Raw genomic sequence first — 72089 nt, 5'->3', positions numbered from 1 at the left:
CTTCAGTGGGCTCACTCTGCCAAGTTAGCCGGCCACCCTGGCGTTCGGGGTACGCTTGCTTCCATTCGCCAGCGTTTTTGGTGGCCCACCCGGGAGCATGACACGCGTCGTTTCGTGGCTGCTTGTTCGGTCTGCGCGCAGACTAAGTCCGGTAACTCCCCTCCTGCCGGCCGTCTCAGGCCGCTTCCCATTCCCTCTCGACCGTGGTCTCACATCGCCTTAGATTTTGTCACCGGACTGCCTTCGTCAGCGGGGAAGACTGTTATTCTTACGGTTGTCGATAGGTTCTCTAAGGCGGCTCATTTCATTCCCCTTGCTAAGCTTCCTTCTGCTAAAGAGACGGCACAAATCATCATCGAGAATGTTTTCAGAATTCATGGCCTTCCGTCAGACGTCGTTTTGGACAGAGGTCCGCAATTCACGTCTCAATTTTGGAGGGAGTTTTGCCGTTTGATTGGGGCTTCCGTCAGTCTCTCTTCCGGCTTTCACCCCCAGTCTAACGGTCAAGCAGAACGGGCCAATCAGACTATTGGTCGCATCTTACGCAGTCTTTCTTTTCGCAACCCTGCGTCTTGGTCAGAACAGCTCCCCTGGGCAGAATACGCCCACAACTCGCTTCCTTCGTCTGCGACCGGGCTATCTCCTTTTCAGAGTAGCCTCGGGTACCAGCCTCCGCTGTTCTCATCTCAGTTCGCCGAGTCCAGCGTCCCCTCCGCTCAGGCTTTTGTCCAACGTTGCGAGCGCACCTGGAAGAGGGTCAGGTCTGCACTTTGCCGTTATAGGACGCAGACTGTGAGGGCTGCTAATAAGCGTAGAACTAAGAGTCCTAGATATTGTCGCGGTCAGAGAGTTTGGCTCTCCACTCAGAACCTTCCCCTTAAGACGGCTTCTCGCAAGTTGACCCCGCGGTTCATTGGTCCATTCCGTATTTCTCGGGTCATTAATCCTGTCGCAGTTCGACTTCTTCTTCCGCGATACCTTCGTCGCGTCCACCCGGTCTTCCATGTCTCCTGTATCAAGCCCGTTCTTCGCGCCCCTGCTCGTCTTTCCCCCCCCCCCCCATCCTTGTCGAGGGCGCACCCATCTACAGGGTCCGCAGGATTTTGGACATGCGTCCTCGGGGCCGTGGTCACCAGTACCTCGTAGATTGGGAGGGGTACGGTCCTGAGGAGAGGAGTTGGGTTCCCTCTCGGGACGTGCTGGACCGTGCGCTGATCGAGGATTTCCTCCGTTGCCGCCAGGTTTCCTCCTCGAGTGCGCCAGGAGGCGCTCGGTGAGTGGGGGGGTACTGTCATGTATTGTCATGTTGTGTCTTTCTGTCCTTTCCTTTCACCCTGTCTCCCTCTGCTGGTCGTATTAGGTTACCTTTTCTCCCCCGCTTTCCCCCAGCTGTTCCTTGTCTCCTCCTGACTACCTCGTCACCCCTTTTCCCACCTGTTCCCTTTTTCCCTCTGATTAGTCCCCTATATCTCTCTCTGTTTTTGTTCCTGTCCTTGTCGGATTCTTGTTTGTTGTGTTTCATGCCTGAACCAGACTATCGTCATGTTTGCTGTAACCTTGTCCTGTCCTGTCGGAATCTGCCGGTCTATCTGAGCCTACCTATGTTTGGTTATTAAAGAAGCTCTGTTTAAGTTAGTTCGCTTTTGGGTCCTCATTCACTCACCGTAACACTGATAGACTAATTGACATCGTTTAAGTCAATTGGAGGTGTACCTATGGAGGGAATTCAAGGCCTACCTTCAAACTCACAGCCTCTTTGATTGACATCATGGGAAAATCAAAAGAAATCAGCCAAAACCTCAGAAAAAAAGTAGACCTCGTCAAGTCAGGTTCATCCTTTGAAGCAATTTCCAAATGCCTGAAGGTACCACGTTCATCTGTACAAACAATAGTATGCAAGTATAAACACAATGGGACCACACAGCCGTCATACCGCTCAGGAAGGTACCACTCCACAAACTGTTCCTTCTCCCATAAGGTGACCTGACCTAACCTCAAACACCTTCCTCACTAATCCAGATCTCTCCATCCTTATCAGTGTCTGCTACATGTGATTATCTTTCCTTCACTCAGTACATTCCAAGCTTAATTGCATCTACCATATACATTCCTCCTACAGATAACAATTAACTTCTGGTGTAGACAATAGTACGCAAGTATAAACACCATGGGACCACACAGCTGTCATACCGCTCAGGAAGGAAACGCGGTCTGTCTCCTAGAGATGAACATACTTTGGTGCGAAAAGTGCAAATCAATCTCAGAAAAACAGAAAAGGACATTGTGAAGATGCTGGAGGAAACAGGTACAAAGGTATCTACAGTGGGGAGAACAAGTATTTGATACACTGCCAATTTTGCAGGTTTTCCTACTTACAAAGCATGTAAAGGTCTGTCATTTTTATCATAGGTACACTTCAACTGTGAGAGACGGAATCTAAAACAACAATCCAGAAAATCACATTGTATGATTTTTAAGTAATCAATTAGCATTTTATTGCATGACATAAGTATTTGATCACCTACTAACCAGTAAGAATTCCGGCTCTCACAGGCCTGTTAGTTTTTCTTTAAGAAGCCCTCCTGTTTTCCACTATACCTGTATTAACTGCACCTGTTTGAACTCATTATCTGTATAAAAGACACCTGTCCACACACTCAATCAAACAGACTCCAACCTCTCCACAATGGCCAAGACCAGAGAGCTGTGTATGGACATTTGGGGTAAAATTGTAGACCTGCACAAGGCTGGGATGGGCTACAGGACAATAGGCAAGCAGCTTGGTGAGAAGGCAACAACTGTTGGCGCAATTTGTAGAAAATGGAAGAAGTTCAAGATGACGGTCAATCACCCTCGGTCTGGGGCCCCATGAAAGGTTAGGGATCAGCCCAGAACTACACGGCAGGACCTGGTCAATGACCTGAAGGGAGCTGGGACCACAGTCTCAAAGAAAACCATTAGTCAAATCCTTCAGCGCATGCAAGGTCCCCCTGCTCAAGCCACCGCATGTCCAGGCCCGTCTGAAGTTTGCCAATGACCATCTGGATGATCCAGAGGAGGAATGGGAGAAGGTCATGTGGTCTGATGAAACAAAAATAGAGCTTTTTGGTCTAAACTCCACTCGTTGTGTTTGGAGGAAGAAGAATAATGAGTACAACCCCAACAACACCATCCCAACCGTGAAGCATGGAGGTGGAAACATTATTCTTTGGGGATGCTTTTCTGCAAAGGGGACAGGACGACTGCACCGTATTGAGGGGAGGATGGATGTTGCCATGTATCGCGAGATCTTGGCCAACAACCTCCTTCCCTCAGTAAGAGCATTGAAGAGGGCTCATGGCTGGGTCTTCCAGCATGACAACGACCCGAAACACACAGCCAGGGCAACTAAGGTGTGGCTCCGTAAGAAGCATCTCAAGGTCCTGGAGTGGCCTAGCCAGTCTTCAGACCTGAACCCAATAGAAAATCTTTGGAGGGAGCTGAAAGTCCGTATTGCCCAATGACAGCCCCGAAACCTGAAGGATCTGGAGAAGGTCTGTATGGAGGAGTGGGCAAAAAATCCCTGCTGCAGTGTGTGCAAACATGGTCAAGAACTACAGGAAACGTATGATCTCTGTAACTGCAAACAAAGGTTTCTGTACCAAATATTAAGTTCTGCTTTTCTGAAGTATCAAATACTTATGTCATGCAATAAAATAGAAATGAATTACTTTAAAATTATACTATGTGATTTTCTGGATTTTTGTTTTAGATTCCATCTCTCACAGTCAAAGTGTACCTATGATAAAAAAAAATTACAGACCTCTACATGCTTTCTAAGTAGGAAAACCTGCAAAATCAGCAGTGTATCAAATACTTGTTCTCCCCACTGTATATCCACAGTAAAATGAGTCATATATTGACATAACCTGAAAGGCCGCTCAGCAAGGAAGCAGACACTGCTCCAAAACCGCCAATGAAAAGCTTGTTTGCAACTGCACGTGGGGACAAAGATCATTATTTTTTGGAGAAATGTCCTCTGGTCTGATGAAACAAAATAGAACTGTTTGGCCATGATGACCATCGTTATGTTTGGAGGAAAAAGGGGAAGGCTTGCAAGCTGTAGAATTCCATCCCAACCGTGAAGCATGGGGGTGGCAGCATCATGTTTTGGAGGTGCTTTGCTAAAGGAGGGACTGGTGCACTTCACAAAATAGATGGCAACATGAGGACGGAAATTTATGTGGATACAGTGCCTTGCGAAAGTATTCGGCCCCCTTGAACTTTGCGACCTTTTGCCACATTTCAGGCTTCAAACATAAAGATATAAAACTGTATTTTTTTGTGAAGAATCAACAACAAGTGGGACACAATCATGAAGTGGAACGACATTTATTGGATATTTCAAACTTTTTTAACAAATCAAAAACTGAAAAATTGGGCGTGCAAAATTATTCAGCCCCCTTAATTTAATACTTTGTAGCGCCACCTTTTGCTGCGATTACAGCTGTAAGTCGCTTGGGGTATGTCTCTATCAGTTTTGCACATCGAGAGACTGAAATTTTTTCCCATTCCTCCTTGCAAAACAGCTCGAGCTCAGTGAGGTTGGATGGAGAGCATTTGTGAACAGCAGTTTTCAGTTCTTTCCACAGATTCTCGATTGGATTCAGGTCTGGACTTTGACTTGGATATGTTTATTTTTGAACCATTCCATTGTAGATTTTGCTTTATGTTTTGGATCATTGTCTTGTTGGAAGACAAATCTCCGTCCCAGTCTCAGGTCTTTTGCAGACTCCATCAGGTTTTCTTCCAGAATGATCCTGTATTTGGCTCCATCCATCTTCCCATCAATTTTAACCATCTTCCCTGTCCCTGCTGAAGAAAAGCAGGCCCAAACCATGATGCTGCCACCACCATGTTTGACAGTGGGGATGGTGTGTTCAGGGTGATGAGCTGTGTTGCTTTTACGCCAAACATAACGTTTTGCATTGTTGCCAAAAAGTTCAATTTTGGTTTCATCTGACCAGAGCACCTTCTTCCACATGTTTGGTGTGTCTCCCAGGTGGCTTGTGGCAAACTTTAAATGACACTTTTTATGGATATCTTTAAGAAATGGCTTTCTTCTTGCCACTCTTCCATAAAGGCCAGATTTGTGCAATATACGACTGATTGTTGTCCTATGGACAGAGTCTCCCACCTCAGCTGTAGATCTCTGCAGTTCATCCAGAGTGATCATGGGCCTCTTGGCTGCATCTCTGATCAGTCTTCTCCTTGTATGAGCTGAAAGTTTAGATGGACGGCCAGGTCTTGGTAGATTTGCAGTGGTCTGATACTCCTTCCATTTCAATATTATCGCTTGCACAGTGCTCCTTGGGATGTTTAAAGCTTGGGAAATCTTTTTGTATCCAAATCCGGCTTTAAACTTCTTCACAACAGTATCTCGGACCTGCCTGGTGTGTTCCTTGTTCTTCATGATGCTCTCTGCGCTAATAAACGGACCTCTGAGACTATCACAGTGCAGGTGCATTTATACGGAGACTTGATTACACACAGGTGGATTGTATTTATCATCATTAGTAATTTAGGTCAACATTGGATCATTCAGAGATCCTCACTGAACTTCTGGAGAGAGTTTGCTGCACTGAAAGTAAAGGGGCTGAATAATTTTGCACGCCCAATTTTTCAGTTTTTGATTTGTTAAAAAAGTTTGAAATATCCAATAAATGTCGTTCCACTTCATGATTGTGTCCCACTTTTTGTTGATTCTTCAAAAATACAGTTTTATATCTTTATGTTTGAAGCCTGAAATGTGGAAAAAGGTCGCAAAGTTCAAGGTGGCCGATTACTTTCGCAAGGCACTGTATATTAAATCAAAATCTCAAGACATCAGTCAGGGAGTTAAAGCTTGGTCGCAAATGGGTCTTCCAAGTGGACAATGACCCCAAGCATACTTCCAAAGTTGTGGCAAAATGGCTTATAGACAACATAGTCAAGGTATTGGAGTTGCCATCACAAAGCCCTGACCTCAATCCTATAGAAAATGTGTGGGCAGAACTCAAAAAACGTGTGCGAACATAGAGGCCTACAAACCTGACTCCGTTACACCAGCTCTGTCAGGAGGAATGGGCCAAAATTCCCCCAACTTATCGTGGGAAGCTTGTGGAAAGCTACCCAAAACGTTTGACCCAAATTAAACAATTTAAAGGCAATGCTACAAAATACTATTTTAGTGTATGCAAACTTCTGACCAGCTGGGAATGTGATGAAAGAAATAAAAGCTGAAATAAATAATTCTTTCTACTATTAATCTGACATTTCACATTCTTAAAATAAGGTGGTGATCCTAACTAACTTTTTACTAGGTTTAAATTTCAGGATTTGTTAACCTGAGTTTAAATGTATTTGGCTAAGGTGTATGTAAACTTATGACTTCAACTGTATAGTAAGTATCTTTGCCATAGATGAATAGTGTACACTTTTAATTATATTTGCTGACATCCTACAGTCAAATTTTGGCACCAGTAGAGTAACTATCTAGGTATTTTAACTACACCCCTCAGCAAACAAGCCTTCACTGATTTTGTTTACAAGGTGGTACTTATTTAAATTAGGTAAGAGAATATCATGTTACCATTGGTGTATTCAAATTAGAGCTAGGGTGATGTCACCCTATCCCCCTAATAATCCCACCTCCTGAATCCAAGCGTTTGATATGGGGAGGGGACTAGTAACTTTATAATTAAACTTCATCCATGAAGAAGCAACAGTCATTTTTCATACTTTGTTCATCATTCTTTGATCTGGTTTTATCCAAATATCGTCCATTTTCCTGACTTTGACTGTTCATGACCTTTAACAGTGCAGCTCTTGATTGTCACAAGCTCTTACAAATGTACTTTTATTTGGTTATGCTTAAATCATAATTCAAATTGCAATCAAGTTAAAAGGTTTAAAGTAGGGTATTCAATCAATTTAATAATAGGTAACCAATGCCCATGAGCTTGACACCTGGAACAACGTAATGTATCCGTCACAAAAGCTTGTATGGAATAACTTACATATCCTAACATAATCAAAACTTAAAAGAACAAACAACAACTCTTCTGTTTCACTACTCACGCCACCCTGTCTGCATCGACCAAATGACAAGCATCACAAACATCAGGATCCCTTTAGATGGTCAACTCTCACATTTACCGCTACCCCGGGAATCACTCCTTTCAATGGCACTCTTTTCTTGAGAGCAAACAATTCACATCTGTTGTCCCCATTCATTTTATGCGGAGCGCCTGCTCCCTCTGACCAGCAGAAACACAAACAATTATCACAAGACCACATCTGGTTACTCTCACCGATTCCACAGCACCCAACACCTCATTAATATCCATTTCTCCTCCTGTCTTCAGCTCGCTCTGCTTGCACTTTCTACCATTCTTCTTTAACAATCCATCTCCCTTTTTCCTGACATTTTTAACCAACTCAAGCTCACCCTCTTCCTCCCTCTCTCTCCTTTGCCTCTCTTTTCCCCTCCATTCCTCCTCCGTATTCTAAGTATACGTCTCCTTATGATAATGCTGCACTTCTGGCATACATCTTGTTCTTGCCTTCTCAAGGGATCCATTTAACCAGCTGTCACGATCTCCATTCAATCAGCACAAACCCCTTGGGATGAAGCACTCAACAATGCCTCCCACTTATAAAGCATCTGCTTCGTCTTGATGTTCTTTTTTATCAAAAGCTACCACAACGCTTTTTTCCATTTCTAACAAGCACACTCTCTCAAAACCAGCTCAACCTTACCTGAACTATATTACATTACAGCCTCATTTGGGATAGGGACAACACAAGCAGCAGTCTCCCAATTGAGCAACCCCCTTGCCTGTTTGGGTTTTGGGGTTTTTGTTTGAGTGGTTTGTCTGGTGGAGTGGTTGATGATCTGTCTGTTTCCTTTTGTTGGTGGAGGGGTTCCGTCTGGGCTGGCAGCAGTTTGATGGGGTGGCAGTTGTGGTGGTTGCTGCTTTGCCCAGGGTTGACAGGGGGATTGGTGCTGGCACTGGAAACTGGGAAATGTGTTGGTGCTCGGCCTGGATTGGAAACCATGGGTTGGTGCTGGGTCTGGTATTGGGACTGGGGACTGGGAACCAGGAAACTGGGGCTGCTGCAGGTACTGGGTAGGGATCTGGGTCTGTAGAGGGGAGGAAGTAAAACCTGAGGAGCAAGCAGACACACAAAGAAGCCCTTGACCCAGAGATCAATGGTGGACCACCCCTGTGGTCCGCCTGCACCGAGTACATTTTTGGTCCTTCCTCCACACCTCGTCTGGTGTTCTGGGGCTGGTGCTGGAACTGGGACTTGTGTTTGATCTACAGGGGAGAGAAAGGACAACCTGAGGAGCCAGCAGACACACTTGGAAAGCTCATGACCCAGAGGTCAGTGATGGTGCTCCCCTGTGGCCTTCTCACACCAGGTGCAGATCTTTGGCCCTTCCTCCACACCTTCTCTGGTGAGGTGATGAATGGTTCCTGATTTTGTTCTGGTTCTGGTTCTGTGAGAGGGATATGTGTAGAGCTAGGAAGGGGTAGAGGGATGGAGAGGGAGAATGGGGTGGTGGAGAGAACAAACAGGGCCCAGACCCACCTGGCCACGTAGCAGTCACACGGAACACATCTACCAACTGTTTGTGAGTGCTACGTTGCCAGGTGGGTCTGGGCCCTGTTTGTTCCCTCTGTCCTCCAAAGTCCAGCCTTGCTGCCACATCGCTGGGGGCAGTTCTCTGTACCTTGTGCCATCTATGAATAGATTCCATAGTGAGGAGGCAACCATGAACAGCCATCTGCAGTGTGTATTTATTTTCTGAGTGTATTGTTAGGGTTATGGTGATGAGTTATTGGGGGGTCCGGGTTTGATCATTTTGTTTCAGAGGTGAGGAGGTGAGGGCCTCTAGCATGTAATTTGTGTTGTTGGGTGGTTCCTGGCTGTTCACAGGTCTTGGCTGACTGCCTGGTGGCCCCCTGAACTTTCTGGGTGGTGGGATGGGGTACGCTAGAAGGGGTGAATGCGGTTTCAAGGGTCCGGCGGGTCTGGACTGAGACTGGCGGTGCAGGATCAGGGGCTGTGGGGGGTCAGAGGTAGAGATCAGAGTATGGAGGTGAGCGTGTAGGTGGCCAGGAAGGGGGTGCTGGTGGAGGTGCCGACGTGGGTGGTTGTTATTTCTGGGGTGTCTTGGGGCGTGGGTTTGGCGGTGACTGTGGAAAGGTCTGGGTCTGGTTCTGGGACTGGTTCTGGGTTTTCGTTGTTGTTTGGTGGAGGGGTGGGGTGTTGGTGTTGGGCATTCGGTGGCATTGGCGTTGGCCCTTGCCCTGCCAGCATAGGAACTGGGGCATGTTCTGAACTGGGGTATGTTCTGAAGAGTGTACCCCTTTCACAGGTTACAGGGTCGTATGGAGATGCAGTCCGAGGTGGGATGGCTGTCTTTACAGATCTTACAAATGATGGCTGTGCAGGCTGCGGCCGCAGTTCCTGCACAGTTTGGGCATGCAGTAGTAATGGACTGGGAAGTTGTTGGACTCCTCCCACTCAGGTCGGGTCCGGTCTTAATTAACTGGACCAGCCATTTTCGTACCCCAATCCAGACATTGTCTTTGTCCAGGACCCTCCTAGCAGCTGACTTGAGCGTGGCAAACCTGCTTAACCAAACTTATATGTCATAGTCCTGGATGCATTCATTGTAAAGCTGTACTGTAACTACCTTGGATTCTGTTTCAGAAAAGGGGTATGCCCTGAATCTGTTAAAGGGCTGAATCGTTGCAATTTCTGAAATTTAACCAAAACTGTTCTAGTAACTTAGAAACGGGCTTCAAATTATTCCTGTTCAGGTCAGATGGCACAAAGCCCATACTTCTCTGTAGAACTGCCCTGCTGAACTGCCCTCATGGTTTCTGGTCTGGCGGTTGATGTTGTTGCTGCTGCTCCTGCTGATCCCCGGCAATTGGGGGCTCCGTCCTTGGCAGCCTCCTCATTGGGCATTAGCGTCAGCTTCACCGCATTGTAGCAGGTCATCGCTCCTGGGTTCATCCCGGTCATCTTGTTCATGTGGGGGTGGGAGGTTGGTGGTTTTGGTTCTTGATGATGTCTAGTCTGGTCATTGGTCTACTCTGATCCTGCTGGGGGAGGAAGGACAACCTCAGAGCGAGCACCTGGTCTCAGAGTATTATTCTGTACGTAAATCCGAGACACTCCATTTAGTATGATATGTTACGTTTGGTATGGTTACAAAAGACAGATGGCTACTTAAAACTTCTTAGAGCTAGGCATCCTGCTAGCGGGACAACTTCCGGTGAAACTGGAGGGCGTGCAATTCAAATAAATAATCATAAAAATTAAAGATATTAAACATGTAGGTACATACAAGTGTCTTATATCGGTTGAAAGGTTACATTCTTGTTCATCTAACTGCACTGTCCGATTTACAGTAGGCTTTACAGCAAAATCATGCTTTTTTGAGGATGGCGCCCCACATCAACATATTTTCCACCGGCACAGGTTTCATAAAATCACAAATAGTGATAAAATATTAAATTACTTTTTGAAAATCTTCCTCTGATTTGTCATCCAAAGTGTCCCAGCTATAACATGTAGTGTCGTTTGGTTAGATAAAATTATTCTTTATATCCCAAACAGTCCATTTAGTTGGCGCCATCGATTTGAGTAATCCACTCGTTCAACATGGAGAGAAAGGAATATCAAAATCTACACCTAAAATTTGTTTCATCAAGTCAAAATACATTTCGATTTACTCCTCAGGTACCCTAAAATGTAAATAAACTATAATATTTCATACAGAAAGAAGTATGTTCAATAGGAAAGCAATATTAACAGGTGCCTCGTCCTCTTCATTGCAAGCGTAAACACGTATTTCCTAAGTGGTGTCGTTGAACTAAAACTAAGTAACAAGCCTGAAACCTTGAACAAAGACTGTTGACGTCTAGTGGAAGTCATAGGAATTGCAATCTGGGAGCTCGATTTGGATATGCCCCTATACTTTCCATTGTAAAAAATATTCTGGTTGGCTTTTCTTTTGATTTTCTCCTACCATATCTATTGTGTTATAGTCTCATACATTATTTTAACATTTCTACAAACCTCAACGTGTTTTCTATCCCATGGTACCAATTATATGCATATCCTGGCTTCCTGGCCTGAGTAACAGGCAGTTTACTTTGGGCACGTCAGTCAGGCGGAAATTCAGAAAAAAGGACCCTAGCCCTCACAAGTTTAATCCACTGTTCCCCGGGGGCCGTGGATGCTGATTAATGCAGCCCCCCGCACCTCTCTGATTCAGAGGAGTTGAGTTAAGACACATTTCAGTTGCATGCATTCAGTTGGACACTGACTAAGTACCCCCCTTTCCCCTTTCCTCTTAATTCGTAACATACCATACGAAATGGGTGATGGACATCCACAAATTAATACATACCATATGAAACGTAACATATCATACTAAATGGAGTGTTCAGATTTACATACAGAATAATACGAAATTCTGTGAGATCAGGTTACATGAACCGGAGGTCAATGGAGGCACTCCCCTGTGGTCTGCTCGTTCCAGGCGTAGATTGGTATCTTTAAAAGAGTTCCTTCCTCTGCGCCCTGGTTGTGGTGGTGTTCTCTGTGTCTGGTCTGGTCTTTCCTTCTATTGAACTGCTCTTTATGGTTGGCGGTCGGCTGGTCCTGGTCTTGGTGCTGGTGGCCTGAGGAGGGCAGATGGAGAAAAAAAAGAAGCAGGGGAGGAGGACAGCAGGCCAGGGTGTAGTGGCTAGCCATAGCAGTGCTTCTACTCGCCGCAAGACCTGCAGTCTGTCGTCTCCTCCTCAGGCAGCTGGTCCGGTGCTGGCTCTGGATGCTAGGGGGGTGGGTCTGGGGTTGTCCGCGGTCAAGCCACTGTTACCTTTCCTTCTTCCCCAATCCTTCAGGAGTCGGACTGGTCCATGGACTACACGAACAGCGCCAGCCGCGGTCAAGACAGTGTTATTAGCGCTGTCCCCTAGCCTGTCGAAAGAAAATAAAAAACAGAGAGAAGAAGGTAGAGAGAGGGACACAACCCCTCTCTCAAATGTGTTGCTACTGCTCTCAATAACATTGCTGTCCTGAATTTATCGGGCGCTATCAGCAAAGATCAGTGGGGAATAGTTGTGATGGACTACTTTCTGGAGGACGACCGTACCATGCTGACTCTCTCTGACTCTTATGGCATTGCACACGGTGAGTGTGAACCAGAGTGACTTGACACAGTGGGCCAAACAAGCTGTACAAACAAAACGGAAACGACAAAGGACGTCTTATTTAATGAAAGGGGTTGCAGTCTGCCGCGAAGCGTTCATCCATGTATACAGGTAAGAGTCTAGCTACAGTTTCAGATATTATACTTTTCTAGTTTTGTCAGATAGTTGTTTTCATTGCATGTTAAAGCTTACTGTTAACTAGCTAGCTGACGTTAGGTGCCTGGCTCGCTAGCTAACATTAGCGTTAACTTTTTATGGCTACAGGGGCAGTATTGAGTAGCTTGGATGAAAAGGTGCCCATTGTAAATGGCCAGCTCCTCAGTCTCAGTTGCTAGTATATGCATATTATTATTAGTATTGGATAGAAAACACTCTAAAGTTTCCAAAACTGTCAAAATATTGTCTGTGAGTATAACAGAACTGATATTGCAGGCAAAACCCTGAGGAAAATCAAAGCAGGAAGTGGCTTCTATTTTGAAAACTCCATGTTCCATAGCCTCCCTTTGCTCAATTTAAAGGGATATTAACCAGAATCATTGCTTTCTCAGGGTGTCCACAGTCTTCAGACATAGTTTCAGGCTTTTATTTTGAACTGAGCCAGAACGATGAAATGAGCCAGAATGATAACATCGCATCAAGTGGTCACGTGAGTTTTGCTCGCGCAATAGAGTTTGGATAGGTATTGCTTTCCCTCTCCTACTGTGAAAGACATTTGCGGTTGATATATTATCGATTATATATTTTAAAAACAACCTGAAGATTGATTATAAAAAACGTTTGACATGTTTCTGTGGACATTATGGAAACTATTTTGAATTGGTCTGCGTTGTCGTGACTGCTCTTTCCTGTGGATTTCTGAACATAACGCGACAAACAAAGGTATTTTGGATCTAAAAATAATCTTTATGGAACAAAAGGAACATTTGTTGTGTAACTGGGAGTCTCGTGAGTGAAAACATCCGAAGATCATCAAAGGTAAACGATTAATTTGATTGCTTTTCTGATTTTCGTGACCGAGGTACCTGATGCTAAGTGTGCTTAATGTTTTATCGTGCGATCGAGAAACTTACACAAACGTTTGGATTGCTTTCGCTGTAAAGCATAATTTCAAAATCTGAGACGACAGGTGGATTAACAAAAGGCTAAACTAGGTTTTCCTATATTGCACTTGTGATTTCATGAATATAAATATTTATAGTAATATTTATTGTATGTAGCGCTATGCGATTCAGCGGTTGTTGATGACACTTATCCCGATATCGGGATTGCAGCCATAACAAGTTAAGTGTATGATCTATGTAGTAACATTATCTCAGAAATACATTTGCATTGCTAGTTATAGCCTAATGTTAGCTAGCTAACTAACACCTGGTATGTAAAGCATAAACAACAGGTTTTGATTATTTAATTTACCTCCAACATGATTGACAGTACTTTTATTGATCTCACATTATTTCTGTATTTTCCACAGGTACATGTAGTCAGGCTGTCTTTCTTCAGGAACGTGTGGAGAAAATTGTTGCCCCACATCTCAAGCACTAAGCCCGGACAGACCTGTGATGGCAGTGCCTGATCACAGGCCACACCAAATTTGCCCCCGACTGGTGCTTCATCAAGCAGCGCTTCAGGAAGACCAGAGTGAACACTTTCACCGCGATTGCTAGTGTTGTGAAGGACAGCACTGTGACGAGTCAAAATCCCTCAGCTGGATGGACTGGAGGACGGTACGGTGCTGGTGGAAAGCTATGACTGTCAACAACACCTGACTCATTTTATGACTTTATTCTTCTTATCTAAATTTGCGAGGTGAATTGATGTTACGTTGTACTGTATTTTCAATTTTGTTTGCTATTTCCTGTTTTACAGCTTTGATGCTCTGGAGCCTGGTGTTGTTGTCGCCAAGGATCGTTTGGACTTAGTCGGACCAAGTTTCAGCTGCTGCGCAACGCTGACATCCTTCCTTCCATGTACAAGCACCACCTGGAGTGGAAACAGCTATACAAACTTATATTTTTGAAAAGATCAGGGAGTTTTCTGACGACGAGGCTATGGACATCACATGCCCTGCACCAAAGTCAAGGGAAGGACAGAAACAGGCTCTCTGAATATAGATTACGTACATAAGGGACGATGGCATTACCCGTATGGTTGATGAGGATCTCCATATTGCATATTCCAAATGTACGGTCCCTTACTAGACGTCCGCGAGTGTTATTAAAATAGGCCGACGGCCTCAGGTCGTGCCCCAGGGCCAGATCTTCCGGGAACTCATTAAATAAAGTATTTCTAACATTTGGTTTCTGTTTTATAAAATTCCACCAGATGGTGACTGGCTGCTTATTGCAAATGGACAAAACATCACCAAAAAAACACTTATCTCTCATTGCACCAAATTCTTACTTCCTATGACTTCCTATGATCAAACATGACAAATAGACCTTCTAGGTTGATTCAGGGCTTAATATAGTGATATATATAATTTGGTCAGTATAAATGCCATTTGGCCATTTCTTATGCCATTTGGACACAGTTCACTGACTTTTGGGTTCGAAAGCCGACTTCTTATGATCATATATGGCAAATGGAGATAGCATCCTGATTTGGTACTTTCAATACCTATGTATGGCATTTGGACATTTCTTATGCCGTTTGGCCATGGTTCACTGACCTTTGGGTTTGGAAGCCGACTTCCTATGATCATATATTGCAAATGGACAAAACATAGGCCTTATGGACTCACTTAGATAATCCCTAGCAAGACATGGTTATAACATCTACAGAAAAGACAGAAATGCCAAAGGTGGAGGTGTTGCTGTTAATATTCAGAACCACATGCCTGTAAGGCTTAGAGAGGATCTCATGCTAAATAATGTTAAAGTAATATGGCTACAGAGGAATCTACCTCACCCAAAGCCCATTCTGGTGGGAAGCTGCTATAGAAACCAAGTGCTAACAGTCAACCAGTGCCTGCAACCTGGTTCAGGTTATCAATCAACCTACCAGGGTAGTTACAGACAGCACATGAATTAAATCATCAACATGTATTGATCATATCTTTACTAATGCTGCAGAAATTTGTTTGAAAGCAGTATCCAAATCCTTCAAATGTAGTGATTACAATATAGTAACCATATCTGAGAAAACCAAAGTTCCAAAGACTGAGCCTAATGTAGTGTATAAGAGCTCATACAATAAGTTTTGTAATGATTCCTATGTTGTTGATGTAAATAATATTTGTTGGTCCGTGGTGTGTAATGAGGAGCAACCAGATGCTGCACTTGACACATTTATGACATTTCTCATCCCAGTTACCAATAAGCATGCACCCATTAAGAAAATGACTGTAAAAACTGTTAAATCCCAGTTGATTGATGAGGAATTGAAAATGTATGGTTGAGAGGGAGACAAAAAAATTGCAAATAGGTCTGGCTGTACAACCGATTGGCAAACGTACTGCAAATTGAGAAATCATGTGACTAAACTGAATAAAAAGAAGAAGAAACTACTCTATGAAACAAAGGTAAATGACATAAAGAATTATAGTAAAAAGCTTTGGAGAGCCTTAAATGAAATTTTGGGCAAAAAGGCAAACGCCGCTCCATCATTCATTGAATCTGGCGTCCCGGGTGGCGTAGCGGTTAAGGGCACTGTACTGCAGCGCCAGCTGTGCCACCAGAGACCCTGGGTTTGCGCCCAGGCTCTGTCGTAACCGGCCGTGACCGGGAGGTCACAGTGTTTCCTCTGACACATTGTTGCGGCTGGCTTCTGGGTTGGATGCGCGCTGTGTTGATGTTATTTTCATTGGCAAGATTAGCAAACAAATTGTTGTTGTCTATCAACAATGACAAGCCACTGGGGTCTGACAACTTGGATGGAATATTACTGAGGACAATAGCGGATGATATGCCTCTCCGAATTGTCATATCTTTGATTTAATCCAATGAGAAAGTGTGTGCCCTCAGGCCTGGAGGGAGGCTAAACTTATTCCCCTACCTAAGGATAGTAAAGCCCCCTTTACTGGCTCAAATAACTTAATAATCAGCTTGTTAACAACCCTTTGTAAACTTTTTGAAAAAATTGTGTTTGAACAGATACAATGCTATTTTACATTAAATTAATTAATTATTACATGAATTACTACATTAAATAAAACAGACTTTCAGTACGCTTATAGGGAAGCACATTCAACAAACACAGCACTTACACAAATGACTGATGATTGGCTGAGAGAAATGTATGATAAAAAGATTGTGGAGGCTGTTTTGTTAGACTTCAGTGCGGCTTTTGACATTATCGATCATAGTCTGCTGCTGGAAAAACGTATATGTTATGGCTTTACACCCCTTGCTATATTGTGGATAAAGAGTTACCTGTCTAACAGAAAACATAGGGTGTTCTTTAATGGAAGCCTCTCCAACAAAATTCAGGAATTCCCCAGGGTAGCTGTTTAGGCCCTTTACCTTTTTCAGTCTTTACTAAATGACATGCCACTGGCTTTGAGTAAAGCGTGTCTATGTGTTTGTCATAGCTAGCTAGTGTGTCTATGTATGCGGAGGACTCAACACTATACATGTCAACTAGCACAGTGACTGAAATGACTGCAACACTTAACAAAGAGCTGCAGTTAGTTTCAGAATGGGTGACAAGGAATAAGTTAGTCTTACATATTTCAAAAACTAAAAGCATTGTATTTGGGACAAATCATTCACTAAACTCTAAACCTCAACTATATCTTGTAATGAATAATGTGGTAATTGAGCAAGTTGAGGAGACTAAACTGCTTGGAGTAACCCTGGATTGCAAACTGTCATGGTCAAAACATATTGATACGACAGTAGCTAGGATGGGGAGAGGTATGTCCATAATAAAGCGCTGCTCTGCATTCTTAACAACACTATCAACAAGGCAGGTCCTACAGGCCCTTTTTTTGTTGCACCTGTACTACTGTTCAGTCATGTGGTCAGGTGCCACAAAGAGGGACTTAGGAAAATTGCAACTGGCTCAGAACAGGACAGCACGGCTGGCCCTTGCTAACATTAATAATATGCATTGTATTTGTGGGAGGTTGAATGCACCAAGCTGTCTGTTTGAACTACTGACACACAGCTCGGACACCCATGCATACCCCACAAGACATTCCACCAGAGGTCTCTTCACAGTCCCCAAGTCCAGAGCAGACTATGGGAAGCGGCATAGTACTACATAGAGACATGACTACATGGAACTTTATTCCACATAAAATAACTCATGCAAGCAGTAAAATAAAAAAACAGATCAAAATAGACCTTATGGAACAGTGGGGACTGTGAAGCAACACAAACATAGGCAAAGACATGCATACAAACACACGATAACATACGTACTATACACACATGTACGCATGGGTTTTGTGATGTGGATATCTGGTAGTAGAGTAGGGGCTTGAGGGCACACACATAATATGTTGTGAAATCTGTTGTGAATGTAATGTAATGTTTAAAAAATGTATAACTGTCTTAATTTTGCTGTACCCCAGGAAGAGTAGCTAGTTGAGAGAATGCCAAGAGTGTGCAAAGCTGTCATCAAGGCAAAGGGTAGCTACTTTGAAGAATCTAAAATCTAAAATATATTTTGATTTGTTTAATACTTTTTTGGTTACTACATGATTCCATATGTGTTATTTCATAGTTTTGATGTCTTCACTATTATTCTACAATGTAGAAAATAGTCAAAATAAAGAAAAACCCTGGAATGAGTAGGTGTGTCCAAACTTTTCACTGGTACTGTGATTTTATACAGTCAGGTTTTATACCAGGTCATAGCACTATCTTTGCTACAGCCCTAGTTATAAAGGATGTGGTTAACTGTATGGATGAAAGGCAGCATTGTGCTGCCCTCTTCATTGACCTGTCAAAGGCTTTCGATACTGTTGATCACACACTGCGCTTTCTTAAGTGCAACAATTTTAGTACTCATCAATGTATTCTCTACCAGAAAGATGGTTGGCCCTCTTTGATGGGTTGGTAGGTTGATACATTGCTATGTTTTAATTTAATTTATAAAGCCCTTTTACAAAAAGTCACAGTAACATCATTACTAAACTTTGGACATACATACGAGTTACCACACCCGGGCTCAGGGATGGCTAACTTAGGAAATTCCTTGGGCATCTACTGAATTAGGTGAATCAGCTTTTAGTTTTCTTTCACCTTATTTTCGGAACCATGTTTTCTATGCATTTTGTATTTACAGTTGAAGTCGGAAGTTTACATACACTTAGGTTGGAGTCATTAAAACTCGTTTTTCAACCACTCCACACATTTCTTGTTAACAAACTATAGTTTTGGCAAGTCGGTTAGGACATCTACTTTGTGCATGACACAAGTCATTTTCCCAACAATTGTTTACAGACAGATTATTTGACTTATAGTTTACATACACTAAGTTGACTGTGCCTTTAAACAGCTTGGAAAACTCCAGAAAAAAATGAAACTTCTGAAAGGCTAATGGACATACTTTGAGTCAATTGCAGGTGTACCTGTGGATGCATTTCAAGGCCTATCTTCAAACTCACTGCCAATAGCTTGACATCATGGGAAAATCTAAAGAAATCAGCCAAGACCTCAGAAAGAAAATTGTAGACCTCCACGTGTCTGGTTCATCCTTTCCAAACGCCTGAAGGTACCACGTTCATCTGTACAAACAAAAGTATAAACACCATGGGACCACGCTGCCGTCATACCGCTCAGGAAGGAGACACGTTCTGTCTCCTAGAGATGAACGTACTTTGGTGCGAATAGTGCAAATCAATCCCAGAACAACAGCAAAGGGCCTTGTGAAGATGCTGGAGGAAACAGGCTCAAAAGTATCTATAGCCACAGTAAAATGAGTTCTATATCGACACAACCTGAAAGGGCGCTCAGCGAGGAAGAAGCCACTGCTCCAAAACCGCCATAAAAAAGCCAGACTACGGTTTGCAACTGCACATGGGGACAAAGATCTTACTTTTTTTGGAGAAATGTCCTCTGATCTGCTGAAACGAAAATAGAACTGTTTGGCCATAATGACCATCGTTATGTTTGGAGGAAAAAGGGGGAGGCTTGCAAGCCGAAGAACACCATCCCAACTGTGAAGCACGGGGGTGGCAGCATCATGTTGTGGGGGTACTTTGCTGCAGGAGTGACTGGTGCACTTCACAAAATAGAAGGCTTCATGAGGACAGAAAATGATGTGGATATATTGAAGCAACATCTCAAGACATCAGTCAGGAAGTTAAAGCTTGGTCACAAATGGGTCTTCCAAATGGACAATGACCCCAAGCATACTTCCAAAGTTGTGGCAAAATGGCATAAGGACAACAAAGTCAAGGTACTGGAGTGGCCATCACAAAGCTCTGACCTTAATCCCATTGAAAACTTGTGGGCAGAACTGAAAAACTGTGTGCGAGCACGGAGGCCTACAAACCTTTCTCAGTTACACCAGCTCTGTCAGGAGGAATGGGCCAAAATTCACCCATCTTTATGTGGGAAGCTTGTGGAAGGCTACCCGAAACGTTTGACCCAAGTTAAACAATTTAAAGGGAATGCTACCAAATATTTACTAGGATCAAATGTCATGAATTGTGAAAAACTGAGTTTAAATGTATTTGGTTAAGGTGTGTGTAAACTTCCGACTTCAACTGTATATTTGTATTTTCTATATTTTAGGTCATTCAGATTAAATAAATAATAAATAAATAAAATCCCAATAAATACCAACCTGTGACAGTTCACAGCAGAGAGGAAACTACAAGATATTGAATGCAGGTATTTTTGCTGTGTGATTGACCTGAAATAACCTTTATTTTCCAGTTTTGGGTTCTAATCAGCTCTTTTGTAGATATCCTGTTCTGTTCCAGGTCATGTTTTGGAATCACAGAAACGGTGGAGACACTAGAATATTCTGTAATAAGTGAAAAGATATTGTGAGATGTGATCCGCAGTACAGTACTCCTCCTACACACAGGGTGCATCCCAAATGGCACCCTATTACCTATTTACTGCACTACTTTTGACCAGGGCCTTTAGAGCTCTGGTCAAAAGTAATGCACAAAATAGGGGATATGGTGCCATTTGGAATGCAACCACATTCTGCAGGGAGTCTTAGACATCTCCCCATTTGGAAACTTACAACCCACCGCTGTCATTCAGGAGTGACTACTGGATAATGACTAGCTACCATCCCCCCCATGACCTCTCAAGTGTTTTTGTTTTTTTACATTTTACCTCCAGTTTTGTTCAGCATTCTGTATGACAGCCATTCTCCATAATGATACCCACCAAACCATGAATATTAGTAAATGTGTAGTGTACCTCAAAGATCTTCAGCCGATGCCACCACTGTGTTTGCGAATCAGGTAAACCTGGCTTTTCCAGGTATTCCAGTATTTCCCCTGGAATTTGTAGATAACCACATTGGAAAATAAACATGATACGCAGTGCTGATCCTGAATGAACAGACAATCAGAAAGATGTTCCCACTGTCTGGGTTATTTCAAGGGCAGAGAAAATCAGACTCCGAAACAATCAGTGTACACATTGTTTGAACTGGGCAATTAGGAGCAGTAGGACGAGAGGTCTGACATCTGCCCGACGACCCCAAGAGGACTCTCTCTGCATCTCAAACTTCCCCCTAATTCCTATATATCACTAGATCCCCTGACCACTAGATCTGCATGCATGTCATGGTCAGGGAGACAGACAAGACTGTCTGTAGTCAAGGATATCTCTGTAATCACTCTGATGCCAGAACATGTACACACCTTGTTCAGATTTTTTTTTATTTGATAAATCTCTCTCTCTCTCTCTCTCTCTCTCTCTCTGTGCTGTCTATCATGCTACCCTTGTTATGACCCTGAAAGCATGAAACATCCATCTTTTTAATAACTTTAGGGTACTTTAGTGAAACCCGGGCTTGTCAGTGTTAAATCTTTTTTACTTACCATTGGAGGCATGGGCAGGCATGGCAGGAGTCATGATATATCTAAAGTGTCTTCCAATTTTATTTATACAGCCAAGGTCACCAAGATAATGTAAAAAAAAAAAAATCTGGTTGTCCTGAGATTGAGTGTTTGGTGTCATTGGAGAGATATATGAGGATGACTAGAGTACTTGTGACTGAAAGAATTGACCATCCTTTTTCTCTCTCATCTGTGAAGCAAAACATGGAATACGAGAGAGTACACCGACAAAGGCTGTATCTCAATTACTGTTCAGTGACATACAGTATACTGCATTTGCATTTTAATATATTGCATAATTGAAATGAAAATAGTGACTAAATGTCATTGATATGAAGCAGAATTCTTCAAAGGCAATGATAGTTCAAAAGCAATTTAAGATCAAAGGCAATATGTTACATGCCCTCGCCAGCTAGCCCTAATTATACTATCGAACCCAAGAGTTTCATTCCAAAATGTTATATCCATTTTCAGAAATGTTGGTATATTAGCTTTTATTCTTGAAAACAATTGTGAGAGATTTGTGTTTCACTCTCTAATCATGGCATGGGGTTGTTTAATGACATACATGTGTTTGTTTAAACTCTTTCACCTGATGCTTTCATTTCAGAAGGACAAATATTAATGTATTTCTTTTCAAAATGCTATAATGTATATCCGCCTCACTCTCAAACAAAATAAGAAGTACTGCTAGGATTTACACAGTAACCTTTTTCATTTATTTAACTAGGCATGTCAGTTAAGAACAAAATCTTATTTACAATGACGGCCTAGGAACGGTGGGTTAACTACTTTCTTCAGAGGTAGAACGACAGATTTTTATTTGTGTTGCTTAAGGTCATTGTCCTGTTGGAAGGAGAACCTTTGCCCCAGTCTGAGGTCTTGAACACTCTGGAGCAGGTTTTCATCAAGTATCTCTCTGTACTTTTCTCTGTTAATCTTTTCCTCCCTCCTTCCGTCTTCCAGTCCCTGCCACTGAAAACATCCCCACAATATGATGCTACCACCACCATGCTTCACCATGGGGATGGTGCCAGGTTTTCTCCAAACGTGATGCTTTGCATTCAGGCCCAAGTTTGCCCAAGGCAAACTCCAACCATGCTATTATCTGCCTTTTACTGAGGAGTGGCTTCTGTCTGGCCACTACCATAACGGCCTGATTGGTGGATGCTGCAGAGATGGTTGTCCTTCTAGAAGGTTCCCCCATCTCCACAGAGAAACTCTGGAGCTCTTTCAGAGTGACCATCGGGCTCATGGTTTCCTCCCTCACCAAGGCCCTTCTCGCCCAAATGCTCAGTTTGGTTGGGCGGCCAGCTCCAGGAAGAGTCTTGGTGGTTCCAAACGTCTTCCATTTAAGAATGATGGAGTCCACTGTGTTCTTGGGGACCTTCAATGCTGCAGACAGTTTTTGGTGCCATTCCTCAGTCAAGTCTGTTCCTCAACACAATCCTGTCTCGGAGCTCTACGGACAATTCCTTTGACCTCATGGCTTGGTTTTTTAGCTGACATGCACTGTCAACTGTGGGACCTTTTATATACAGATGTGTGCCTTTCCAAATCATGTCCAATCAATTAAATTTACCACAGGTGGACTCCAATCAAGTTGTAGAAACATGATGAGGGTGATCAATGGAAACAGGATGCACCTGAGCTCAATATCGAGTCTCATACCAAAGGGTCTGAATACTTATGTAAATAAGGTATTTCAGTTCATTATTTTGAATACATTTAATACATTTGGCATGATGAGGTGTTGTGTGTAGATTGATGATGGAAAAAAAGGATTTAATCCATTTTAGAATAAGGCTGTTACGTAACAAAATGTGGAAATGGTCAAGGGGTCTGAATACTTTCCAAATGCACTGTAGCTAGATGAGACAACCACATATTAGAGTAAAATATACAGGATACAAACGTTCCATTCCAGCTAAACATGTCACGCCCTGACTGTAAATTGCTTTGTATGTTTCTATTTTCAGTTTGGTCAGGGTGTGATGTGGGTGGGTATTCTATGTTTTGTTCTATGTTTGTATTTCTATGTGTTTGGCCTGGTATGGTTCCCAATCAGAAGCAGCTGTCAATCGTTGTCTCTGATTGAGAACCACACTTAGGCAGCCTGGTTTCGCCCTTTAGTTGTGGGTAGTTGTTTTCTGTTTTGTGTTGCTGCACCTTACAGGACTGTTTCATTTTCATTTCACTCTATTTGTTATTTTGTTTAGTGTTTCTGTTCTAATAAAATAACATGGACACGTACCACGCTGCATATTGGTCCGATCCTTCATACTCCTCATCAGAAGAGGAAGAAAATCGTTACAAAACAACAGATATATAGCATTTATCATTTTAAAAAATGCACACATTAAGGTGCTCATAAGAAATTATTTCTGATGAAAAAACACAAATGTGAAACATTTGTGGATATAGCATTTTGGAAATAAACTCTTCAAATGTATTCATATCAATTGAGTGCTGCTGCTAGTATGTAATTTGACTTGAGAATGTGTACATGTGTGACTATATATATATATATATATATATATATATATATATATAGAAGGGCATGGTGATTCTGGAGAAGGTCAAGGTGATTCAAAAAAAGGTGATTGTGAAGTGTTTACAGCAGGGTAATATCTCAGTAGGGACTAGCATGCTGTGTCTCTTCCTCTTTCTCTCTCTTCCCCTTTTTCTTTTCCTATTTTTTTATATTCCTGCCTAAACATCCAACATTTGAATAAATCAGTGAGCCCGAAGGCCTATTTATCAAGTAGGCCACTTTGATGTCTGATGATGCGCACCTCTTGATGTTTCACCATCGAATACATTATGGACTGTTGAAGTGAAAGATTTTAGTCTAAATTCTCCTGAAGATATGAAAGCATTTGAATACGGCAATGCTGAGCAATTAACCAATTTCTTTTATATATTTTTTTTTACAAATTCACCAGTTCATTTGTCTTCCTTTCTTGTTCGAGTATACACAAACAATATACAGTATAACAACAAAATCTTAGTCTTTACACTGAAATTGGTTCTGATGTAGTGTTTTGAATATGTCACATTAGCGTGATCTCAGTTGTCACTAAGTTAGATTCATTTGATGTGTGTGTGTGTGTGTGTGTGTGTGTGTGTGTGTGTGTGTGTGTGTGTGTGTGTGTGTGTGTGTGTGTGTCTCATTTGTATGCAGAGATTCGTTTTGAGCAGAGAGTACATGATTTTGTTTGCTGTGTTTCATTTTCCAAGATGTCTGTGGGTTTGGGGAAATTGTTTTGTGTTTTGAGTTTTGAGTGCCTGAGATGTAGTTTCAGCAAACGTGTGTTAACAATTTGGAAAAACTGTAGTTGTATTCGGAGTTGTTACAGCATTCAACCCACATAGGCTAATGCATAGTTCATTTAATGTTTTTTTTATATTTTAGAAACCGAAATCAAAAAAACGTAATCATTTTTTTTAGTGAACCCGAAACAACTTCAAAAACACTAATCGCTCAGCACTAGAGTGTGAATAGGATCCATTGAGTATTATAGAGCCATGCGTTGATTGCATCGCCCGTGGATGGTGAAATGCTCAAATGAATGTGGATAGAGAGACACAAAGTGGTCCTGAAGCTGAGGTAGATAATGACGTCACCGATGTGATTGGGCAAGCTGCTATACAGCCTGGGAACTCGATCCACTGGCTAGACCATATAAATATAGGATGATTCTAGTTTTTGGGGCTTGACATATAAAATACCTCAGAGTACCTCTGAAACTTGGCAGACATGAAGCAGAAAAAAAGAAACGGTTGAAAAATGTACTCGTTCAATTAATCCATAAAGACAGCAACATTGTGCTATATCGTCTTCATATTCAGCCAATTCGTTGCTGCTGTTGTGGATTGATGAACATCTGTGGTACAGAAATTAAATAGGGAGTCACATTTGTACCTAGAGGCTACTTGTTTTATTTCCAGCAGGTCTGGACACAAACATGGTCAAACATGGTCAACTTGTCCAGTATCATTAAAGAAGTGTAAGTTTACTCAGAAATGTACACTGAGTGTACAAAACATTAGGAACACCTTCCTAATATTGACTTGCACCCCCTTCTTCCCTCAGAACAGCCTCAAATCGTCAGGGAATTGACTCTACAAGGTGTCAAAAAGCGTTCCACAGGGATGCTGGCTCATGTTGACTCCAATACTTCCCACAGTTGTGTCAAGCTGGCTGGATGTCCTTTGGGTGGTGGATCATTCTTGGTACACACGGGAAACTGTTGAGTGTTGCAGCAACAGTGTTGCAGTTCTTGACACACTCACACTGGTGCGGCTGGTATCTACTACCATGACGCTTAAATCTTGTCTTGCCCATTCCAAATCAAATCCAATCAAATGTTATTGGTCACATACACGTGTTTAGCAGATGTTATTGCGGGTGTAGCAAAATGCTTGTGCTTCTAGTTTTGACAGTGCAGCAATATGTGACTTGAAGCAGGTGGGGACAGCAGACTGGGACAGGGAGAGATTGAATATGTACGTAAGCACTCCAGCCAGCTGGTCTAAGGATGCTCTGAGGATGCGGCTAGGGGAGCGTTAACACGCTTAAATGTCTTACTCACGTAGGCCACAGAGAAGGAGAGCCCACAGTCTTTGGTAAATGTCGGGGGCACTGTGTTATCCTCAAAGCGGGCAATTTATTAAGCTACAGATGATATAGGTTATGATGAACTTCACAGGGAGGTGAAAGTGCAAGGTGACGAGCTTGATGATCCTTTCCAATAAATATCGAGCGCAGGAGGTTGGTGGCGCCTTAACTCTGGAGTAAGCGGAATCAGTGGAATGGTATCGGACACATCAAACACGTGGTTTACACGGGTTTGATGCCATTCCATTGGCTCCATTCCAGCCATTATTATGAGCCGTCCTACCATCAGCAGCCTCTACTGATATCGAGGGTCTGAGTCTGGTGACGTGATGAATAAATGCTTTGCTTCCGTTTGACACATTTTTAAAAAATGATCTCGCTCTTTTGTCCAAAATAATATCATCGTGTAGGCTATACCCGCACTGTATTTGCGAACTGTTGGCTAGAGCGCACGTGCCAGGGCCAGAGTGGGCAGAGCGCTCTGTAACGCAAAACAGTAGAGTTGAAAATGCGATGGAAACTCGTTTAGCAAGTATTTTTTATTCTGTACATAGGAATTTAACCGCAAAAGTCAATTTGATGTAAACACATCTCTGGCGGGAAAATGCATCACATTTTATTCATTCGGATTTGAGAATATTCTCATGAAAATCTGTCGCCAATTGGATGGAAACATAGCTACGGTCACTAGCTATGCTGAACAATGCTACGCCACTGTGCTTTAACACTCACACAACACTCTCAACACTTATCGCACACACTTACAACACTCACAACACTCATAACACTTACAACATTCACAACACTTATAACACACTTAAAACACTCACAACACACAACAACTCGGGTGAAATCGTGTGAAACCTTGTGGTTTTGGAACACTTCACTTGTGATGATGTTTAACATGCTGATCACATCACCGTGGATATTTTCCACGTGAGATTTAATAAACAAAAGTAAGTCATTAGGATGTCCACTGGAAACATCACATGGTTGCAGTATTTTCAGCATACGTATTGGACACACTTCGACATACGTTATGTATGTTTATTTATACAGTAACTATATACAGTAACTATCATTCAACATGTCCACATCTGGGATTTGAACTCACAACCTCTTGGTTCGCAGAATTCTGATCTTCCTGCGACACCACCATGTCTGTGTCAATTACAGACTTCACCTGTGTCCCTACACTTTGGACTTCAAAGTAAATCTCAGCTTGGTTAAAAAAAGAACTATTCAGGAGTAACATTAAAACAGAATAATATGCCTCACCAACATTAGACAACTATACAGAAAACCTTTAAATAGCTGAAATAAGTCAATTAAATCAATGATGAGTGAATAGTGTTGAGAAGACTCTGCAATCCTAATAATAATTAATAATAGTACGACTATAATTCTAATAATAATGAATAACGTCAGTCATCTAAGAATTGTGCTCTGTTATTCTGTAATCTTGGAGACTTTCTGTGGGGAAGCGATAAGAGGAGTATCTAGTGGATTTGGACTTCTGCCAAGAGAAAGGAGATAAGAGAAAACAATAAATATTCCCCTGGAGTATTGAACTCTTACCTGTCAAGGAACTTCAGGAAAAATGGCCTGTTGCCTGTGAATAGGGATCCTCAAAGACACTCACGCATGCAAGCTAACACCCACGCAGTACATAGACACACACAGAGAATTACACATGCACATTCATACGCACACAAACTCAAGGTCACAGCTGACAACACTCACACAGGCTAATGCCCACACACCCACGCAGTACATATACACACACATAGAATTACACGTGCACATTTACACACACGTACAAATACAAACAATGGTTATATGTGGACTAGTGAAGCGGAATCTCAGGGAAAACCATATAAGGGACTTCCGGAAGCCTAAGTACACACACGTTCAGACACACAAACTTAGACACAAGCATATCACAATAGACACACAAAGAAATAATACACTTACACAATACTGAAGGGGTTAATGAACAAGTGATTGAGCAATTAAATGCATGAATGACCAGCAGTGACATGTAGCTAAAAATACATTTGAATCACTGTAACAAATTGCTCTAAATTTACAGCAAAACATTCACAGTTACCTACTGTAATTCTATATTACAATACAGTACTGTAAAGAGCAATACATATGGGGGCTCAATGGCGTTCCTCTACACTGCTGTAAAATAATTGAACAATACAATTTTACAGTATAGTACTGTATTACCCGTTTAGCTGTATATTTATAGCAGCAGACAGTGAATTATGATGGTACATTGTGGGAAAATGTTGTGTGTGGCGAAATAATCTCTGGGACTATCATTTGTTTTTTCAACAGGACAATGACCCAACACACCTCCAGGCTGTGTAAGGGCTATTTGACCAAGAAGGAGAGTGATGGAGTGCTGCATCAGATGACCTGGCCTCCACAATCACCTGACCTCAACCCCATTGAGATGGTTTTGGATTAGTTGGAGTGAAGCAGCCAACAAGTGCTCAGTATATGTGGGAACTCCTTCAAGACTTTTGGAAAAACATTCCAGGTGAAGCTGGTTGAGAGAATGCCAAGAGTGTGCAAAGCTGTCATCAAGGCAAAGGGTGGCCACTTTGAAGAATATAAAATATAAAATATATTTTGATTTGTTTAACACTTTTTTTGCTTACTACATGATTCCATATGTGTAATTTCAGTGTTGATGTCTTCACTATTATTCTACAATGTAAAAATAAAAAAACTTGAATGAGTAGGTGTGTCCAAACTTTTGACTGGTACTGTTTATATATATATATTTTTTTTTAAATATAGTTTCCTTTATTATTTTCCCCTAACCTGACCACCCCTTCCCTAATTGAAGTACACTAATGGACAACAACACTTAGGCTTCTACATCCAGTTTACACATAATATATACATTTTACGGACAGAATGTATTTTACAAAAGTTTTCTTTTGTAAAAAGTTTTTAATCCCATCCTTCAGCTACCCTCAATCCCTCCCATCAATCTCTAAAGACCATTCAGTTTGATTTCTATTTGCCATAGATGTTTAACTGTTCTGTTTCACAAAAGTTCTGAGCCTACATATATTTTACGGACACAGTATATTTTACATTAGTTATCACGTTGATTTTAGTCCCACCTTTCAGCTCCATTCAACCCCTCCCATCTATCTCTTAACACCATACATTTTTTATTTCTATTTCACAAAAGTTCTGAACTTTTCCATTCTCATAGTTTCTACAGATTGTGAATTAAAGATAAACATTTTTTTGCTGAAAGTATTGACAGCAGTGTATTTGCAGAGTTAGCTCCAGTTTAATGTTGCAATTCTTCAGACATTCCTGGACCTGCGATCCAATAACAAGCTCCAGTACCGAAACAAATCTTGCAGCTAAATCTGCAGAGCTGGGATATTTGTATCCCCCATATACTGTGCATTCGGAAAGTATTCAGACCCCTTCCCTTTTTCCATTCAGACCCCTTCCCTTTTTACGTTACAGCCGTATTCTAAAATTAATTAAATAAAAAAATGGCCTCATCAATCTACACACAATACCCCACGATGACAAGGTGAAAACAGGTGAAAAAAACTAAACAGAAATACATCATTTACGTAAGTATTCAGACCCTTTGCTATGAGACTCGAAATTGAGCTCAGGTACATCCTGTTTCCATTGATCATCCTTGAGATGTTTCTTCAACTTGATTGGACATGATTCGGAAAGGCACACACCTTTCTATATAAGGTCTCTCAATTGACAGTGCATGTCAGAGCACAGGATTGTGTCGAGGCGCTGATCTAGGGAAACGAAACCTGGCACCATCCCTACAGGCATCTAAAGGACTCTCAGAACATGATAAACACGATTCTCTGGTCTGATGGAACCAAGATTGAACTCTTTGGCCTGAATGCCAAGCTTCACATCTGGAGGAAACCTGGCACCATCCCTATGGTGAAGCATGGTGGTGGCAGCATCATGCTGTGGGGATGTTTTCAGCGGCAGGGACTGGGAGACTAGTCAGGATCGAGGGAAAGATGAACGGGGCAAAGTGCAGAGAGATCCTTGATGAAAACCTGCAAAATCTCTTCCCAATTATTTTGCAATCTATATGGCACAGTTGTCAATTTTTTTGGTCCTTAAATTAAACTGGTATACTTTTTAATTCATCACAATTTTCTTTAACCAATTTTGGTTACTTTTTCCCCCTTCCACTTGCCGCTTCCATTTTCAAATCCAATCAAATATTATTTGTCACATGCGCAGAATACAACACGTGTAGACCTTATTGTGAAATGCTTACTTACAAGCCCTTAACAAACAATGCAGTTTTAAGAAAATAAGAGTTAAGAAAAATGTTTACTAAATAAACCAAAGTAAAAAATAAAAGAGCATCAATAAAATAATAAGGCTATATACAGCGGGTACCTGTACCGAGTCAATGTGTGAGGGTACAGGTTAGTCAAGGTAATTGAGGTAATATTTACATGTAGGTAAAGGTAAAGTGGTTATACATAGATCATTAACAGTGAGTAGCAGATAGATAGGTAGCAGAACAGTCTGTGACTATGGTGGCTTGGAGTCTTTTGGACATTTTTAGGGTCTTCCTCTGACACCGCCGAGTATAGAGGTCCTGGATGGCAGGAAGCTTGGCCCCAGTGATGTACTGGGCTGTACGCACTACCCTCTGTAGCTCCTTGAGGTCGGAGGCCGAGCAGTTGCCATACCAGGCGGTGATGCAATTAGTCAGGATGCTCTAGTTGGTGCAGCTGTAGAACCGTTTGAGGATCTGAGGACCCATGCCAAATCTTTTCAGTCTCCTGAGGGGGAACAGGTGTTGTTGTGCCCTCTTGGTGTGTTTAGACCATGATAGTTTGTTGGTGATGTGGACAACAAGAAACTTGAAGCTCTCAACCAGCTCCACCACAGCCCCGTCGATAAGAATGGGAATGCTTGGCCCTCCTTTTCCTGTAGTCCACGATCATCTCCTTTGTCTTGATCACTTTGTCTTGATCACGTTGAGGGAGAGGTTGTTGTCCTGCCACCACACTGCCAGGTCTCTGACCTCCTCCCAGGCTCCTCATCGTTGTCGGTGATCAGGCCTAACTACCATTGCGTCGTCGGCAAACTTAATGATGGTGTTGGAGTGGTGCTTGGCCACGCAGTCATGGGTGAACAGGGAGTACAGGAGAGGACTAAGCACGCACCCCTGAAGGGACCCCGTGTTGAGGATCAGTGTGGCAGATGTGTTGTTGCCTACCCTTACCACCTGTGGGCAGCCCATCAGGAGGTCCAGGATCAAGTTGCAGAGGGAGGTGTTTAGTCCCAGGGTCCTTAGCTTAGTGAAGCTTTGAGGGCACTATGGTGCTCGTCTTGTAGGCTTGTGTCACTGGGCAGCTCGCACCTGGGCTTCCCTTTGTTGTCCGTAATAGTTTGCAAGCCCTGCCACATCCGACGAGCGTCAGAGTCAGTGTAGTAGGATTCAATCTTAGTCCTTTATTTACGCTTTGCCTGTTTAATGGTTTGTCTGAGGGCATAGCAGGATTTCTTTTAAGCTTCCGGGTTAGAGTCCTGCTCCTTGAATGTGGCAGCTCTACCCTTAAGATCAGAGCAGATGTTGCCTGTAATCCATTGCTTCTGGTTGGGGTATGTACGTAGGGTCACTGTCGGGACAACGTCATCGATGCACTTATTGATGAAGCCGGTGACTGATGTGGTATACTCCTCTATGCCATCGAATGAGTCCCGGAACATTTTCCAGTCTGTGGCAGCAAAACAGCTCTGTAGTTTAGCATCTGTGGTAATGCTGCAATTAGTTGGTTGTAATTTTGGGAATAGCAGACATTTACATATATTTTTGTTAGCTGCATGTGTGACACAACTCCACCAGTCCTATTTATGATATAATTTACAAAGACTATACTTTAAAAAATGTATATAATAATTATAGTATTTTTTTATCAATTAGTATGTTTGAGTTTAACCATAATATTTGTCGTATTATTTGTTTTGTATTTTCTGGTAGGTACAACCAATTTTCTATTGCTTTTTTGAAAATGGCGATATCTGTCCTTTCAGCAGGACTATAACCTAAAACACAAAAAGGCCAAATCTTCACTGGGGTTGCTTACCAAGAAGACAGTGAATGTTCCTAAGTGGTCAAGTTACAGTTTTGACTTAAATCTACTTGAAAATCTATGGCACGACCTGAAGATGGTTGTCTAGCAATGATCAACAACCAATTTGACAGAGCTTGAATATTTTCTTTAAGAATAATTGGCAAATGTTGCACAATCCAGGTGTGAAAAGCTCTTAGAAACTTTTCCAGAAAGACTCAGTTGTAATCATTGCCAAATTATTGACTCAAGGGTGTGAATACTTCTGTAAATGAAATATTTCTGTATTTCATTTAACACATTTGTATAAAAAAATCCTAAAACATGTTTTCACTTTGTCATTATGGAGTATTGTGTGTAGACGGGTGAAAAAACAAATACTAAATATCACATTTTAATTCAAGCTGAAACACAACCAAATGTGGACTAAGACAAGGGGTATGAATACTTTCTGAAGGCACTGTACGTGATAGTAGTTCCCTAACAATTAAATGTACATAGGGAACAGACTTGCAGGAAGTCTTTAATGGTTGAGTGTTCAGTCAGAGATCCTAATGATTCGTTTTTTAAGTGTTATCTTAAAAAAAACTTGAAAAGGATTAGAGCATGGGTGTCAAACTCGGGTCGTGGGCCAAATTTGGCCCGCGGGGTAATTATATTTGGCCTGCGAGACAATACCAAATTACTACTAGAGCTGGCCCGCCGGTATTATACAGCGCATTCACCACTAATACTACGAATCCCATAATGCTCTGCTGTTTTCGCGCGCCAATCAGGACAGGACCCAGAAACGCTCTCTCCGCTGTGACAGTAGTCATAGCAACATAGACGCTACAACTGTCAGCGAGCTAACCCTTCCCAAAAATGGCGAAAAGAAAGGCAGAAAACAGGAGCTTTCTGGACAAGTGGGAGGCAGAATATCTGTTTACATATGTAAAAGACAAACCTGTTTGTCTTGTTTGTGGAGTCAACGTGGCTGTAAGTAAGGAGTACAACATTAGACGACACTATGAAACGAAACACCATGACAAATACCTGGACATGACTCAAAGGAGCCAGAAAGTAGAGGAGGTGAAAAGAAGTTTGGTTTCACAACAGAATATGTTTAAAAAAGCCACATCACAAAGCGAGGCTGCTGTAAAGATTAGTTATATAGTGGCAGCAGAGATCGCAAAATCAGCCCGGCCCTTTAATGAGGGAGAGTTCATGAAAAAGTGCATGATGAAGGTTTGTGACCTCGTATGCCCAGAGAAAAAACAAGCATTTTCAAACGTGAGCCTGAGCAGGAACACAGTAGCTGATCGCACATGTGATCTTGCCACCAATCTGTATGACCAGCTGATGGAAAAGGGAAAATATTTTGTTGCGTTCTCCCTCGCTGTGGATGAGAGCTGCGACGCATCTGATACTGCTCAGCTGTCAGTCTTCATCCGTGGAGTGGACTCAAATCTGTGTGTTAAGGAGGAGCTATTAGGATTCAAATCAATGCATGGCACAACCACAGGAAATGAAATCTTTGAGGAGGTTTCCAAATGTGTAACTGAAATAAAGCTGCCATGGGATAAACTCGTTGGATTAACGACAGATGGTGCGCCAGCGATGTGCGGTAAAAAGAGTGGACTGGTGGGCATGGTTCGGGAGAAGATGCGGGAAGAGAACTGTGCAGGTGAGCTAACTGTTTACCACTGCATCATACATCAGGAAGCACTGTGTGCCAAAGCCCTAAAGATGGAACATGTTATGACCACAGTAACACAGGTAGTTAACTTTATAAGAGCCAAAGGTCTAAATCACCGCCAGTTTAAATCTTTTCTGGAGGAGTGTGGTTCGGAATACGCAGACGTGCCGTATCACACAGAGGTGAGATGGCTAAGCAGAGGAAAAGTACTGAACAGATGTTTCGAGCTACGTGAGGAAATATGTCAATTCCTGGAAACCAAAGGGAAGGATACAGCAGAGCTCCGGGAGCAAAAGTTCCTGTGTGAGCTGGCCTTTCTCTGTGACATCTCGAGCCATCTCGATGCGCTGAACCTGCAGCTTCAGGGGCGGGGGCGCATCATCACAGACATGTACGCTGCAGTGAGGGCCTTCAAAACGAAACTGTGCCTGTGGGAGAATCAGATGCTGCAAGGAAACCCTTGCCATTTTCCCTGCTGCCAATCCATAAAAGCGCAGATCTCTACCGCCGTGTTCCCATGCGCACAGTTTGCTGAAAAACTCAGTGTTCTCGCCGCTGAGTTTAGCCGGCGATTTGCCGACTTCGATGCCCAGAAATGCAAGTTTGAACTGCTTAGTAATCCCTTCGCAGTTGATGTGGAAAATGCACCAACCAACATCCAAATGGAGCTGATTGAACTCCAGTGCAACGACACGCTGAAGTCAAAGTATGATGCTGTGGGCGCCGCACAGTTTCCACGGTTCATCCCTGACACAATGCCTCAGCTCCGCACCCAAGCTGCTCAGATGCTCTCCATGTTCGGCAGCACTTATCTATGCGAGCAACTTTTCTCCTCGATGAAGATGACCAAAACAACTCACAGGAGACGTCTGACTGATGAACATCTTCGCTCGATACTGAGGATTTCTTCAGCTCAGAGCTTGAGCCCAGACATTGATGAACTAGCATCCAAGAAGAGATGCCAGGTATCTGCCTTGGGCACATCAGATTAGACCAGTGTGCAATAATTAACGTTTTCTTTATGCACTTTTTCTTGCTACAAGGCATGGGCTTGAATGGTTGATTGATTTATTATCATTTTATTTGTAAAATTATTAGCCAGTGGAAAAAGTGTATTTTGGTATTTAAATCAGAAGGCTGCAAATAGAAAAGAGGCATACAATTTTTATTTAAATGTTATTTATTTAATAAATGAATGCCATTGATGTGTTTTTTCATTTGAAATTCGATTTTGCATGTCTCCACTATTAAATTATATATTGTATGGTAATAAGCGATGCTTGTTCCATATTCAATGTTAAAGCAAAACTTGTTTGGGTCCATATTAAAAGGTTAATTTGTTCAATGTTGGCCCGTGACTTTGTTCAGGTTTTACATTTTGGCCCACTGGGTATTTGAGTTTGACACCCCTGGATTAGAGTAATTAAAGGCTAAGAAACACTCCTAATCAAACTTATTTTATAAAATGTAAATAATAATTGTAATCATATTGATTAAAGATGTGTTGAACAGCGTACCACTTTTATTCTGTTTACATCCCTTCCAACAACAAAAAAACACGTGAAATGTGTAGTTTCACATGTGAAACTGAGTTGATTCTTTCACATATGAAGGTAAAAGAGACATGTCAGGTCAGTTGTTCACATGTGAAAACCACGTGTTCACATGTGTTACATTTAGAGTTCACATGTTATCACCACCTTTTCACGTGTGAGGAGAATAACATGTTTTCCCCTAACATGTGAACTGCAGGTGCAAATGTGACATTTGCCGTTTCACATTTGTGAAAATCCAACTCTCACGTGTGGAACTGCATTATTTCATTTGCGGTTTTACATGGGGAAAACGTTCAAATGTTGCCACGTGCAGTTTCACGATATTACTTATTGAAACGTTTCATCCCCATGTGAAATGTATTTTCAAATGTGCTCAATGTTTTCACATGTGTAGTTTCATGTCATCATATGTTATCTTACATGTTGTCACGTTAGCCTCACATACAATCATTATATCATGTGGGTTTTTCCCTGCAGGAATTTTGAATTGATGGAATATATAGGGAGAGGGAATATAATTGGAATTACATTTGTGGAATTGACCCCAAACCTGTTAGAAAGAGCTTGAGGAGGAAAGGAGGGGTGCCACATTATCTTAGAGACTAGTGGAAATTCAATCAATCAGGAGTCTTGGAGTCTATATTACTGCACAGACGGTTCTAATGGCATTATTGCAGGAGTAGAGGTGCGGGTATGGCCTGAAAACACCTCCCAAGCCTGGGGCAACAAAGTGATTTACACCGTCTTTGACTCATGAAGGGTACTATAGGTGATTGTTTTTTCTTCTTCTCCTTGGACGTGTCGATGTTTCTAAATCAACATGACTGTCCTTCAAACTCGGACTGTGAGATCTGGAGACTGTGGACATAAAAAGTCAGGGCCAACTGACATTATACTGTCAATACTTAGCATGATAAAAGAACCCAGCACGTGTGTGGAAAAATCTCAAGTCTGATCATTTATCTCTTTATAATATGTGCTATTTATGTCTGTGTTTACACAGGCAGCCGAATTCGGATCTTTTCCCACCAATTGGTCTCTTGACCAATCAGATCAGCTCTTTTGCCAATAATTGTGAAAAAGATCAGAATTGGGAAGCAGCCGACCTATCTCATGTGGACTATTTAAAGTCAACAGCAATTATCGGTTGTAGGTCATCACTCACAAGCTTTTATCTCCTGCACTAAAGGGTCAGTCTGGGATTGGTACATCCATTTTTGGACTTAATGATACATAGCCATTATAACTTAAATGCCTTTTAACTTAAACTTAAATTGTCTTCCTCCATCACAGCTTAAAATATACAGCTACAAAAGTATTACTGGTTAGATTTCTCCAGCCCCTTCCTTCAGTTTTTTGGACCAAAACAAGAGGCGGTCCTTAAACAATGTTGGGCATGTCACAGGCATGTGTGTCATAGCGGTGTTTTGCTGTCCATCCTTTGGGTTGTTTTCTTGGAATGACATTTTGTACCACTTGGCGTTTGAGCAGTTGTTTCATTTCATCAGGATTGTGCGTCTAGACATGAGTCACAGTACCGGAGAACTGTTAAGTCACCCTCTTGGATTATTCCGCCATTCCAACACTGCTTTCCATGGGTCTTCACCATCCATCGCAGCCTTTTTTTAGGAGCGTTTTGGCCGTTTTCGCAGCTGATTCCGCTGGACCATTGCTTTGGCTGTATGGTGATGACATCACATGTTTAAAGTGCCACTCATTAGCACATTTTAGAAAGTCCATTCCCGGAGAAGAGGGGGCCATTATCAGAAACAACAGTGTGAGCAACAACATGTCTGCTGATTTGCTTTTTGCAGCATTCACTGATGGTGTCTGATGTGGTGTCAGTCAGCACGTCGAGCCCCCAGTAGTCCGAGTAATAATCGACCATGATGAGGTAGTTGCTTTTGTTGACTGTGAGTAACTAAGTCTATCCTGATCTTGGACCATGGGAGGGGAGGGATTTGGTTGGGGATGAGAGTCTCCTTTGTTGTCTCTTCTGGATGGAGTTGCAGATTCTCACATTTGCTGATAAAGATATTTATGTCCTCTGTATTCCTTGGCCAGAAAACAGCATCACGTGCCTTTCTGAGACTGGCCTCTATGCCTGAGTGGCCAGAGTGTATTTTGTTTAGAAAGTAGGCACATAACATGTCAGGGATGAAGACTCTGTTTCCTTTAAATATCACTCCTTTTTCCTGTGGTGAGCTCCTCTTTGCATGTCCAGAAATCTTTCAGTGTGTGACTCACAGCCTGTTTGGTTCCAGGCCAGATGTTTTTTATTTGTGTGTACAGAGCCTGAAATAGTGGGTCCTGGGAACAGTGTGCTTTGATTGTCTCCATTGTCTTAGTTTAGATGTTGACATCACTGGTGTGATACACCTTTTCCAGGTCAGTTGTGGCAAGACCCATAGAGTAGACCGTGGCTGGTGTTTGCATTTGTCTGTGCTCTGTGGTTGACTGTTCTGAGCAGGAAGTCAGCTACATGTAGTTCTTTGCCTTGTTTGCATTGCACATGGAGTTGGTATCTTTGTAGCCTTAGCAACATTCTCTGCAGTTGCTTGGGTGCTGTGAGAAGGGATTATTTGAAGATCGTCTCATGGGGTTTGTGGTCGCTGGGTGAAGTGATGAATTCTCTGCCATGCAGATACTGGTCAAACTTCTCACAAACTTATTGTATGCATGAAGACAAAGTGCTAACAGACCTGGGTTCAGACCTAGGTTCAAGATCTATAAGATGGCACTGGAGATGAAGGCAGACGTTTTACGTGGCCCCAGCTGATTGTTTTTTTGTTCATTCATTTGCGTTGTTTCTAACTTATTTTTTAAACTTATTTTGTTCATAATGTTGCCACTTCCGAAAAGCAGGCTGCCTTCTGAGAATTTGTAGGCGATCGAATAAACCCCCACTTCCCTCCAATCTGCTAGCAAACGTGCAATCCTGCAAATCGATGAGTTACATGGATGATTAAACTACCAACAGGACATTAAAAACTGTAACATCTTATGCTTCACGGAGTCGTGGCTGCACACGACAATATCAACATACAGCTGGCTGGTTATATGAACAGCGGCGTCTGGTAAGACAAGGGGCGGCGGACGATGTATTTTTGTAAACACCAGCTGGTGCACGATATCTAAGGAAGTCTCGAGCTATTGCTCACCTGAGGTAGAGTATCTCACGGTACGCTGTAGACCACACTACCTACCGAGAGAAATTCATCTGTATTCTTTGTACCACCACAGTCAGAGGCTGGCACTAAGACAGCATTGAATGAACTGTATTCCGCCTTAAGCAAACAAGAAAACGCTCACCCAGAGGCGGCGCTCCTAGTAGCTGGGGACTTTAATGCAGGGAAACTTAAATCCGTTTTACCAAATTTCTATCAGCATGTGAAAAACCTCTCTGAACCACCCATCCCGGATCCGGGATACTTGTCATCAGCAACGCTGAATAGCATAGCGCCACAGTCAAATAATATTACTAGAAAATATTCATATTCATGAAATCACAAGTGCAATATTGCAAAACACAGCTTAGCCTTTTGTTAATCCACCTGTCGTCTCAGATTTTGAAATGATGCTTTACAGCGAAAGCAATACAAGCGTTTGTGTAAGTTTATCGATCGCTCGACTAAACAATAAGTACACTTAGCATCAGGTAACTTGGTCACGAAAATCAGAAAAGCAATCAAATTAATTGTTTACCTTTGATGATCTTCAGATGTTTTCACTCACGAGACTCCCAGTTAGACAACAAATGTTCCTTTTGTTCCATAAAGATATTTTTTATATCCAAATACCTCCGTTAGTTTGGTGCGTTATGCCCAGGAATCCAACGGAAAGAGCGGTCACAACAACGCAGACAAAAATTCCAAATTATATCCATAATGTCCACAGAAACATGTCAAACGTTTTTTATAATCAATCCTCTGGGTGTTTTTCAAATATCTATTCGATAATATATCAACAGGGACAGTTGGCTTTTCACTAGGACCGGGAGTAACAATGGCCGCCTTTCTCTTTTGCGCACAACTCACAACTCAGAGCCCCCACCTATCCACTTATGCAATGTGGTCGTTCACGCGCATTATTCAAAATAAAAGCCTGAAACTATGTCTAAAGGCTGTTGACACCTTAGGGAAGCCATAGAAAAAGGAATCTGGTTGATATCCCTTTAAATGGGCAATAGGGATGCATTAGAATAGAGAGGTTTCAAAAACAGGGGCACTCCCTGATTGGATTTTCCTCAGGTTTTAGCCTGCAATATCAGTTCTGTTTAACTCACAGACAAAATTTTGACAGTTTTGGAAACTTTAGAGTGTTTTCTATCCCAATCCGTCAATTATATGCATATTCTAGCATCTGGTCCTGAAAAATAGGCTGTTTACTTTGGGAACATTATTTTTCCAAACATAAAAATAGTGCCCCCTAGCTTCAAGAGGTTAAATGTGCAACCAGTGGAAAAATAACCACCTATACCCCACACACAGAGACGCATACAAAGCTCTCCCTCGCCCTCCATTTGGCAAATCTGACCATAATTCTATCCTCCTGATTCCTGCTTACAAGCAAAAAGTAAAGCAGGAAGCACCAGTGACTAGATCAATAAAAAAATGGTCAGATGAAGCAGATGCTAAGCTACAGCAATGTTTTCCTAGCACAGACTGGAATATGTTCCGGTATTCCTCTGATGGCATTGAGGAGTACATCACATCAGTCATTGGCTTCATCAATAAGTGCATTGATGACATCGTCCCCACAGTGACCGAACGTACATACTCCTAACCCGGAAGCTTATAAGAAATCCCACTATGACCTACGGCGAACCATCAAACAGGCAAAGCGTCAATACAGGGCTAAGATCAAATTGTACTACACCGGCTCTGACGCTCGTCGGATGTGGCGGGGCTTGCAAACCATTACAGACTACAAAGCGAAGCACTGCCGAGAGCTTCCCAGTGACACGAGCCTACCAAATGAGCTAAACTACTTCTATGCTCGCTTCGAGGCAAATAACACTGAAACATGCATGAGCGCACCAGCTGTTGCAGAAGACTGTGTGATCACGCTCTCCGCAGTAAGACCTTTAAACAGGTCAACATTCACAAGGCCGCAGTGCCAGACATATTACCAGGACGTGCACCGCAAGCATGCGTGACCAACTGGCTTCACTGACATTTTCAACCTCTCCCTGTCCGAGTCTGTAATACAAACATGTTTTAAGCAGACCACCATAGTCCCTGTGCCCAAGAACACTAAGGTAACCTAACTAAATGACTACCAACCCGTAGCACTCACGTCTGTAGCCATGAAGTACTTTGAAATGGCTCACATCAATACCATCATCTCAGAAACCCTAGACCCACTCCAATTTGCATACCGCCCCAACTGATCCACAGACGATGCAATCTCTATTGCACTCCACACTGCCCTTTCCCACCTGGACAAAAGGAACCCCGATGTGAGAATGCTTTTCTACAGCTCAGCGTTCAACACCATAGTGCCCTCAAAGCTCATCAATAAGCTAAGGACCCTAGGACTAAACACCTCCCTCTGCAACTGGATCCTGGACTTCCTTACTGGCCGCCCCCAGGTGGTAAGGGTAGGTAACAACACATAAGCCACGCTGATCCTCAACACAGGGGCCCCTCAGGGGTCATCACTGGGGCTAAGCTGCCGGCCATCCAGGACCTCTATACCAGGCGGTGTCAGAGGAAGGCCCTAAAAATTGTCAAAGACCCCAGCCACCGTAGTCATAGACTGTTCTCTCTGCTATCGCTCGGCAAGCAGTACCAGAGCACCAAGTCTAGGTCCAAGAGGCTTCTAAACAGCTTCTACCCCCAAGCCATAAGACTCCTGAACATCTAATCAAATGGCTACCCAGACTATGTGCACTGTCCCCCCACAATCAATAGAATCAATAGAATAGTTACAAGTACAAACCCTGCCCATCTGACAGACTAGAACAAATGCTAAAAGTATTTGAAATATTTCAAATAGTCTTTGAACCCAGGTGCTAGGCTACGGTAGCACTGCTAGCCTGTGGCTACTTCACATAAGCCTGTCTCTTACAATACCTGAGCAGTACAGTCATGTTGTGAGCTTCTGAGGTTGAACCTGGTTGTTGAACAAAGAATCAGTGGGCTAGAAAAAGTGCAATTTCTGTCATTTTTTCGTGTTGATCATGTCCTCTTGCCGAGCTCTCAATCATTTGCATGATTAATGAGCATGATTGGCCTTTGATTTGTGCAACAGATATGCAATACAATTATGCATATACAGTATCAAATGGGATTATTTTGTTAGTTTGAAATAGCACCCAAGATTGCAGTCTTAACATTTCTTCTGTGTCCTAATGCTCAGTCATATAGTGGATTCTCATGGATTTATCTGGTATGGATGCCTGTTGGCAGTTGTTGAAAATAATCAGTCCTGGGCTTCTGAAAAAGTTGTATCTTCTTCTGCCTGTTCCATCCGTGTAACGAGATGAGTGGGGGTAAAGGATTTACATAATCCTCAGCAGTATTAGAGACATTCTCTGTGTCCCAACTAGTACCCGATTCCCTATATAGCGCATTACTTTTGGCTAGAGCCTTATGGGCCCTGATCCAATGTAGTACACTACACTCTTAGAAAAAAGGGTTCCAAAACGGTTCTTCAGTTGTCCCCACAGGAGAACTCTTTTTGGTTCCTGGTAGAACCGTTTTTGGTTTCAGATAGAACCCTTTTGGGTTCCGTGTAGAACCCTCTATGGAAAGGGTTCTCCTTGGAATCCAAAAGGGTTCTACCTGGAACCCAAAATGGTTCTTCAAAGGGTTCTCATATGAGGAAAGCCAAAGAACCCTTTTAGGTTCTAGATAGCACCTTTTTTTCTAAGAGTGTACAGTACATAGGGAGAATGGTGTCATTTGGGATACAGATGGATTGGATCCATCTAGAGCAGGCTCCTTTGTTCTGCAGCCAGAGAAACCCTTCTTCCTCACTGACTGCAGGTATATTTATGGTCCAAAACACACAGAGTTGGTCGCACACACACATCCCACCCCCACCATGCTCTCCCCTGACTCGCCATCTCACAGCTGCTGTCTGCTGTTGATGGCTCGCTCTAACCAGTAAAAAGATCCCAGAGTTTTTATAGGACAATCTATATTCATGCATCTGGCTGTTCCAGTTCAAATGTCCAGTACTGTATGATGAAAACAGGACCAACACAACAAACACCTTTTGTGATATTCCCAACTGAAAAACATATTTATGTTATTTTGACAGGGAAGAAATCAGATGGGATACATGCAGGTGAGAAAAACAGAGACAAGGGCAGGCTTTGAACCACAGTCACCAGCATAGAATCACAGATGTTATATGTGCCAGTAGAGGTACCACTCAACCACTCCTCTCCACATGCTTTACCCTTTTGAGATGTGCGATTCATATGATTCACCCAATCATCTACGTTTGACATTTTAGTAATTTAGCAGACACTCTTAGCCGGAGTGCCTTACTGTTAGTGCATTCATCTTAATATAGCTAGGGTAGTCTACCACATATCGTAGTCGTATTAAGTCAACTTTCCTACCTCTAGTAGGAAAAGATAAGCCCGAGTTTATGGGGCGGCAGGTAGTTTAGTGGTTAGAGCGTTGGGCCAGTAACTGAAAGGTTGCTGGATTGAATCCCTGAGCTCACAAGGTAAAAATCTGTTCTTCTGCCCCTGAACAAGTCAGTTAACCCACTGTTCCCTGGTAGGCTGTCATTGTAAATAAGAATTTACTCTTAACTGACTTGTGTTGTTTAAATGGGGGTGGCAGAACAGGGTTTGAGCATAGCCTGAAGGAAGGGATGGGCAGTTTCATTTGCTGCTCTGTAGGCAAGCACCAGGGTAATTGCATGAGTAATGTCTGCTGTTTACACTATATCCCTAAAGGTCACGGTCATCTGTGGGTGTCCAAGCAGTTAACAGTGTGTGTCTAGTGGGTGCCTTCCACTTCTAAAGGTGCTGGCCCAACCTGGCTGTCTGAAAGTCCTTGACATTGCTGAGACAAGTGCTGCAAGTGGGTTGGTTGGTAGCTTCCATTTCAAGAGGAAATGTGGGCCCTCCTAAGTGCACAAAAAAACAACCTAGATCTATGACAACGTAATAACATTATTCATGAATCATTGATTGAATTAGAAGAAAATGCTCATTAGAACTTGTGAATAATTGAATGGCCATTAAAAAGTATGATGTTTGGGCATGGATCTGTTTTATGGCTAATTTAATCTGTGTGATAAGGAAATATAGTGGAAATAACTTTATTCCTTAGGATATGTTCCTCACACTGCTTGCTTTGCAAATGATCCTCCCAAGTCACCAGCTAATAAAATCTTTACGGAGGGGGGCATATTGGGATTAGGTTAACATGTGCAGTAAAACCTATTCAGCTCAATCGTGACAATATAGCAAAAACCAGCCATGCCAAAATCACATACAAGATGGCTCTCTGAATGTGGAGATGCCAGACCGAGAGTGTGTACATGTGTTTTTTGTTGTTGTTGTTGTGTACCTGATGCTATACCTGGCTGTATTGTCTGGTTTCATACAGCTGTTTTTCACACCTCCAGCCGTGTAGACGTGACAGCCCAACACAAGGTAAATTGGTGTCACTGGTGTCACTGGTCTTCTGGTGTAGGACCAGTCAGTCAAGCTCAATTCCCTCAAGTCCTGGTGGCTGGGTGATGTAATGATGGAGTTGGCTAAAGCCTCTGTTCCTAATGATTAACCTGTCCCATCCACTGAAATGTGATTGAACTACAACCATTATATGAGTTATACCCTGTGTTATGTAACCGATCGACTGGGCTCAATATTTGGAATGACTAAGAGTAAATAATACTGAGGACTGAGTGTCTGCCCCACTGAACATTGCTTGAACAACAGCCGACTACTGGACACAGCAGAATGTTCTAGGATAAAAAATAAGATTGCGTCATCTTGGCCGGTTATTGCCAATATGGTGAATTTGTATGAGGAAAAGGTTAATGATTCTCCCGGCACAATGTGAGGACACTATCAAATGCATACACTGCCATTGTTCTCCTTGTTCTCTCATCATTCTCATGGCTCACAGAACATACAGTTGAAGTTGGGAATATGCATACACTTCGGTTGGAGTCATTAAAACTTGCTTTTCAACCACTCCACACATTTCTTGTCAACAAACTATAGTTTTGGCAAGTCGGTTAGGACATGTACTTTGTGCATGACACAAGTAACGTTTCCAACAATTGTTTACAGACAGATTATTTCACTTATAATTCACTGTATCACAATTCCAGTGGGTCAGAAGTTTACATACACTAAGTTGACTGTGCCTTTCAACAGCTTGCCTTTAAACAACTGTGCCTTTAAACAAGTGAAATAATCTGTCTTTAAACAATTGTTGGAAAAATGACTTGTGTCATGCATGAAGTAGATGTCCTAACCGACTTGCCAAAACTATAGTTTGTTAACAAGAAATTTGTGGAGTGGTTGAAAAACGAGTTTTAATGACTCCAACCTAAGTGTATGCATAAGTGTATGTAAACTTCCGACTTCAACTGCATGTGACAGAGGGGACAGTTAAGAAGCTTTTACTAGCACAAGTCATTTGATTCCCAATCGATAGCAAATGAGTTGCAACAGCAGCTCCAAAGGAGAGGGGTCGCAGGCCTAAAGTGGGTTGCACTATGATGGTGCACATGTCATGAGTGGGTCCAAAGGAGGTGTGCGAGCACATTTCAGAGTGCTGCATCCGGAGGCAACTAATGTACATGGCTATGCTCATGAGCTTCATTTGGTGTTGTGTCGTACTTGCAGGGCTATTCCGGAGGCTGCTGAGTTTTTCAATTTCTTGGAGAATGTGTATTAGTTTTTCAGTACATCCCGAGTTAACCACCACAAGTTCAAACTTGGAATGGCATCAGCTGAACTTGTACAGCTCTCAATCACTCGCTGGGCATGCCAGCTGCGGTCCATAAATGCAGTCCTGGACACTTGAATAACGGCTATTTTTGATTGTCTATCTGCCATTGGATCCCCCACGGCTGTTGGTCTGAGAGCAAAGCTTCATAAGTTCTCCACTGTGTATTTGCTACTGATGTTTCAGTCTCATCTTTCTATAACTGAGGGACTACACAAGTTCCTCCAGAAAGAGACGGTAGACCTGGCCTTGTTTCGGCAAACAAGCTGTATGTGACACACTGCTAGGCAAACGCGCAGATGCATTTGCCACAGAACTTTATGACAGAACCAAAGCACTCTGTGAAATTCAAAATATTCCAGAGGCAGATGCAGCAAGAAACAGCAAACAAAGAAAAATGGGAGATTTTGTGGTGGAGACCTCCTTGGGTTTAGGTGCAGAATTGACATGTTCCCAAACAATGAAAACAGAGTTGTTGCTCCCCTGCCTGGACGAGATGGATTCTCGACTGTAGATGCAGTTCGCCTCAAAGGCATACAGGCATGCAAACCCAACGCAAAAAAACATCCTAGAGACATCATGCTTAACTGAGTTTGCCGAGCACTGCGGTATTGAGGTTAAAACACAAGAGATGTTGGGGGCCAGAAACTTTCTTGCCCAGAAAAGAGAGGCTGGACGTCCTCCCAAAGATTTGCTTGCTGTGCATAACCTCCTGGATGATGATGTGTTTCCTTCTCTGAAGGAAATCATTCAAGTTGCCCTCACAATTCCTGTGATCAGCTGCTCCTGTGAGAGGTCCTTTAGTGCACTGCGCCGGCTGCACTCCTGGCTGCGTAAGACAATGGGTCAGAAAAGGCTTGCAAGTCTTGCAGCCATGTCCATTGAGGGTGAAGTGTTTGGGCCACTAAGCTACAATAGTGTCATTGACCGCTTTGCCACCTCTAAAAATAGGAGGTACACTTTGATGTGTCCACCCACAAAATAAGCATCAAAAGAGAGAAGCAGGAGGAGCAGTTCCTTAATAGAGGTTATAATATTTGTTTGGGATCTTACTTTTTTATCAGATTTTATTCCTAATTATTTTTCAGTTTTTAAAATTGTATTTATCTCATTAGTTGAATTTTGTTTTGCCCCTTTGTGGATGATACTGTTTTTTTCTAATGCTATAACATGACCTGCATCTCTCTCTTTCTCCTCTCCTCTCTCTCTCTCTCTCTCTCTCTCTCAAAACAAAATCCAAAAGTATGTTTGGCTACATAGTACAGCCATTGTTGTGCCTTTTTTTGTTGGATGGATGGATGGGGACAGAGTGGACTTTAATTTCCTTGGAGAGAATTTTAGTAAGTCATATTAGATCAGTGTCTAACACAATGTAACGTCTGCTTCCAACTCACTCTCTCAAACACGTAGATCCTCTGAAGACAGCTCACTCTCCAGATCCCAATCACCTGAATTCTGATCACCTGTTCACACACCTGTATGTCATTATAACCCACTATTCAGTTCCATTCTTTGCACCACATCATTGTGAGGTATTGCTTCTTTTGAGACACACTTCTATTCAGAGCTCTGTTTTTCCCGTAATGTAATCCTCCCATGTATGATAGTTTTGGCCTGCCTCATTAACGACACTTTTTGCCTATTCCCTGCCTGTTCTGTAGCCTATCGGATCAACCTATTGCCTGATCTCCTGGATGACATTACTAGCGTTTTCCCTGCCTGTACTGTTGCCTTTTTGGACCATCTGCCTGCCCCTGGACTCAGCTACCTGCCTCCTCCTGTGGTCCTTTACCAATAAACACCTCCTGCACCCTGTGCTTGAAACCAGCTCTCTGTCTCCCATCGTGTTCATTACACACAAACTATGAGACAGGTATAATTTTAGCCAACCTTGACCAAAAATAATCTTATTTTGATAGATTTTACACCCATTGTAACTTTAAAAATATATGATGAAAATACATTTTGGGGGCTTTAAAAAAATCCTTGGGGAGTATGCCCAGTCCCCCTTAAAAGAGACTTAGCCCCCCTATCCATGAATCTCTAGTGACGTCTCTGCTTTGCAATAACATGGAAATAGAAATAAACAAGGAAGTTTAATCGTGGGCAACATGAGATCAAGAATTAGCAGACATTGGCCCAGTGGCCTAATGGATAAGGCGTCAGCCTCCGGAGCTGGGGATTGTGGGTTCAAGTCCCACCTGGGTCTATTGAAATCAGTTTGTTTTCAACCAAAATAAGATGTTGCAAACAGAGATGGCAGCATCACGATTAGCTCTTGGAAAACTTTGCAGTATTTCGTTTTTTTATGTACTATTTTTTACATTATTAGCCGGGAAGAACTATTGGACTTTAGAGCAGCGGTAACTCACCAGAACTACCAGCATTACGACCAGGAATACTACTTCCCTGGAGCAGATCCTTTGGTCACTATCCCCAGAGCAATTGAACTTATTCCAGAGGCCGACCCAAAACATTGCCAGCGGAGGAGAGGCACTCGAGGCGGCCTGCTGGTTCGACTTAGGAGGTGAGCACACCATCCTCCGATTCCATCTTTGGATAACAAAGTTGATGAGCTTAGAGCAAGGATTTCTTTCCAGAGAGACCTCGGGGCCTGTAACATACTTTGTTTCACGGAAATATGGCTCTCTCGGGATACTCTGTCGGAGACGATAAAGCCAGAAGGATTCTCAGTACATTGCTCACACAGGAATAAATAGCTCTCCGGGAAGCAGAAGGGCGGAGGGGTGTGTTTATTGATTAACGCCTCATGGTGTAATTCTAGGAACGTACAGGAACTCAAGTGCTTTTGTTCACCACCTAGAATATCTCACAATGAAATGTCGACCATATTATCTCCCAAGAGAATTCTCCTCCGTCATTGCCACGGCCGTTTACATCCTCCCTCAAAGCTGAAACCTCGGCGGCCCTCAAATAACTTTTCTGGACTTTATGCAAACTGGAAACCACATATCCTGAGGCTGCATTTATTGTAGCTGTGGATTTTAACAAAACAAATCCGAGGACGAGGCTTCTATCAACATATCGACTGTCCTACTTGCGCTACTAAGACTCTCGACCATTGCTATTCCAACTTACGGAATGCATACAAAGCCCTCCCCCGCCCTCCTTACGGCAAATCTTACCACGACTGCATCTTGCTCCTCCTGTCCTATAGGCAGAAACTCAAACAGGAAGTGCCCATGCTTCATACTATTCAACGCTGGTCTGACCAATCGGAATCCACGCTTCAGGATTGTTTTGATCACTTGGACTGGGATATGTTCCGGACCACCGGAAATGCGAACCACCGCATTTAACCATGGCAAGGCGACTGGTAATATGGCAGAATATAAACAGTGTAGTTATTCACTCCGCAAGGCAACCAAACAAGCTAAACATCATATCAAATCAAATTGATTTATATAGCCCTTCATACATCAGCTGATATCTCAAAGTGCTGTACAGAAACCCAGCCTAAAACCCCAAATAGCAAGCAATGCAGGCGTAGAAGCACGGTGGAAAAACTCCCTAGGAAAAACTCCCTAGAAAGGCCTAAACGTAGGAAGAAACCTAGAGAGGAACCAGGCTATAAACATCAGTATAGAGATAAAGTGGAGTCGCAATTCAACGGCTCAGACACGAGACGTATGTGTCAGGGACTACAGACAATCACAGACTACAAAAGGAATACCAGCCACGTCGCTGAGACCAACGTCTTGCTTCCGGACAGGCTAAAGACATTCTTCGCACGCTTTGAGGATAGCACAGTGCAACCGAGGCGGCCTGCTACCAAGGACTGTGGGCTCTCCATCTCCGTGGCTGACATGAGTAAACCATTTAAACGTGTTAACCACTCGCAGGGCTGCCGGCCCAGACAGCATCCCTAGCCGCGTCCTCAGAGCATGCGCAGACCAGCCGGCTGGTGTGTTTACAGGCATATTCAATCTCTCCCTATCCCAGTCTGCTGTCCCCACATGCTTCAAGATGGCCACCATTTCTGTACCCAAGAAGGCAAAGGTAACTGAATGTAATGACTATCGCCCCGTAGCACTCACCTCTGTCATCATGAAGTGCTTTGAGAGACTAGTTTAGGATCATATCACCTCTACCTTACCTGACACCCTAGATCCGGCAGGGTAGCCTAGTGGTTAGAGCGTTGGACTAGTAACCGAATGGTTGCAAGTTCAAATCCCCGAGCTGACAAGGTACAAATCTGTCGTTCTGCCCCTGAACAGGCAGTTAACCCACTGTTCGTTCCTAGGCTGTCATTGAAAACAAGAATTTGTTCTTAACTGACTTGCCTAGTAAAATAAAGGTAAAATAAAAATCCACTTCAATTTGCTTACCACTCCAATAGATCCACAGACGATGCAATCGCCTGCACACCGCCCCATCTGGACAGGAGAAATACCTATGTAAGAATGCTGTTTATTGACTATAGTTCAACATTCAACGCCATAGTACCCTCCAAGCTCATCATTAAGCTCAACGCCCTGGGTCTGAACCGGCGCCCTGTGCAACTGGGTCCTGGACTTCCTGACAGGCGGTGAAGGTAGGAAACATCACCTCCACTCTGCTGATCCTCAACACTGGGGCCCCACAAGGCTGCCTCTCAGCCCCCTCCTGTACTCCCTGTTCACCCATGACTGCTTGGCCAAGCACGCCTCCAACTTAATCACCAAGTTTGCAGACGACACAACAGTAGTAGGCTTGATTACCAACAATGACAAGACCTGGGTCTGAACCGGCGCCCTGTGCAACTGGGTCCTGGACTTCCTGACAGGCGGTGAAGGTAGGAAACATCACCTCCACTCTGCTGATCCTCAACACTGGGGCCCCACAAGGCTGCCTCTCAGCCCCCTCCTGTACTCCCTGTTCACCCATGACTGCTTGGCCAAGCACGCCTCCAACTTAATCACCAAGTTTGCAGACGACACAACAGTAGTAGGCTTGATTACCAACAATGACAAGACAGCCTACAGGGAGAAGGTGAGGGCTCTGGGAGTGTGGTGCCTAGAAAACAACCTCTCACTCAACGTCAACAAAACAAAGGAGATCGTGGACTTCAGGAAACAGCAGAGGAAAATAATCTACATTGAGCTCTGGGAGTGTGGTGCCTAGAAAACAACCTCTCACTCAACGTCAACAAAACAAAGGAGATCGTGGACTTCAGGAAACAGCAGAGGAAAATAATCTACATTGATCTACATCTACATCTACATCTACATTGAATCTACATTGAGAATCTACATTGATGGGACCGCAGTGGAAAAGGTGGAAAGCTTCAAGTTCCTTGGCATACACCTCACTGACAAACTGAAATGAACCACCCTCACAGACAGTGTTGAGAATATTTCAATAGGGTAGATATTTCAAGGATATTGAGCAAAGCTATAATCACACTGAACTCCCTGTACACCCATGACTGCGTGGCCAAGCACGCCTCCAACTCAATCATCAAGTTTGCAGACGACACAACAGGGAATGAGAGAGCAATTTCTGCATATTGCATATTTACATAAAACATGGCAATATACAGTAGTAACAACATAGTGGATATTTCAAGGATATTGAGAAAAGCTATAATCACATAGATTCTGACAGACCAGAAACCAGACAGTTGTTTGTGGCTCTGGGGGGAAGCACACACACACACACCACTACCATCCACACCATCAGAGGTCCATCTTGTACGTAAGATGTTATTTTTGGCTTGGCCAGTATTTAGTCAACATTTGAGTCATTTAGCAGACGCTCTTATCCAGAGCGACTTACAGTTAAGTGTGTTCACCTTAAGATAGCTAGGTGGGACAACCAAGTACTGTATCACAGTCATAGTAAGTACATTTTTCCTTCAATGAAGTAGCTATCAGCAAAGTCAGAGCTAGTAAGGGGGGATAAAAGTCAAGTGTGAGTTTTAGATCACGAAAGGCTTTTCTTTTTTTCTATTGATTTGTATTGTATTGCATTGTATTGTATTGTGTTGTATTGTATTGTATTGTGTTGTTTGCTTATTTGGGGGGGGGGTGAGGAGGGGGTGCAAGGGGGGGGTGCTTTGGAGTTAAAGTTGAACTGACAGACGTTTTGCACTGTGTCACTATGGTTTTAGTCATCAATCTAGAAAGAGGCCAATATTTGTATTCATGTAGTAGTGTGTGTATGTGTGTGTGTGTGTGTGTGTGTGTGTGTGTGTGTGTCCCACCCAGCAGAAAGCTTTGACCTTTGGCTTTCACCTGGAATCCTTTATTTATGAGTAGTACACAATAAAAGTGTAATAAAACGTATATAAATATGATGGTACGATAAAAAATGAATCTAAATTGTGAATGAATAAGCCTTTTCATACTTTATAATATGTCCATATATAGTTATAATCTGTTTTTAGGAACATGCACCCAAGATATGTCACCATCTTTACCAATTACTTTACCAAACATATTACTATCACATTAGTGATAGTAAACATCTGTCAAATTTGTGAATGTCTAAATCAACATTTGGGCCATTTAAACCTTGTGCGACACTTCTATAGACAAGGGGAGAAAGGCTATGTTAAAGGCTACATTTTGTCATTGTGAGCATATGCAATTGTGTCTGCCTCCGACATAAAACAAATGTTTGACCTCCAAACAAAATAAATGAGTTACTTATTTTAGGGTGTGTGTAGATCACATTCTTTATTGTAGAGCTATGAAAGTAATGTATTTATATCCGGCTACTCGAGACAAATTCAGGATGCTTTGCCATGTCTGTGCCATGATGCAGGTGAGCTGGTTAAATTTTTTTCAAAGGACCACCCCTTTGACGTAATGGTGCAGTGAAGTTATATAAATGGATGTAATGATGCAGCCAACCACTGGAGGGAGGCATATATACGTGTATTTGACAGAGGACGTTGACATCGTCCTAGCAAGGTCTAGATGTCTGTCTTCTGACTTATAAAACAGCTGGAAATCAATGAAATAAGTCATGTAAACATATTAAAAAATATATATTATAATTCCAGATTTTGGGGACTTTCAGTTTAAGAAAATATTATTAAGACAGTCTTTGAAGAGGTAGGGTTTCAGAAGTTTTCAGAAGATGGACAGGGGCTCTGCTATCCTAGCTGCAGGGGGAAGCTGGTTCCACCAGTGGGATGCCAGGACAGAGAAGAGCTTGGGCTGGGCTGAGCTGAGCAGGAGCTGCACTCCCGTAGGGGTGGGAGGGCCAAGAGACCAGAAGTGGCAGAACGGAGTGCTCGGGTTAAGGCGTAGGGTTTGAGCATAGCCTGAAGGTAGGTAGGGGCAGTTCCTCTTGCTGCTCCGTAAGCAAGTACCATGGTCTTGTAGTGGATGAGAGCTTCGACTGGAAGCCAGTGGAGTGTGTGGAGGAGCAGGGTGACATTAGAGAACTTGTGAAGGTGGAACACCAGGCCGGCTGCAGCGTTCTGGATAAGTTGCAGGGTTTTTGATGGCCATCCAACCAAGTATTTGTTTTCTTTCCAAAACAGACAGGTGCTGAAAGAAAGTGGATCAGTGCTTTGTGTATGGGCTGCTTTTGGCACAATGGCCCTTCTCCTCAGCTCTGTTCGGGTCTCAGCTTCCTAGTCATGCAAAATGATCACCTCAGTTAACCAACATATAATCTGTACTGTATGTATGGACTTGGCATTGTATGGACTTGACTTCATGGGTAGGTACAGTGCCTTGCGAAAGTATTCGGCCCCTTTGAACTTTGCGACCTTTTGCCACATTTCAGGCTTCAAACATAAAGATATAAAACTGTATTTTTTTTGTGAAGAATCAACAACAAGTGGGACACAATCATGAAGTGGAACGACATTTATTGGATACTTTCGCAAGGCACTGTATATAATTGCAACCTTTGTACAATATTGTGCTGGTCCTCTTCTGTTTGCCTATGCTTCATGCTTAACCCAGATCCTTTGACGTGTGTCCAGTAATATACGCCTTCTGATCATTCTGATGAACATACTCTGAGCACGTCTGGTCAAGTGTGTGTTTACCAGATAGCCAGTGTAAAACAACATTAAAAGGAGAAAAGATGAAGCCCAAAAATAGCCTGGAGACAAATGAATCAAAGGCTGTTCAGTACACAGTGTCATAGTAGGAAGGTGGGCTGAGGACAGATCAAAAGTACCAAATCACTGCACCTGCCCCCACAGCCACCGTCTCCCTAGACGCATGGTGGGGCATGTGCTTCCTGTTCAGTATCAACCACATGCAACACACACACACACAGGCAGGAAAGCATCACACCTCCATAATGATATAAAGCCCCACGCCATCCTACAGAGGTCAGGGTCAAACTGATATATCTGTATCATTTACATAAGTCCTGTTTGTTGAGTTCATTGCAGTGGGATGTGGTATGCTATTGAAGGCAATCAAACTTCTGGCTCAGCAAGGGTGTGTGTGTGTGTGTGTGTGTGTGTGTGTGTGTGTGTGTGTGTGTGTGTGTGTGTGTGTGTGTGTGTGTGCATGTGCGTGTGCGTGTGCGTGTGCGTGTGTGTGTGTGTGTGTGTGTGTGCGTGTTTGTGTGTGATTTACCAAGCATAGGCTACATCAAATGTGATGAGACGTCATGAATGCTCAAGTAATAGTTTGTTTGATACAGTCAGAGCATGCAGATCCCCCCAAAAAACACTGATATTACAGCAGACTTTTGTTATAAATTTCGCAATTACCGTTTTTTAACAAGTTCTAACTTGCAGGTTTGTTAATCAGACCTACGTTGATTAAGTAGAATAGTCATCTTCATTATACTTTATCAATGATGATTTTAGCATGTAAATCTTGTTGGGGAAAAAAACAGCCACTACACAACACTAAACAATACGTGAATTGCACTATAACCGTGACAAACAGTGCCCACAAACTGTTAGGGCCTACATAAAGCTGTCCCAACATCAGCAGTCCCAACACCTTACCACTGCTACATCAGCGGAGCCTTGTCTGGCAGCGAAACAGTTCATTCATCCGTAGTCAATATAAACTATTTGTTCAACACTTTGGAAATGTACTGCGACAGAATTCAGAACATGGGCCGTTCTTACAGTATTCTCCCTGTACACCAAGTCAGAACAGTAGGATAAATAAAGGGAGCATATAAGCGGACAATGAAAGCTCTTATAATATTTGATTATTATGTTTCTCTAAAACAGGCTATAGCCTGCATGTGCACCACCAAGTCAGAACAGTAGGCAAAATTATGAGGGGAGATGGATTACCTTTCAAAACGTATTTTCCCAGTTGGAGCTTGCTTTTTCCTGAGTTCCCAGTTTTTTTTGAACTCACTGAAGTCTGAGATTTCCCAGTTCTGAGTTTCCAGTTGTTTTGAGCAAGACAGAAGTCATGCTGGATTGACAGCATGGCCAATGTTGAATGTTTATCCTTTTAACTTGTTATAAGGATAAACATAAACATTCAACATCCACTGAAAAGGCAGTGCGCAAAATTCAAAAATATTTTTTTGAAATATTTAACTTTCATACTTTCACAAGTGCAATACACCAAATGAAAGCTTAACTTCTTGTTAATCTACCCATCGTGTCCGATTTCAAAAAGGCTCTACAGCGAAAGCACACCATATGATTATGTTAGGTCAGAGCCTAGTCACAAAAACACATACAGTCATTTTCCAGCCAAAGAGAGGAGTCACAAAAAGCAGAAACAGAGATAAAATGAATCACTAACCTTAGATGATCTTCATCAGATGGCACTCATAGGACTTCATGTTATACAATACATGTATGTTTTGTTCGATAAAGTTCATATTTATATCCAAAAATCTCAGTTTACATTGCCGCGTTATGTTCAGTAATGTTGTGCCTCGAAAACATCCAGCGAATTTGCAGAGAGCCACATCAATTTACAGAAATACTCATCATAAACTTTGATAAAAGATACAAGTGTTATGCACATAATTATAGATATACTTCTCCTTAACCTTTCTGATCTCCCCATCCCGGATCCGGGATCGTGAATACAGACTCAAGCTCATTAACATAACGCAACGTTAACTATTCATGAAAATCGCAAATGAAATTAAATAAATATGCCATCTCTCAAGCTTAGCCTTTTGTAACATCTCAGATTTTCAAAATATGCTTCTCAACCATAGGAAAACAATCATTTGTGTAAAAGTAGCTAGCTAGCGTAGCATTTAGTGTTAGCATTAGCATTAGCATCCAGCACGCAACATTTCAACAAAAACATAAAAGCCTCCAAATAAAATCATTTACCTTTGAAGAACTTCGGATGTTTTCAATGAGGAGACTCTCAGTTAGATAGCAAATGTTCAGTTTTTCCAAAAAGATTATTTGTGTATTAGAAATAGCTCCGTTTTGTACATCACATTTGGCTACCAAAAAAAACCGAAAATTCAGTCCTCAAAACGCGAACTTTTTTCCAAATTAACTCCATAATATCGACTGAAAACATGGCAAATTCTAAACGTTGTTTAGAATCAATCCTCAAGGTGTTTTTCACATATCTCTTCGATGATATATCGTTCGTGGAAGCATGGTTTCTCCTCTCAATCAAATGGAAAAATACTTGCACCTGGCTTTGCGCACCAATTTCGACGCAGGACACCAGGCGGACACTTGGAAAATGTAGTCTCTTATGGTCAATCTTCCAATGATATGCCTACAAATACGTCACAATGCTGCCGACATCTTGGGGAAACGGCAGAAGGTCTAAGCTTATTCCTGTCGCATTCACAGCCATATAAGGAGACATTAGAAAACAGAGCTTCAGAAATTCTGCTCATTTCCTGTTTGACGTTTCATCTTGGTTTCGCCTGTAGAATGAGTTCTGGGGCACTTACAGACAAAATCTTTGCAGATTCTGAAACTTCAGAGTGTTTTCTTTCCAAAACTGTCAGAATATGCATAGTCGACCATCTTTTCATGACAAAATATCGCGCTTAAAACGGGAATGTTTTTTATCCAAAAATGAAATAGCGCCCCTAGAGATGCAACAGGTTAATGCAACCGCTGTTTCAGATTTCCAAAAAGCTTTACGGAAAAAGCAAACCATGCAATAATCTGAGTAGGGCGCTCAGACACAAAAACAAGCCATACAGATAGACGCCATGTTGTGGAGTCAGTAAAAGTCAGAAATAGCGTTATAAATATTCACTTACCTTTGATGGTCTAAATCAGAATGCACTCCCAGGAATCCCAGTTCCACAATAAATGTTTGTTTTGTTCGATAAAGTCCATAATTTATGTCCAAATACCTCCTTTTGTTAGAGCGTTTAGTTCACATATCCAAACTCACGAGGCGCGGGCAAGTCCAGGCGAAAGTTCAGACGAAAAGTTCCAAAAGTTATATTACAGTTCGTAGAAACATGTCAAACGATGTATAGAATCAATCTTTAGGATGTTTTTAACATAAATCTTCAATAATGTTCCAACCGGAGAATTCCTTTGTCTTTAGAAATGCAATGGAATGCAGGTCGCTCTCACGGCGCACGCATGATCAGCTCATGGCCTTCTGCCAGACCTCTGGTTGAAACAGCTCTCATTCTCTCCCTCTTCATAGTAGAAGCCTGAAACAACGTTCTAAAGACTGTTGACATCTAGTGGGAGCCTTAGGAAGTGCAATATGACCCCATAGACACTGTATATTCGATAGGCAATTAGTCGCAAAACTACAAACCTCAGAATTCCCACTTCCTGGTTGGATTTGTCTCAGGTTTTCGCCTGTCATATGAGTTCTGTTATACTCACAGACATAATTCAAACAGTTTTAGAAACTTCAGAATGTTCTATCCAAATCTACTAATAATATGCATATATTAGCTGCTGGGCCTGAGTAGCAGGCAGTTTACTCTGGGCATGCTTTTCATCCGAACGTGAAAATGCTGCCCCCTATCCCAAACAGGTATTAAGCTTGGTAAAGAGACCCTTAAATCCAAACTTGGGAACAGACATCCACTCCACTGAATAGCAGGCTTGTGAGTGCTTTGCAATGCTTGCAGTTAGCCACTGTTTCCTTCCAAACCACTCAATGTTGAATTGCGATTTCCAACTTGTTGTGTAATGTTTATGTCCAATGGCCGATGAGCACAGATACGTTTACTCTATAATTTCTCTTCATTATTTCTCTTCATATGACAAGGATTGAAAGGCATTTGCCAGTAGATTGATTTTGAAAGTATGATGTTGACATGATGAGTCCAATCAAAGCTACTGTAGATATAACGTGATTTGACGTCATTTTATCTGTGACCTATGACCTTGAGCCTTCTTGGATGGGCACTTCTAATGTAACTCTATGGCAGCACCCAAGGGGCTTGAATATTTGAGCTCTACTCTACACTGAGCCAATCACGGCGCTGCTAGAGAACATTACCAACCCCTTCACTCCGTATTTTCCGCTGGCTGCCTCACCACCACAGAAAGCACTGAGCTAGGCTGAAACACCTGTATTTTGCAGCTGCCTTACTCAAGAAAGCAAAAAAGAGGCATGTAATTAATGCCAAAATAACATGCAAAACAGGCAACAACAAAAAAAATCTAAACATGAATGATGGGTCGCCACTGTTCTTTTTTCTATTATCGTAATGTCATTGATATCATTATGCTCTCTCTTCCTTCTCTCTCATGACAAGGAGATGATCCATTAGAATAGAATTACTTTGCTTTTACTAGAGGGAACTTCAGTTGTGGCAAGTTGAATAAAATATGCGTGGATCTCGCTGTATGTTCAGAAGGTATTAATACCTTTTTGGTGTTCTGTCACACATGAGTCTTTAATATTTCTGACTGGTGAATTAATATTTCACCTGACGCTTTTTCACATTCCTGAGAGTACTCCTCCAGCTCCGCACACAAGCACTCTCAGAGCCTTGATGAAATGGCTCAACACCTCTGAGAATCTGTCAAGGCATGGCACTAACTCAAACGCATCTTAGGGCTCTACTCAATCTGCTTCGCCGGAGAGTTACAGATTGCGCGATCAAAATGTAAAGGGTCATTTCCGATTGAGCCGACACACGCAGCGTTTACATTGAAAGGAGTCTCCACTGACACTGGGACATTGCCTTTAAACTTCAATAACGCTGAACTTCCATGATACGGATTGAATAGAGACCTTACTTCAAGAGTACGGTCAGTTCTCCATCTGCAAATCTTGAAATCATATTTTTCCTCCACCATGTGATAAGAACATGTAAATGGATTCACAAGGTGCTCCCACCAAATGAACCAGGCCCTCTGTCGTGCAGGTAGAGGAGCAAATGTCTACGAAGACAAACGAAGGATAGACCTGAAGTGTGTGGCTCCGAAATGACTCAATAACCATGTCTCCATATTGAGTTTTCTTAGAGGAAAGCTCAAAATACCTATGTTCATAAAGCTTCTCAGGTGTGCCGATCTAGGACCAGTTTAGCCTTTCACATCACCATGAATAAAATTGCGTGGATGGGGGGGGGGGGGGGGGCTGATCAGCACTCCAACTCTGAGACGCTTCATGAATAACAAAGAGTCTCTTGCTGATTTTCGGACTAAAAAGACCAACGTTTAAGGGGTGTGTTATTCCCATGAAGGTTTTTAGTGAGCAAATGTAGTCTACATGTTACATGTAGCCTTCCTTCCTCTGAAAGAACATACATACTGTAGCCCATTCCTGCAGTCAATGACTAAAAGTGCCCTCTTTGGCCTCGTGTGTGGAATGCTATTCATATTTGTCATCATTTCATAATGAATAAAGATTGTATTTTTTGGAACTGACGAAAATCCGGTGTTTCTATGTCAAACAGTTTTGTTATGTTACAGTCTTCTGTGAGGTATATCAAGTGTAATATATGGTGATGCAACTCTGTATCTGACATGGTACAGACGTCTTATTTTTTTTAAGCCCATAACCCAGAGAATAGTTCTCCTGACAGTCTAGTAAAGTGTCCTTATTGATATGGATTTCCCCAAATTGCCCTATTTGTTTTTTCAATGTCGTGATTTCATTAGAGGGCTGCAATTACGAGACAAGAGAACTTCTGAAGTAATTGCCATGCAATTGTGACATGGCTGTGACAATTAGCAGTTCTGTTGTTCGGGATTTACAAGTGCTCCATTAACTGCCAAATGCAATAGATCTATTTGGAACAATCGCTTTGAAAATGGACATAATAACTAGAAGCAATTCACAAGCTCGTAGACACAGAGAACAATCTTGAGTGTCAGCGTTCCTTAAAAATAGCTGGAACACTGAGGCCACAAGTGGAGGAAAAACAGACCTAAGGGGCCACGGTGGAGCGCACCGAAGGACAATGCCTTGAGGGTCCGTGGTTATGGTTTACTTTAGGAGTGAAGAGTGATGACATCGTAAGTGCGGCTACAAAAGGATGCATCCTCTTCAATGACGGCAACATTTGATCTCAATCACAGTTGAGTGTTTATCTATTCCCAGTTATTGTACACTTTCAGTGCAGTAAAAATATGTGAGAATCCCTTGTCCCCACAGATAAAGACACACAAGCAGACTGGCCTCCTGGGCCAACAGCAGAGCAGGTATAAGCAGGTATAAGATTTTTTTATTTTTATTTTACCTTTATTTAACCAGGTAGGCAAGTTGAGAACAAGTTCTCATTTACAATTGCGACCTGGCCAAGATAAAGCAAAGCAGTTCGACAGATACAACAACACAGAGTTACACATGGAGTAAAACAAACATACAGTCAATAATAAAGTATAAACAAGTCTATATACAATGTGAGCAAATGAGGTGAGAAGGGAGGTAAAGGCAAAAAAAGGCCTTGGTGGCAAGGTAAATACAATATAGCAAGTAAAACACTGGAATGGTAGTTTTGCAATGGAAGAATGTGCAAAGTAGAAATAAAAATAATGGGGTGCAAAGGAGCAAAATAAATAAATAAATTAAATACAGTTGGGAAAGAGGTAGTTGATAGGGCTAAATTATAGGTGGGCTATGTACAGGTGCAGTAATCTGTGAGCTGCTCTGACAGTTGGTGCTTAAAGCTAGTGAGGGAGATAAGTGTTTCCAGTTTCAGAGATTTTTGTAGTTCGTTCCAGTCATTGGCAGCAGAGAACTGGAAAGAGAGACGGCCAAAGAAAGAATTGGTTTTGGGGGTGACTAGAGAGATATACCTGCTGGAGCGTGTGCTACAGGTGGGAGATGCAATGGTGACCAGCGAGCTGAGATAAGGGGGGACTTTACCTAGCAGGGTCTTGTAGATGACATGGAGCCAGTGGGTTTGGCGACGAGTATGAAGCGAGGGCCAGCCAACGAGAGCGTACAGGTCGCAATGGTGGGTAGTATATGGGGCTTTGGTGACAAAACGGATTGCACTGTGATAGACTGCATCCAGTTTGTTGAGTAGGGTATTGGAGGCTATTTTGTAAATTACATCGCCAAAGTCGAGGATTGGTAGGATGGTCAGTTTTACAAGGGTATGTTTGGCAGCATGAGTGAAGGATGCTTTGTTGCGAAATAGGAAGCCAATTCTAGATTTAACTTTGGATTGGAGATGTTTGATATGGGTCTGGAAGGAGAGTTTACAGTCTAACCAGACACCTAAGTATTTGTAGTTGTCCACGTATTCTAAGTCAGAGCCGTCCAGAGTAGTGATGTTGGACAGGCGGGTAGGTGCAGGTAGTGATCGGTTGAAGAGCATGCATTTAGTTTTACTTGTATTTAAGAGCAATTGGAGGCCACGGAAGGAGAGTTGTATGGCATTGAAGCTTGCCTGGAGGGTTGTTAACACAGTGTCCAAAGAAGGGCCGGAAGTATACAGAATGGTGTCGTCTGCGTAGAGGTGGATCAGAGACTCACCAGCAGCAAGAGCGACCTCATTGATGTATACAGAGAAGAGAGTCGGTCCAAGAATTGAACCCTGTGGTACCCCCATAGAGACTGCCAGAGGTCCGGACAACAGACCCTCAGATTTGACACACTGAACTCTATCAGAGAAGTAGTTGGTGAACCAGGCGAGGCAATCATTTGAGAAACAAAGGCTGTTGAGTCTGCCGATGAGGATGTGGTGATTGACAGAGTCGAAAGCCTTGGCCAGATCAATGAATACGGCTGCACAGTAATGTTTCTTATCGATGGCGGTTAAGATATCGTTTAGGACCTTGAGCGTGGCTGAGGTGCACCCATGACCAGCTCTGAAACCAGATTGCATAGCAGAGAAGGTATGGAGAGATTCAAAATGGTCGGTAATCTGTTTGTTGACTTGGCTTTCGAAGACCTTAGAAAGGCATGGTAGGATAGATATAGGTCTGTAGCAGTTTGGGTCAAGAGTGTCCCCCCCTTTGAAGAGGGGGATGACCGCAGCTGCTTTCCAATCTTTGGGAATCTCAGACGACACGAAAGAGAGGTTGAACAGGCTAGTAATAGGGGTGGCAACAAGTTCGGCAGATAATTTTAGAAAGAAAGGGTCCAGATTGTCTAGCCCGGCTGATTTGTAGGGGTCCAGATTTTGCAGCTCTTTCAGAACATCAGCTGAATGGATTTGGGAGAAGGAGAAATGGGGAAGGCTTGGGCGAGTTGCTGTTGGGGGTGCAGTGCTGTTGACAGGGGTAGGAGTAGCCAGGTGGAAAGCATGGCCAGCAGTAGAAAAATGCTTATTGAAATTTTCAATGATGGTGGATTTATCAGTGGTGACAGTGTTTCCTATCTTCAGTGCAGTGGGCAGCTGGGAGGAGGTGTTCTTATTCTCCATGGACTTTACAGTGTCCCAGAACTTTTTTGAGTTAGTGTTGCAAGAAGCAAATTTCTGCTTGAAAAAGCTAGCCTTGGCTTTTCTAACTGCCTGTGTATAATGGTTTCTAGCTTCCCTGAACAGCTGCATATCACGGGGGCTGTTCGATGCTAATGCAGAACGCCATAGGACGTTTTTGTGTTGATTAAGGGCAGTCAGGTCTGGGGAGAACCAAGGGCTATATCTGTTCCTGGTTCTAAATTTCTTGAATGGGGCATGTTTATTTAAGATGGTTAGGAAGGCATTTTTTAAAAATATCCAGGCATCCTCTACTGACGGGATGAGGTCAATATCCTTCCAGGATACCCCGGCCAGGTCGATTAGAAAGGCCTGCTCGCTGAAGTGTTTCAGGGAGCGTTTTACAGTGATGAGAGGAGGTCGTTTGACCGCTGACCCATTACGGATGCAGGCAATGAGGCAGTGATCGCTGAGATCTTGGTTGAAGACAGCAGAGGTGTATTTAGAGGGGAAGTTGGTTAGGATGATATCTATGAGGGTGCCCGTGTTTAAGGCTTTGGGGAGGTACCTGGTAGGTTCATTGATAATTTGTGTGAGATTGAGGGCATCAAGTTTAGATTGTAGGATGGCTGGGGTGTTAAGCATGTTCCAGTTTAGGTCGCCTAGCAGCACGAGCTCTGAAGATAGATGGGGGGCAATCAGTTCACATATGGTGTCCAGAGCACAGCTGGGGGCAGAGGGTAGTCTATAGCAGGCGGCAACGGTGAGAGACTTGTTTTTAGAGAGGTGGATTTTTAAAAGTAGAAGTTCAAATTGTTTGGGTACAGACCTGGATAGTAGGACAGAACTCTGCAGGCTAACTTTGCAGTAGATTGCAACACCGCCCCCTTTGGCAGTTCTATCTTGTCTGAAAATGTTGTAGTTTGGAATTAAAATGTCTGAATTTTTGGTGGTCTTCCTAAGCCAGGATTCAGACACAGCTAGAACATCCGGGTTGGCAGAGTGTGCTAAAGCAGTGAATAGAACAAACTTAGGGAGGAGGCTTCTAATGTTAACATGCATGAAACCAAGGCTATTACGGTTACAGAAGTCGTCAAAAGAGAGCGCCTGGGGAATAGGAGTGGAGCTAGGCACTGCAGGGCCTGGATTCACCTCTACATCGCCAGAGGAACATAGGAGGAGTAGAATAAGGGTGCGACTAAAAGCAATAAGAATTGGTCGTCTAGAACGTCTGGAACAGAGAGTAAAAGGAGGTTTCTGGGGGCGATAAAATAGCATCAAGGTATAATGTACAGACAAAGGTAAGGTAGGATGTGAATACAGTGGAGGTAAACCTAGGTATTGAGTGATGAAGAGAGAGATATTGTCTCTAGAAACATCATTGAAACCAGGAGATGTCATTGCATGTGTGGGTGGTGGAACTAATAGGTTGGATAAGGTATAGTGAGCAGGACTAGAGGCTCTACAGTGAAATAAGCCAATAAACACTAACCAGAACAGCAATGGACAAGACATATTGACATTAAGGAGAGGCATGCTTAGTCGAGTGATCAAAAGGGTCCAGTGAGTGGAGAGGTTGGTTTAGGGTCACGGCGATTTAGACAGCTAGCCAAGCCAACCGGTAGCAAGCTAGCATAGGATGGAGTCTGTTGTTAGCCACCTCTTGCGTTCGGTCAGTAGATTAGTGGGGTTCCGTGTGGTAGAGGGGATTAATCCAAATCACACAACAACAACAAAAATAAGAACAATAGATATAGTTATAGAGGCCCGAGAAGAAAACATAATAATAAAAATAAATAAATTGTCCGATTGTCTATTCAGATAGCAGCCGGAAAGACAGCTAACGGTTAGCAGGCCGCAGATGGGCGTTCAGGTAACGTCGCGACAGAGGAGCCAGCCGGATCTCATTCAGGTAGATAACGTCGGCAGTCCGGTTGTGAAGGCCCGGTGGGGCTCCGCGTAGGCAGTGAAACGGGTCCGGATAGGTGACTGCAGCACAGGAGTGAATGATGGAACTCAGGAGTGATTGACGGAGCTGGCTAGCACCGGAACAATCGATGTTTGCTCCGGAATCGACGAAAGCCGACTGTCACACGGATAGCAGCTAGCTAGCTGTGAGATCCGGGTATGAATGTCCAGAGAGCAGTTGAAATCCAGGGACATGGAGAGAAAAATTGGTCCGGTATGTTCAGTTCCGAGCCGCGCTGCGCCGTACAAAACTGGCGATAGATTTTCGATAGATTTTCGAGCTAAAGGACAGCCGATGACCACAAACCGTGGTTAGCTTCTGATTAGCTTCTGGATTAGCTTCTGGGCTAGCTCCTGGCTAGCTTCTGGCTAGTTTCTGGCCAGCCTCCTGGAGTTTCTGGCTAGCTTCCTGAAGGATTGCAGATCTGAGGTAAATAATACTTTTTTATAAATATAAATTGGTGAGGCTGGTTGCAGGAGAGTGTTTAGAAGATGAGTTGATGGAAAAAAAATAAAATGTATGTGAAAAAAGTTGTAAATATATATATATATACAGGACACGACAAGACGAGGACAAAAGACGTCTGAACTGCTATGCGATCTTGGAAGAAACAAAGATCACTTCATCTATGTCATTCGTAAAAGCCCAGTGCAGTCAAAAATGTGACTTGCCTATGTTTTATATACATTTCCACACTACGAGGTTGAAATAACACTGTAAAATTGTGAAAATGATGATCATGCCCTTTTAGTGTAAGAACTGTTTGAAAAGTACGCCTGAAATGTCAACCTGTTTAGGTGCAATGGAGTTTAGGCCTGCTTGGTGACATCACCAAATTTGACTTTGCAGTATTTAAGTGGAATATCAGAATGGATTATGTCTTGGAGTCTGTGAGGGAAAACTAGATTTTCCTCCATGGCGCGCCAGGATTAAAGCTGTACCAGGATTTAACCAGGGTGTAAAATAAAAGCCCATAAATAGAATTTGAAATTTTGGAGGTTTTGGCCACCAGCACATTTTTCCCACTGAATGGTAGAACATTTAATACGAGGGTGTGAAATGAATTTGGCAAGTGATGAATGTAACCTATCCCAATATCCTGCTGGTGGTGAAAGAGGGATCATGGAACTATAAAAATTAATTCTTGGCAATATATTAATTTCAATTATGGAGACTCAAGCCTGGAAGGAGTTTGGGATTTGCTCCCATCTTTTTAAATCAGACTCTATGCTTTTAAAGATGGTGTTGAAGTTTACAATTGATTGCAAAGAAGGATAGCTTTATTTCCCCAGGTAGCAGAAATGCTGGACTCTGGGAATGTATACGGGCAGCTGTGAATTACACATTGCCTCATTCAGGGGTAATAGAGCGGATTCTGTCCAGTTGATTTTATACTGAACAAAAATATAAACGCAACATGCAACAATTTCAAAGATTTTACTGAGTTACAGTTCATATAAGGAAATCAGTCAATTTAAATAAATTCATTATGCCCTAATCTATGGATTTCACATGACTGGGCAAGGGCGCGGCCATGGGTGGGCCTGGGAGGGAATAGGCCCACCCGCTTGGGAGCCAGGCCCACCCACTGGGGAGCAAGGCCCAGCCAATCAGAATGATTTTTTCCCCCCACAAAATGGTTTTAATAAAGACAGAAATACTCCTCAGCTTTACCAGCTGTCCGGGTGGCTGGTCTCAGACAATCCCGGAAGGTAAAGCAGTTGCATGTGGAGGTACTGGGCTGGCTTGGTTACACGTGGTCTGCGGTTAACAGGTCGGTTGAACGTACTGCCAAATTATCTAAAACAACATTGGAGGAGGCTTATGGTAGAGAAATGAACATTCAATTCTCTGGCAAACGTTCTGGTGGACATTCCTGCAGTCAACATGCCAATTCCACGCTCCCTCAAAACTTGAGACATCTGTAGCATTGTGTTGTGTGACAAAACTGCACATTTTAGAGTGGCCTTTTATTGTCCCCAGCACAAGGTGCACCTGTGTAATATTCATGCTTTTTAATCAGCTTCTTGATATGCAACACCTGTCGGGTGGATGAATTATCTTGGCAAAAGATAAATACTCACCTACAGGGAGATAAACAAATGTGTGTTCAAGATAAGCTTTTTATGCATATGGAACGTTTCTGGGATCTTTCATTTCAGCTCAATGAAACATGGGACCCACACTTTTACATGTTGTGTTTATATTTTTGTTCTGTATATATTCAGATATAGACTTGTAATTATTATAAATGATGAACTCTGATATGACCCGAAAGTTCCGTTACTTTGTCCTGCTGCAAGCGGAAATGTTTTGTGGTAATCTCGGGAGGTCTTCAGAAAAAAAGTATTTAGAAAAATACAAAAATGCTACTCTCATGTGAGGTAAGAATAGAGGGGCAAAAGACGGAAAGAAGAAAACACAGAAGATAATGGAGAAATAAAGATTTTTCTAAGGACACTTTCAGAATACTGTGTTGAAATGTGGCATTGGCATTACTATACAATTTCCCTTAATGTCTTCAGAATGTTGGTTACAACCGAGCAACTCAAGAAGTGAACATGTCAACACTAGAGGTACCATTTTGTTGACAGACTTAAATCAACAAGTACAGGTAAGGAGATTACTGTTGAGTTATGTTTATTCATGTCTTGATCATTCAGCAGGGCTTGTGCGATACATTTTGAAGTTTTAGTGCCCTCTGCTGTTCATCCTGTCAACTTTATTATGCATATCCATTCGGTTATTAAATACAAAAAAAATACATTTGAAGTGAAAAGTAGGCATTGGTCTGAAACCAAAAAAGAAAGAAAATTCACATGAGTGCCACAATGGCTACTTCACCCATGCTCTACCAAGGTTTTCAAGCACACAGCTTTGACCTACTATATTACATTTAAAAAAAGATCAGAATTGGGCAGCCTGTGTAAATGCAGCCATAGTGCAGTGTGTGAAGAATCCATTGCTTGTATGCAGTACAAATCACATTATTGCGAGAGCTCCTACTCTAGGGATGTGTTTACAATTTAGGTATTTTTTTCACTAGTTGCTATTTTGACCAAATAGATTAGCTCTGGAAAAGATCTGATGTGAAAATATCTGATGTGATTGGTCAAAAGACCAATTAGTAGAAAGAAATATCAGAATTGGGCTGCTTGTGTCAACGCAGCCTAAGACAACCCATTCCACTACCGTTTCAAGCTTTTTTTTATAGCAATACAAGTCATTGAGAATATACATTTGATAACATATTTTTTTAGTCAGTAGGTGCCTAACATAACAACAGGGGGTGGTGTGTTGGACACAGTCACTCATATATAGAGAGGTATATTGAGCCTGTCTGCATTCCTTTTTGGTAATATTGACACAACACTTACGGGATAAAAAAAACCACATGATTTTATATTTATTTCATATGTGAAACCATGTTTTTGGAACACTTCACATTGAGTTTCACATGTGATCGCATAACCTTTTGCATGTGGATTCAAATTTTCACGTGAATATTTTTTCACATGAGATTTCACAAGTGATGCCCAAAAAAAGAAAATGTGTCCTTAAGGATGCACACACAAACAGTGCTTTTAACATAGTATGTTTATTTATACAGTAACTATTATTCAACACGTCCACACATGGGATTTGAACTCCCAAGCTCTTGGGTCATGGCATTCTGATCTACTTGCTACGCCACCATGACAATAACTGATCCTACCTTAAACTTAAGTAAAGTCAATTTCAGCATGTATTATTCCAAAACAGCAGCTCGTGTTTGGAACACATATTGTTTCACTTCTCCTTTTAGAATTTGTGAAAAAGCTGTCATGATTTGGCAAGGAATGTAGCTTGTCTTGTTTTTGTATCGCATCAATTAGATATGTTTTCATTGCCAGTCATTTCTGTTGGCATAATGGGAGCTTGGGTGCACAGTACATGTGTGTATATGGGAACAGTCGGATGGAAAGAGCAACATGTAGGAAAAATACAATGTAGGAAGAAGGACCATCATTGTAGATAGCTAGCTAGCGAAGTAGCTTAATGTGAGCAGCTTGACGGTTTCCCAACTGGGGAGCGTTGAATTTAACGAGCTCCCTGCCGTTTGCTAGGTACACTATATACACAAAAGTATGTGGACACCCCTTCAAATTAGTGGATTCGACTATTTCAGCTACACCCGTTGCTGACAGCTGCATAAAATCGATCCCACAGCCACGCAAACATTAGCAGTAGAATGGCCTTACTGAAGAGCTCAGTGACTTTCAACATGGCATTGTCATAGCAACATGGCATTGTCATAGGATCCCACCTTTCCATAAATCAGTTCGTCAAATTTCTGCCCTGCTAGAGCTGCCCCGGTCAACTGTACGTGCTGTTATTGTGAAGTGGAAACGGAGCAACAACGGCTCAGCCGGGAACGGGACCACGGAGTCCTGAAGCGCGGTTTGTGCTCTGATTACACGCAAGTGTCGATGTCAGCAGTTTACACTTTACTTTAGCTTTATATACAAAAACCAAGCTAGTCAACGTTAGCTCCCATCTGTCTGGTATAATGTTAGCTAATTTAGCCAGCTAGAGTAATTATTACTCAACATGTCCACCTGGGATTTGGAATGTAGCTTGTTACCTAGCTATTCTAAACATAACCCCAATCATTGGTTTTTCAAAACGGAAACTGCTCACTACAACCAGCCGAACCATTTTCTATGTCGAATAATTATCTGCATTGCATTTATTGATTAACCTCAGCTTAAATACCAACATATATCTACAGCAGCCTAGGATTGTTCTCAACCTCTTATGATATGTTGCCTGGTGCAGGCGGTCAGCTGTGTTGTTAAACTGCTGAGCAATCGAGTTGCTGAACTCGGAGATTTGGCTGAAAAATATGTTAGCATCACAGATAGAACAATGACACAGATATTTCACTGGATGTATAAATGTGAAGCATCCGGTTGGTGTTTCCAATCATCACCAAATATGGTAGTGAGAGCCGTGGGAGAAGATGGAATAAGATGGATTTTGGCCGATGTTCTGCAAATGTTGTCATCGATGAAACATTTGATTTCAATACAGTTTTATCTTCCCAAAACTACAATCAATTACGAACAGAGTGGACTAAGTGTTGTATACTTTTCCCTTTGCATAAATTTGAGGAAAAAAATTGCATTGTTTAGAAGGTGCGCAAAGGCGAATGGAGTTATTGTGCACACGCAATTCACATAGTAGGCGTTCCCTAACGGAAATATGCAGATAATGCTAGAACCCGCCAATAGAATCTAGCTACCTCCTGCGTGGCTCTGCACCTACTTGCTTGTTCTGCCCACTATGACTCAGTTGTTCCCGTTGGAAACGACAGGTTGTGGTCTATCTTGGTTTACTTATAAACATCTTTGTTAGCATTGTCAGAAATGCTACATAAAGGTATTGGTTTTTATTGGGCACGTGAGAGCGATACATTATATTTACATTTAATAAAAACTGTTGCAACTACACTCATTCAGTCCGACAAATGGTAAATCCAATGGTCACCGTATGGACGCTATAGTTTTTGTTTTAATCCAACCGTCTAGACTTTGAACTAGGTGGTCGCATTATATATTTTTTCCTAATGCCAACGACCCTTTAAAAATCTGGTATGTGGTTCCTCGGTAACGGCTGAACAGATCGTGACGAGAGGTGGGGAGTGTGTTGTGTCCCTCTAATGTAAAGTTGATTTGTGAAGTTTCATCGACATCAGTGTCATATTGGCTTAGATTTTTCTGTTCCAATATCAAAGTAAGAGATGTACAATATTGGCTAGGAAAAGTATGATGCATATAAGTCAACATTGAGAATGTTAACAATTTACCATAGCATACCTTGGGTTCAGTGATGGACCCATCCCACTGTAGTTAAGATTCATAAATCTCTCACCATAGACAGACGTTGAATAAACCTAATATGGGACATCCTCTCTAGCCCTGTTTACACCTTGCGCTAACATGTGGGCTTCCTGATCGGATCAATATGATTCAATCACTATCTGATGAAGGTTTGTCACGTCTACACATCTGTCCACATAGTGTATACAGTGTCCACATTTTGACCAGATTTCCTTGTATGCAAATTATTTCACTGATATTTTTTTTGAAATAATATGGATTTATTTATTTTAGGACACATATTGATGCCATAAGTCAATGGTGCTATCTATCATTGATTTTAAAGGGCGTGGTAATTATGACTTAAATGGTTTCACTGTCTAAATCCGTCTGCACTGTGTAAATCCTTCTATTCAGACACAATCAAAATCAGATCTCAATGCATCTTCAATCGTCAACACCTGCCTAAAAATGTGGGTACAATCGCAACGTAGACAAAATTCAGGACAAAGGATGCATGTTAGCACCAAGCATAAACAGGACTTCTGTGCTGTTAGTTATTTTGCCTCTTGAGGTTGCCACTTCTTCTTTTTTTGGAAGTGACAGACCTACAAAACAACTCTCATACTTTAGTAGAACATTATGGGATTACACAACGTTTTTAATGAAGAGCTAAGCATAAAATCATCATAGTATGTCTGTATTCTAGATAAACGTTTGTATTGTCTAACATGGGTTGTATTCGTTAGTGCACACTGTAGGGAAACGTTTTGCAATGAAACATTTAAATGAGCATTTCTTATTTGGCAGTTCAGGTAATGCCCCCCTGTTTTAGTCTGTTTTCTTTTGCCTGTTTGATGCCTAAAAAACATGACCCAGTATTTCCTTCCTATCTCAGTATCAGGACAATGAACGCTTCCTAATATCAGTATGCTACTTATCTGGCTTGATAAGTCAGTCTTGTAGCTACACCTACCCACCTTAGTGGTTAAGTAATAGCCCACACCTCATGAAAGCACTAAAATAACAACATTACAGAAGGATCATGCTGCTTTGGCAGATCTGTGACATGCATTTTGGAATTGCATTTTGGATACCTAATTCCAATTATCGCAGGTCAAACTGCTGGGAAAATACAAAAATGATGTAAAAATCTTCAATGCCCACTGTGTTATAACAAGCTTATTCAACATAACACTCTTGCCCCCCCCCCCCCCCCCCCCCCCCCCCACACACACACACACACCCCACCCCCCTCTGACACTTGCACTTATCTTTTCTTACTAGCACTGTTTTTGCTGATAGCTGCTTTATTCTGTATAGCTTAATTTACAATGACTGTGGTATGTGGTTGTTTTACATACCTTCATTAAATGCACCGAGTATAAACCATTCTGGATTAGAGCTTCTGCTAAATGACCAAACATGTGCTAAATAGTTTGTTGCATGTTTAAAGCATTCTTTACAACAAAAAAAAAAATAACAGTTTCCTGTATGAAAATCACATGTGAAATAGCTGTTTTCACTTGCTGACTTTAAATTTCCTGTGAAACCCGATTTTCACATGTATTAAAATGTAGAGTTTACATCTTAACAGTACCTTTTCACATGTGAAGAGAATATCATGTTTTCACCTCACATGTGAATTGCAATTTCACATTTGAAAATCCAATTTGCAGGTTCGTTCATGTAAGATATTTCACGTGAAAAACATTAACATGTGAAAATCTAATTTTGACGTTTCACGTGCAAAACAACTCTACATTTGGAAATGTCACTTTCACATGTGGAATTGTAGGTTCACATGTGAAAAAAAAATCTGATTTGCAGTTTCATATGTGAATTTTGTAATATAATATGTCATTTTGCAGACACTTTTATACAAAGCGACTTACAGTATGTGTGTGTGCATACATGTTTGCATAGGTGGCCCCAGCCAGAATCCAACCCTCAACAGTAGCCTTGCAAGAGCCATATTGAATTGAGCTACACAGGATAGCATGCATGTCACACTGTTATCTAGACTTCAACGCAGTGAAGTGACTTGTAAATGGGCTGAGGCAGTGTACATCAGGGACATGGCTTTCAGTTCCTCTGAAAATGAAAATATGAGAAATGAAACGATTTTTGCGTCTTAATCTCTTATCGGTTAGGACGGGGATGGATGAAGATGTCTCCCTTAATAATTCCAGGCGGTATTGAAGAATAAATTGCCAAGTGCTTGCTAGTTTGATAGATCAATTTACTCTCTGTTCTAATTGTCTTTCTTTCCCCTTTTAATATGGTGCTATTCCATTCCTCCTCTTCAGTCGAACAGCATAATCTGTGGCAGGCTTGATCTGCTATTCATTTGATGTGTTGTAACATCCTGCTTCATCCCCCCTCATCAGAAGATATCTCCTCGACACCAGCAGC

General features: G+C 42.3%; 1 non-coding gene across 1 annotated transcript; it reads left to right on the top strand.

Moving 5' to 3' along the window:
* Positions 1–47285: 47285 nt before the first annotated feature.
* trnar-ccg (transfer RNA arginine (anticodon CCG)) lies at positions 47286–47358 on the top strand. Its single transcript has one exon. It is a non-coding gene; the product is annotated as a tRNA-Arg (tRNA).
* The last annotated feature ends 24731 nt before the right edge of the window (positions 47359–72089 follow it).

This window comes from Oncorhynchus mykiss, chromosome 11 (genome assembly GCF_057628025.1).
Source record: "Oncorhynchus mykiss isolate SJ-2025 chromosome 11, ASM5762802v1, whole genome shotgun sequence".
Classification (NCBI taxonomy): domain Eukaryota; kingdom Metazoa; phylum Chordata; class Actinopteri; order Salmoniformes; family Salmonidae; genus Oncorhynchus; species Oncorhynchus mykiss.
This window is presented reverse-complemented; position numbering and strand designations above follow the sequence as displayed.